A 72,089-nucleotide genomic window follows, 5' to 3' on the forward strand; every position below is an offset into this window, starting at 1 on the left:
TTGTGCAGTTTAAAAATCTGAATGTATAACTTTATGCTTCTCCTTAGTAAATTGCATTTTGTTAGATTTGCATCACCATTCTAGCTTTTTGAGATACTTTCAGGATTCTGACTTTTTCATCTCTAACAAACAGTCTCAGTATTTGCAAATTGGATAAGCAAGCTACCTGTGGTTTCATCCAAAGCATTGACAAAAATGTTGAGCACAGAGCCAGATACTAATTCACAGAACCATAAGATCGTAGATTTGGGGGCATTCCACAAGAGAACTCCTGTCAAGTTGCCATCAAGCCCTTAATAACTTAGTTTTTGGATGTGGTCATTCAACTAGTTCCAAATCTACTTAGGGACACTATTATGTAGCTCACATCACTCCATCTTGTCTATCAGGATAGATGAGGGACTTTGTCAAATGTTTTCCTGGAATATAGTAATATTATGTCTATAGAATTCCCTTGATCTTCCAGTGTTATAACCCTGTCAAGATATAAAATGAGGTTAGTCTGATATAAGCTATCGTTGATAAAGCCATGCTTGTTTTCAGTTGTTACTACTTCCATTTCTAAATCCTCCCAATCACTTGAATTATATATTCTAGAATTTTTGACAGGAATCTCAGAATTATAGAACCTAAAAGGTGGAAGGGACCTCAGAGATTAGGTACTCCAAACCATATCATCAAATCAAACTCACCTACTTATAGTTTACTGACTGTTTGCTTCCCTTTAAAAATGTGACACCATTTGTATATCTTCAAATCTGCACCATCTCTTCTGTTCTCCAGAATATTTCAAAAATCACCAAAATTGTAGCTCAATAATCACACTTACAGAATGACCATAGTAAATAGAGGGCTAGACTTGGCATCAGGGGTCCTGGGTTCAAATCTCACCTTTCCATTTCCAACTTTCTAAAATGGGAGGAATATAATATAGGTAGAAAAGCTCTTTTTGTTTCAGGTTGATCTCTTTCCAAGAAGAGAAGATGAAAAGCCTAGATGAATGCTTCTCTATACTCCAGGATATCAGAGAGAATGTGGTGATCTTTGAAAGAGTGCAGGGAGTGCTTCAAAGAGAAAAACAAAAGTAAACAAAAATAATCCAAGGAGTCAGAGGAGAATCCCAATTCATGTGAGGAGATGGACTGTGAAAGAATGACACAAAGAAGGAATGACATCCCTGGCTTCATTCAAAGCATAGCTCCAGTTCCACCTTCAACAGGAACCATTTCCTGATCATTCCAGTTAATAGCAGTCTTTCCCTCTTGAAATTATTTAGTATTGTATTTATATTTACTTCCAATATACTACTGTCCAAGATTTGAAGTATTAGAACAGTTTCCTGTCTGTGCTGGCAGATTAGCTTTCCTCACCAGGAGTTCCTTGTGAAATTACAGATCCAGATCAGAAAATAATGCCTTCACATCCAAAACTGCAGATTAACCCCTTGTGTAAATGTTATACTCCCTCCTCCTCCCTGCCCCCCCCGTACCATGTAAAATATTTGAGAGCTGGGACTGTTTTTTCTCTCTTTTTAATTATACCCACAGCATCCAACACAGTGTCTTGCACTTAACGCTCACTTAACCAATGTTTGTTGAATTGAAGTCAAGAACAACTGACATTTACATATAACCTCAAAATTTGCAAAACACTTTGCAGAACAGATATACTGTCTATCTGATCTGCACGATCATCCTATGAGTTAAGCATTAAATATATTAGTATGCCTATTTCACAGATGAGGAAATTGAGGCTCAAGGAGATTTAGTGATTTGTCTATGTTTGCATAGATAGTAAGCACCAGGGTTAAGATTCACAGCCAGGTCTGTTCTGATCCTAAATGCATCATACCTTCTGTTGTATGTCATGCCATTCACAGAGTGCCAATGGACTTTTTGAACTATGTAATATTTATGAGACCCTTCCCATAAAGGGTGGAGATGGACTCTCTGAGAAAAAGAAGGCAGATTCTCTAGTGCCTAGGAATCATGCTGAGGTCCACAGGCGCCACCAGGAAAGAGCCAATCTATTATTGGTCAGGGGAGGAAGAGATGAGAGATATTTGACCCTGTTGAGGAGGACTCTTGTAATCACAGATTGACCTGACATCAAATCTCATGACCCCTTTGTAGCAGGAGGCTGCTGGCAGCTGTTCTAACCTCAGGTATCAGGTGATGTAACAACTTGCACAACAATATGACAACAACAACAACAACAACATGTATATAAATCTATGTGTCAGGCACTATGATAAGCACTTTACAATTATTATCTCATCTGATTGTCACAACAATCCTGGAAGGTAGATGCTATTATTATTCCCATTCTGCAAATGAGGAAACTGAGACAAACAGAAATGAAGTGACTTGTCCAGGATCACACAATAAGTATTTGAGATAGGATGTGAACTCTGGTCTTCCTGATTCCAGGCTCAGCAATCTATCCACTGTGCCACCTAGTGGCCACCTGCTAGCAAATGACTGACCCTACACAAGCAATTTATTTAGCTTGGAAGAGTCGAGTTAACAACCAAAAAAAAGGTAAGAATACATGCTGGTATTTCTGGCTCTGGTCCACTTGAGTTCAGTTGAACATCAAGATCTTCCTTCGCTTTCTTTGTTCTTCAGAGAAAATGTTTGAGTGATGACAAATGTTATTAGCACAGAATAGAGAATCCTCCAGATTAAAGAAAGTGTGAAGCTACCTGAGAGGATGCTTTTTTTTTTTCATATAGGGTCAGAGGATGTCAGGGACCATGTCACCAGTTCAGAATCTACAATTATGCAAGAATCAAAGGTGTTATTGGTCAGCAACGTCCCCTAGTGTCTGTGTGGTTTGTTGTATCTGTTCCATAGATCCCTTGAAATTTTTTTCACAGACGCTGCTCAAAGTTAGGTAATGTACATATGCCTGGCTATATAGCCTACTGTAATTATCTACTTTTGGCGATCCATATGAAGATGAGTGATATCACCAGAAAGAACCTAGAAAGTATTGCTAGGACTTGTGAAATATTGCTCAAGAAACTGAAGATTAACATCTGCAGGATAAGGTGGTATTTTTATCACTGTTAATTACTGAAGGTTGAAAATTCAGAAGATAAAGAAAGATCTGGAAAATGAACAGTGGGCTTGGGATATAACATCTGAGAAAAACGTTTGGATTTCTGAATCATTGGTCAATCACTCAATGAGCATTGATTAAGTACTTTACCTTGTGCACAGGATGAAGATATAGGAATAGTGGTCTGTTGGCCAGGTGTGGAGTGTACTTAATGATCAGGCCATTCAGTAGGGTGGACAGAGTGCTGGACTGGGAATCAGAGGACTTGGGTTTGAATCCCTTTATTATATGTGGGAACCCAATAAGTTATTTAAGCTCTCTAAGCCACCATTTCTTGATCTGTAAAATGGGGTGGTTGGATAAGATGGCCTCTTACCTTCTTGTTCTAAAATTATGATCCTATTTCTGGTGAAAATAGATTTTACTGAAATCTTATGAGTGAAATTACACATATACACACACAGAGCTAATCTTAAAGTGCAATTGTTATCTGATAAAGATATCTTTAAACTGCAAAAGGAGATAGAGGGGGAAAAGTTTCATACATATTTACCAAGTGAGATACTAGAGAGTAGCAATTGTAGCAAAGGAAGAAACATCAGTGGATAAGAGGAGGCAAAATTCATGAGGAAAAATAATGATCTTAGTTGTCTGTGTACAAAAGCATGAAGTATGGGCAGTAAATGTGGTAAATTAGAAATCTTAAAGCAAGGAGGTAAATTCAACCATAATTACTGTGAGTTGGTGGGATGAGAGTAATGTCTAGAATATGTCTATCAAAACCTATACCTTGTTCTAAAGGAAAAGATTATATGAAAGAAATAGTGGATTAGTGATACATTAAGTGGTAGGTTAAGGGCATGTAAGCATGTGAGGAAAGTCACAAACAAGATGAAGAATGGAAACATAGTAGATAGAGCATATGGGTCACCTCAGGACTCCTGCCTTGCTATTCTCCAAGTCACTGAACTCTTAGAATTTCTGATCCTTTCTATTTGTCTTGCAGCTGCACTTTCTTTTATGTGTTGCCTCCTTTAATTAGAGTGTGAGGTCCTTGAAAAGAGGTACTTACTCTTTATTTGCACTCCTAGCACTTGGTAAGTACTTAATAAATGATTTTTCATTCATTCATTCAATGCATGTTGAAATAGAAGTGATAGCATGGTGGAAGTATGGTACAAGTTAAATAAAAGGAAGAAGTGAATGGTTAGTTTGAGAAAATAATCACAAATGTGGTCTGGAAGCATGATATAGTTATTGATTGGGGAACTTTAATTACCCGCATATCTGTTACAGGTTTTGTTGTTCAAATTAGAACAACTGACAAATTTTGGGTTTGTCTTAATCATAATTTCATCCTTTAAAAGATGGAGGCAAGCATTCTATATTCTGGAACAGTAGATTTGAGGATTCAGGGAAAGGATAAGCTTGACTTAAAATTCTATAGAGTTGTCAGTCCTAGAAGCATGGAAAGCAGTAAAGAATGACTTTTTTTTTTGGGCTAAGCAATGGGGTTAAGTCACTTGCCCAGGGTCACACAGCTAGTAAGTGTTATGTGTCTGAGGTCGGATTTGAACTCAGGTCCTTCTGAATCTAGGGCTGGTGCTGTATCAACCGTGCCCCTTAGCTGCCCCAAAACTGACTTTCTGATATCACAAACACTAATATTTTAGTAGTAAAGAGAGAGGGAGTTATCTTAAGAGGCCATTACAGATACACATAGAATGCACTGTCCAATTTAGATTAAAAAAAAAAAAAACAACAGTTGTAGAAGATGGAAGAAAGGCCAAATAACTGAGAATGAATTAAAAAAGAAGAGACATGATCCTGTAAGAATAGGATCAGGAACATTAAAGCTCAAAATGGATTGAAACTGGTGCTGAATGTAAAGGGAAACAAAAAATACTTTTTAAAAAGAGGTTTTGGGAAAAGTAGGATGAATGAAGATGCAGTCCATCTTCAATTTCATGAGGGTGACATTCCTATCAAATGGTACAAAAGTAAAAAAAATCATGAATGCTGATGGATTGAATGTATGGGAAATGGGGGAGGGTCAGGTTCTTATGACCACCACAATTTGCAATATTTTACTAAAGTGCTGAAAATATGCTTTTCTGTATACAATTTTTTATAACACAACATTAATTCTGATAATATGCAATTTTCCTAACATAACCATGAAGCAACTCACAAAAAAATAAAATTGGTAACATGCAAAACATATTTTCTTTGCTAGTTATTCCCTAGAGTTCTGTGACCTTTTGTGCTAATATCTCAATTTAAAAAAAAAAGCAAAACATTGATTTCAGACAATACTCACTTTTTTTGCTTTTTTATTTTGGTGAGGTGATCGGAGTTAAGTGACTTGCCCTAGTAAGTGTTAAGTGTCTGAAGCTGGATTTGAACTCAGGTCCTCCTGACTCCAAGGCCAGAGCTCTATTCACTGCGCCACCTAGCTGCCCCAATATTCACTTTTTATAATAAATAAAATCTACAATAATGTAAATACTTTCCATCTTTTTTTTCTGATATAATCAATCATCAATTCATTAACACCAAGCTCCAGGCAGACAGCAGCTGGAGAAATTCCAGCAGGCAGTTTTTCTAACATTGTTATGATCTCACTAAGTCACATCACCAATTTCGCACACTTGGGCTTAGAGCCCAGAACACTTGCCCTATGCTTTGTGGACATAACTGCAACACAGAACTTGAGTTTTAAAGGCAAACAATGAAAATATGCAATTCATGCATGGGGAGCTCTTTACAATGGTAGGGTGAGCAAGACCAGTGAAACACTTAGGATACCAACTGCCCCACAAACTTGAATCCATCATGCTTCTCATTTTTTTTCTGCACTGTTCATAGCCAATTGCCAACATGAAAGTGAAAATTAAGTTTGTAATAAAATCACAGGAATGCTTGACGTTCCAAAAGTTAAATACAAGAATGTGGAATATTGACTGTATAGGTCTGTTTCTCAGGGCAGATAGGTAGATATTGGTGGACAACAGAGAAGTTGGCTTCCATTCTGCCCCCAACCTTACAAAGAGTGGGAAGGGCAGATGAAAATGGTGGACAAGGAACTTGGAGGAGATGTGGAGTTCACTGAGATGGCCTTAATGAATTTAAGTTGTAGGCATGCACAAACTAAATCCAGGATGCTGAAGTCACTAAAGTGACTGCTGAATCTTTGTAAGTGATCCTTGCAAAATTATAGAGCCCAAGGAAGATGCTAGAGGAATGAAGATAGGTAAAACATTGTCTGAATTAAAAAAATATTAAGGGAAAAGGAGGACTTTTCACACACTAGAAGGGTGTTTGACTTTGATTTCTGGAAAATGTCTAGAACATATTAATAAAAGTATGGTCCTAAGGTAAGACAAGTGTTACATAGGGTATCACTAATATAAACCTGAAGAGGAAGCTGTGTATCCAAAATCTCTAGAATTGTACAATTATGCAACAATTGCTCTCTATTTCCTGACACAATCAGTTCTTTACTATGAGGGCTAGTTTAGTACTGCTTGCTTAGAAGCTCCAATTTTATTAACAGTCTTCATTCAGGCTCCGAAGGAAAGAGGTCCATTTCCTTATCTGGGCTAACAACAATAGTTCCTGCTTTGCTGTTACATAGATCAATTGCTTTATTTTTCTTAGTGTGATTGGCCAGAGACTCAAGGAAGTTGTGGAGCTGCTTGTGTGTGCGTATGCAGACACATGCAATGTATACATATACACATACATGTGTATGCACATGTGTGTGTGTATGAGTTTTGAAGGCAGAAATAAATCACAAAAGGGCAGGCTGAGAAGTGTGTAGAGATGTGAGGAGGAGGAGGAACAGTTCCATTGCTTATTGTTAGTGTATGTTAGTGCATATTAGTGCATACAGGTTAGTTGGACTAATGGTATAGATAGATGACAGACAGATAGTTACTTATATACATATACATACCATTATTCCAACTATCATTAAGGATAAGCAATGGAACTCCTCCTCCTCACATCTCCACACACTTCTCAGTCTGCCTTTTTGTGACTTCTTACCACCTTCAAACTATTTTTGATCTTCATTTGAATCTGTTTGCCTTAACTGAAAATGTGACTGGAAGAGACATGCTATATGATTTTCTGTGGACCAGCACCCTGTCCCTCCCCAGTGACATCCCTCTTGGTGGCACTGTCTTCTCTCTCAAGCATAACTATGCAAAGAAGATTTGGGTTTGGGTTTGTTTACTTGTCTTTTTTTTTTTTAACCACAACTTCAATGATATAGAACAACATGTAGACAGCTGCTCTTAGAAAGTGGCCCAGGACACTGACAGGCTAAATGGCTTGATCAGAATCACATAGTCAGTTTATCAGAGATGGATTTGAGCTCAATTCCTCTTTGCTCTGAGGTCAGCTCTCTAATCACTGTACCACACTGCCTCTATAGAAGTTATGTTTCTTTTTTATTCCACGGTTTGATCTGCCTTCTAACTACTGGGAATGAGAATATTCAGAATATCATAAGCCAAACAACAGTGACAATAGCAGCTAACAGTGTTAAATCAGGCCTGATGTTTATTGTTTCCTAATTGTTTCATGTGTTATCTCTCCAACTAGATTGAAAGCCAGTAGATTACAAGGACAATGCCTTTTCCTTCTCTTGTATTATCACCAGACTTACAAGAGGTATAGACACATAGTGGGTGCTAGATAAATACCTGTTGATTGATGAACAGACCTGAAAGTTTAATCCAGTCACATTGCATTAATCCAGAAAATCCTTACTTCTCCAGATATCATAAGTGATATTTATAATGCTGACCCAGAGGCTCTGCAAGATTCTATAATTATGGAAGACAGAAGCAATTTTATTCAGTATAATTTTACTGCTAAACATATTGTATCCTAATTTCCTGAAAAATGGTAACCCAACTATGAAATATATGACAACGTTCTACTAGCTAGGATAAATTCAATTCAATTTAAGATAATTTAACATTTATTAAGCCTACTACATTCAACACACTGTACAAGTTGCTGGGGCAAGACACAAAACTTAGATAACACTGAAATGAACATTTATATCCAAGGGAGGATGATCAGAAAAGGGAACCTCCAGATTAATTTGATGATCTCCCAAATCAATTCAATTCAATAAACATTTATTAACCACCTACTATGTGCCAGGTACTGCGCTAAATGTTGGGGATACAAATAAAAATTAAGTCAGTCTCTGCCCTCAAGGAGGTCAGTCTAATGAGAAGCAAACACACAAAAAGGAAGCTGAAAAAGGGAGCTACTAAGGGGTACTCAGAGTTGGGGGACACATCATGTTCTGTGGAGTTCAAACCAAGCAGAACTACAGGTAGACTATGGAAAGTTACAGCTTGAGCTTACTGAGTGTAATGTCACCCCTTTGAGAATACTGTTTAACTTTACTTGGTAGACATGTTCAATCCTTTTATTCTACAGGATTTCCTGTAGAAGGTAGAATTTTAGTTGGGCCCTAAAGGAAGCCAGAGAGATCAGTAGTAGGAGCAGAGGAAGAGCGTGGGAGATATCCAGAGAGAATGCCCGGAGCTGAGAGATGGAGTGTCTTGTTTGCGGAACAGCCAGGAGCCCAATGTCAGTGGATTAAAGAGTATATATTGGAGAGTCAGGTGTAAGAAGACTGAAGATGTTGAAGAGGGCTAGGTTATGAAGAGGTTTGAATGCCAAACAGAGCATTTTGTATATGATTCTGGAGGCAATGGGAAGTCATTGGAGTTAATTGAGTAGGATAATATGATTGGACCTGTACTTTAGGAAATAACTTTAGAAGCTGAATGTAGGATGGATTGGAATGGGGAGAGACTGGAGGCAGGCAGACTCACCAGCAGGTTATTGCAGTAATCCAGGCATAAAGTGATGAGGTCCTGCTTCAGAGTGTTAGAAGAGAGAAGTGGGGGCAGTTAGGTGGCACAGTAGATAGAGCACTGGCCCTGGAGTCAGGAGGACTTGAGTTCAAATCTGGCCTCATATACATAACACTTACTAGCTTTGTGACCCTGGGCATGTCACTTAATCTCATTTCCTAGCGCCCCACCAAAAAGAAAAGAAGAAAGAAGGGGACATATTTGTGAAATTTTGCAAAGGTGAAGTTGAAAGGCTTGGCAACAGATTTGATATTTGTCATACATTGGATAGTGAGGAATCCAGATGACATCTAGGTTGCAGAACTGAGGGACTGGGAAGATGGTGACAATCTTTGCAGTAATACGAAAGATAGGAGTGGGGGAGGGTTAAGGAGAAAAGATAATAAGTTCTGATTTGGGTGTATTGAGTTTAAGATGTCTACTGGACATCCATTTTGAAATGTCTCAAAGGCAATTGGCGATGTGAGATTGGAGGTCAGCAGAGATATTGGGGCAGGAAAAGTAGACTCCAGAATCATCAACATAGAAATGGTAATTAAATCCATGGTTGCTGATGAGATCAACAGTCTGCAACTTACTCAACCCAAACAAGGATTCCTGAGAATGGACTTTCGCAGATCAAGATATGGCAGCAGCTAGAACAATGATAGAGTTTATGCAGAAGTACATGTCAGAAGCAGATGTTCATACTAACTGTCCTGAGAGGAGAGTTGATAAAGACCTATGAACTCCTGTATAATAGAGGGGTGGGGATGATTTATTAGGTAGCAGGATCAAACAAACTGCTGAAATATAGATCCAAGAAACTGATCCAAGGATCTGAGAAACTGGAAACAGTGAATTAAGATTTCTTGAGCAGCGCAGTTCTGGAATATGGCCTTCTAGGACAAAAAAAGGGAAAAAAGGAAAATAAGAGGATTCCCTCTATGGAACCTGCAGCCAAAGGTATACTGAAGGAGACTTGTGATTGAGACTCCAGATCCCATCTGAATCTTGCTATACCTTGACACTACAGTGAATTATCCAGAGGATGCAGGAAAAGAGGTTACCTATCTCACAGCACGTGTTCTTTGGAGAGAATGTGTAGAATCCTGTGGGAGAAGCAGGGACACACTAAAATGTCAAAGGTTTGCCCTGATGGCAGCTGAAGTTCAGTTCCTTCTGAGGGGCATTTTAGTAAAGATTTATGGGCTCTTCTGAGTTCTTTTATGTGCTTTTTGTGTTTGTTTTTTCAGTTTATGGGATCCTATGAACATTTGCGTTTTCAACATTTTCAGTGGGATGAAATAAAGGTTGTTCTATACCTAATTTGGATTTATTACCTTGATGTATGGGCCTGGCCTGGGGAACTCTTAGTAATATCTGAGGAAAGATGGACATGAGTTATATTTGTAAGTTTTCTTGGAGTAAACTTTGGATGATGACAACTGGCCAGAAAGATGTATTGAATCTTTTGGGTCAGCCATAGGATCAGAACCAATTTGTAGTCAGAGTCTTAGTGGGACCATGGACTCTAGTTCTCTGGTTCACTTATACTTTCCTTAGTGCTATGTCCTTTGTCTAGAATCACAGAATCTCAGAGCTAAAAGGTACCTCAGAAGGCACCTAATAAATCTCTCTATAGCACATTCCATAGGTTCTCTAGGCTTTTTTTCAAGACCCCAAATGAGGGGGACTTACAAGGCAACTAATTCCACTTTTGGATAGTTCTAAGTTTTAGAAAGTTTTCCCCTATATCAAATAGCCTGAATTAACTCTTTATAACACTCATCTATCAGTCCTAGTTCTGCCCTCTGGTGGAAAACAGAATAAATCTATTCCTTGTTCCACATGACATTCCTTCAAATACTTGAGTACACCTATTTTATCTCCTTTAAATCTTCTCTTCTGTAATCAAAACATCTATAGTGCATTTAGACAATTCTTAGATAGTATGATAATAAATCCGTGGCTATCTTCCTTTGGACATTCTTCTATTTAACAATGTCTTACATAAAGTATCCACTCAACATTAAATATAATACCTTAGATATGGTCTGAATAGGACAAAGACCTCTATAGTCCTAGACACCATATCTCTCAATGTAACCTAAGACTATATTGATTTTTTTTGTCTGAAATTTCATACCATTGATTTATATGGAGACTAAAGTCTACTTAAACTCCAGATCTTTCTCAGATGAACTAATATCTAGCTATACCTTCAGTCTTAGGAAATTTGCTTTTTATAACCAAGTATAACCCTATTAAATTTTATGCCTTATAATCCAAGTGTAATCCCATTAATTTTTATGTTGTTTGAGTCAGTACAATGTCCTAGACTTTCGAAATCTTATGGATACCTGACTTTGTCATTCGGAATGTTAATTATCTTTCCCAGCTGCATGTCATCTGCAAATTTGATGAACTTGCCACTAATGCCTTTATCTAAGCCATTGATAAAAATGTTAAACAACACAGGATCAAGCATAGATACCTGGGGTAGTCCTCTGGAACATCACTGCAAATTGATAGTGAGCAATTGATGATGTATCTTTTTGTCCGACAATACAAGAAATTCCACCTTTACCAAATTGTACTGTTGTGTAGCCCATATCTTTCCATTTTCTCCTCCGAAGAATAGCCTTATAGACTTTGTAAATAATTTTTCAAAATCTAGGTAAAGTATTATGTATAGCAACATTCTGATCTGTTAGTTTAGTAAGCCTATCCCCCCCAAAAGAAATAAGGTTATTTTGGTCTACGCTGTTCCTGATGCATCCATACTGCCTTTTTGTCGTCGCTGCTTCCTGTTCCGGAAATCACTAATCATTCCTTAAAAGATACGTTCTAGAATTGCCAGGAATAAAAGTCTAGCTTCCTGTCCTATACTTTATAGATGACATTTGCTTCCCTTTTTGAGAAACTTGGGACAATACTTGTCTTTATCCAATCCTAGGCTAGCGCTTTTTCTTCAAAGTTTTTCAAAGATCGCTGACAATGATCACATCTGCAAGTCTGGTAGATCACAGTTGGTCTTGCAAACTGTGTAGGAATTTAAGCTGGAGTTTAAGCAGCAGAAAATAAGGAGCTATGGGAGATTTTTGAGAAGGGGTGACAAGGTATTTCATCAACTCATTCATCAATTGCTTTTTTCTTTTTCCGCTTGCTCCTATAGAAAGAGAAGTTATTTTCCTTCATGTTTCCATTATACATCTTCAGCTCTTGTTTCTTCCTGTTTATACTATCTCCCTAAATGTTTCAAGTATTGCATTATTCCGTCTCTTTTTGAATGAGTGCTTTCACTTTTTTTCCCTCGGGGGTAAAACTACCTAAAGTTTTTTTTTTTTAAGTTTTCTGCGAGTATATTCTGTTTAGGTTCTAATTTTTTTTCTTGAGATTAATCTGAATGCATTTTGGGGGGTGTTATTTTTAACCTTGGGGCATAACAACACTACAAAGCACTGCATAGCAACTCCTGAAACTTACCGTTTCTCATGACTACTTGATCAAAACCCAGAAATGCCAATTAAAGTTGAGTGGCTCCTGCCCAGGTAAACAATCAGGAAAAACCGTGTCTTGAGAAACAAATTGACATCCACTCCTAAGATCTATAAAACAAAACAAGAACTTAATAAAACAGAAGGGAAATAGATCAAATTCCAAGATAAATGGAGTGTTCTTTACAGCGACCTCGTTCTTTCTTCGTTAACACTCCCTCAGCTCTGAAAAGCTCTGTAATTTAAAAAGTCAATATATGTGGGACTTTAAATAATTGATTGATGTTTAAAACAATGTCAAAAAGCTCTGTGGTGAGATGTCAGGGAATATTTAGTTTCTCCATCAAAAGCATCCCTGTAGACCATTAATATAGTTAATCCCTCGATAAATATTTGTGGTTCTTTTTAATTAGTAAATAATTAGAAGTACTATAAACACAACAAAATATTACTTAAGTCAAGATTGGTTAACCCCATGTATACCATGGAAGTCTGAATTCCCTAGTTGTTTTGGATGGAAGGCATTTACTTCAAAATCGTAAAACCAATTTGTCGTTGGAGAACACAGGGTACTGAAAACAACCAGAATTATTTTCTAAAGGAACAAGTCCTGTCATTTCAAATATGTCTCCTGACAGAAGTGGTAGATCAAAAGGGAAGGAATGATGTGATCTATTTTGACATTAGCAAAACTTTTAATTTTATCCCTTACCTGGTGCTAATCAGATTTCATTACGTTTGTTTGTTCTATTCAGTCTAATTCAACTCAATCTGAACCAATCTGATCAATCGAATCCAATCTGACACAATCTAATACATGACGGTCAGAATGGTAGTATAGTGGATAGAGAGTTGACCTTGGAATCAGGCATGATTTTGTTTATATTATATATGTATATGTATATATGTTTTGTATATTAATAAATATATATTTATTTCCATATCTGAAACATGCTTACTGTGTGACTCTGGGAAAGCCATATTTCTTAGTGCCTAGGCAAGGCTCTAAGATTAAATACATTTAAACAATTATATTTTTTAAGTAATAAAAATTTACCTTCCCATTCTCTTTCCCCAATGTCTTCCTCCAATTGAGAATTAAAGAAAATAAACCCAATTGCAAACATGTGTAGTCAATCAGAAACACATTTCTTCATTGGCCCTGTCCAATTAATTTTTTTTTGAAGATTAAATAAATTGTGAAGCACTTGCCTAGATGAATTGATAAACGGAATTTTCTCTCTGAGAGTTCTTTGTATCAATGAAATAAATAATAGACTCAGTGTGGGGGCACCCTCTGTTTTTGTTTTAATGCTTCTATTGAGTACTTACTCTATGCTGTTACAGTGGTAATCCCTCCAGGAGACAGAGAGGACACAGTTGCTGCCCTTTCAAATGCACAACCATCAGTTAGTTTGGAAATTCATTAGAAAATAAGAAATATTAATATGAAAATGAAATATAATAGTTTTATTAATAACAAAACATGTTAATATGAAAGTTAAATCACTAAAATATTAATTAATAGACATTTATTAAACACATATTATATACTCAGACTTGTACCAGGTGGGTGACAGGAAGAATTTTATGACATATTCTTTGCCCTTAAGATGCTTACCATTTATCAGGGATTCTTAACCAGGGATCTACAAACTTCCCCCCTCCCCCACCACCTCTCAATGTGTTGATAATGGCATTTCAATATAATAGGTTTTCTTTGTAATCATAGATTTGATGTATTGGAAAAAATGTTGTTCTGAGAAGGCATCCATGGACTTTAGTTGATTGCCTTTCTTTTCTGGAAGAGAAGTGGCTAAGATGAAGAAAACATTTCCACCCATTCAATTTCCTTATTCTCCCATCAAGTGCCTTGCTTAGAGACATAGTAAAAAGTCAGTAAGATTTTATTGAATGCTTTGGTGTTGTAATAAAAAACAATTTAAATTTGTATTATAACATTTAATCTTAAAATTTTGAATGTTACTATTATGGGTTTAGAACCTGTGCCCACCCTCAAATGTAGGTTCCTAGAAAAGATACCCAAGTTTAAAGCACTCTGTGGGTCTGTAGCAAATTCCTCACTAAAGTATTTATTTTTTATCAGTCTACACTAAAAAAAATAGTTTAAATAAAAATAAGTGAAATAAAATATAATTTTGAAATAAAGTGATAAGAAAAATTACCTTATACTCACAAGAGATATATTTTTACAGTTTGCCATGTTCCCAGTCAGGGAAAACAACAATTCAGATAAGGTATATGACAAAAGAATACAAATGAAGGGAATACACAAGGAAAAAACCTTTTGTCTAGCCTAGACTCTAAAGTAAATGGATGGAGGGGTACATACCAAGATATTGTGTGCCCTAGGGCATAAGTATTGGGGTACACACATATAGGGGCACATAGCTGGAGCGCACACTAAGCTGGAGCTACTTTATCTCCACTTCTATGCTGTGGAAATACTTTATTCATATTTTTGTATGCCTTTTTGGTATTTATCTCTGCTGATTTCTTGGTCACTGAACTATCTTCTCACCTAACCTCTGTTGGACTTCATCTATTTTGCTTCCCTAAACCAATCTATATGCATTGCTTATAGTACTGATATCACTGAAGACTGCAAGGATCTAAATGAGTGTAGACTATCAGATTTTGAACAAGAGAACTAATGTAGGCCTGTACAAAATTCCATGAATTCCAGATGCCCTGCATTTTGTGCTGGGCAGCAAATAGTCTTCAGTTCTGGATATTCAGAGTGCATACTAGCAGATTCCCATGGAGGAGGAAGACAAGGAGAAAAGACCACCTTCATTTACCTAGCAGGATTCCGATAATTTCAGTTTATTCCTTCTGGAATCTCAGAGATACCTCCCATGTTTCAAAGACTTATTGAGAAAGTGGTTAAAGACATGAACTAAGTAGAAAGACTGGTATACCTAGATGACTCTGTTGTCTATGAGAAAACTATGGAGAAGCATGAGAAAAGACTAATAAAAGAAATTGGCTCAAAGAATCTAGTTTGAAGCTGTCAGTGAATAAATAACAGTTTTGTAGAACTGTCAATTGTGTGGGTCAAATAACAGGGATTAAGCATTGATTTAGAAAAGATACAAGTATTCACTACCTGGGTATATTTAAAGGATATTTGTGAACTAAAGACTTTCTTGGGATATGGTGGCTCACAAAACATCTGTGAAGAATTATAATAGCCAATCTATTCAATGAACTCATTTGTAGTTATATAGTTGAGAGGAACCAAAAGCAGAAAGGAAAGAAAGGGTAACCAGCCTTGCTCTGACTCTTTCAATAACACTTGAGGATGTTGGGATGATAAGTGTGAAGTACTTCTTTAAAAATAGTTCTTACTGCTCCACACATACCCCAATGTTCACCTATGATTCCTAGGCAAGCCCTTTGGAGTACATATTGATACTACCCTTAAAGACATGGGAGCAGTCTTACTTCAAGAGAGTAATGGTCATGAGAAACTTATTTGCCAACTGAAGACTTACTGACAGTGATACTTCAGTTATCCTATGAATGAAGTGGACTTTTAAATATTGAAATAAGCTGTCATTTATAAATTCAAAGGCTAAGTATATTAAAGCTATTTCAAAAAATAGACTAATAACAATCCTCTGACAATTTTTTTTCATCACTAAGATACTGATTGTCAGAAGTAGGCAGTAGAATTACCCAACTATGACTTCAAAATTCATTATAATCCAGGGAAAACTAATAGGGTCCTACAGACCACATGAGTCTGCAGGGCTGGTGGTATGCATAACAGCAGCACAGGCAACTTATGTCATTCAGAGAAATGGACCTTTGCTACATGAAAGTATATCTGAAAGCTTGGGACTTCCACCAGAGAGTATGACACCTGTGTTTGTGAACTTTGCTTCATTGAATTCATCTTTGTTTTGGTTGACTGGCAGAAGGAGCAACTTCTTGATGAAGGGCTCTGAGATATTTTTTAAACTATGTACAAAGGAGGTATTCTCAGAAACTCAAATTTCATTCCCTAGAGAATATTTTATTTACTATTGAGAAAGTGGCCCAAGTTAGATCTGTGCAATGGAGTGTTGTACTGGACTGTAAGTGATTCTATACATGGGATATACATATAAACCATCATATCATCTACAGAAATGATGGTTTGTTTCCATTTTGCCTATGTTTATTTCTTTAATTTCTTTTTTTCTTGTCTTATTGATATAGCTAGTATTTATAGTAAAATATTGAATAGTAATTATGATAATGGACATTTTCCCTCCCTGACCTTATTAGAAAAGGCTTCTAGCTTATTCACATTACAGATAATGTCGACTCTTGGTTTTAGAAAGATGTTGCATATCAATTTAAGGGGAGCTCTGTTGATTCCTATGATTTCTAATGTTGTTTTTTAACATGAGTGGATGTTGTATTTTTGTCAAAAATCTTTCTTTGTGTCTATTACAATAATTATATAATTTTTGTTTTTTTGTTTTTAATATGGTCAATTATGTTTATAATTTTTCTCATAGTGAGTCAGCCCGGCATACCTATGCCACTTTTGGTATAATTATAGCTTGGTAATAGTGTATGATTTTTTGTGATATATTGCTGTATTCTCTTTACTAATATTTTAATTAATTTTGCATTAATATTAATTAGGGAAATTGGTCTATAGTTTTCTTTTTCTGTTTAACACTCCCTGGTTAAAGTATTAAAACCATATTTGTATTACAGGAAGAATTCAGTAGGACCCCTTCTTTACCAATTTTTCCAAGTACTTTATATTGTATTAGAACTAGTTGGCCTTAAGGGTTTCATAGAATTCACTTATAACTTCATCTGGTCCTGAGGTTTTTTTTTTCTATTTAGAGTTCACTTATTCTTGTTCAATTTTTTTCCTAAGATACAATTTGAATATTCATTTCCTATGCTATTAATCTGAGCAATTTTTATTTTTGCAAATATTCATCCATTTCATTTAGATTCTCAGCTTAATTGGCATCTGGTTAGACAAAATACTTCCTAAAATTTATTTTTACTTCTTCATTGGTTGGAAATTTACCTTTTTCATTTTTGATACTGGTTATTTGGTTTTCTTCTTTTTTTTAAAAAAAATCAAATTAGCTATTGGTTCATGTATTTTTTTTTAAACCAAGCTCCTAATTTTATTTTTTTTTAAATTTCAGCTTTGTTAATCTCTCCTGTGATTTTCAGGATTTATATTTTGGTGTTTAATTGGAATGTTTAATTTGTTGGTTTTCTTTTTTTTCTTTTATTTTTACATATATGATAACTAGTGCCTGTTCCCAGCTTGTCTCCCTAAAGACTTCTAGAAATTTCCCCTTGGTGAGATCAGGAACTCTATCTCTCTCATTTTAGCTGAGATATCTCTCCCTGAAGAGACATTGGGACCATATATGTTCTCATTGAAGTCTAATGCCAGAAAGAAACCCAAGAATTTCTCCTCTTTCAAGTTCCTGCCAACTCCACCCCTCACACAGGAATGAAATGTAGAATGGTCATTCTCTCCTTCCATGAGGAGAGTTGTGCAAATACCAAACTTGAGTCTTGGTTTATATAGAAATACATTATTTAATTTCAGCTTCATAACAATCTCAGAAGATAGGAAATAGTACTAATAAGTCTTATTTTGTCTATTTTTACAGGTAAGAAAAAGGGAATAAAGTATATGCCAGACTGTGGGACCAATGTTGGCAATGTAGGCAAAGCAGTGGAGATTGGAAGACTCAAAATCTTTACTTTTTCCCCTTTGATTCTTCTTCTCCTCCCAAAACAATTACTTCTCTACTATTGGTAGCTAATTTTTTTAGGTATCTATCCATACACAATCTTGGGCCCTCACCTACTAGTCTATGAGTGCTGATTATGTTGCTAAATATGATTCCTCAAATAAATGGGGGAAAATATTACTCTGGAAGGCTGTGCATACAGTGAACTGAACAAAAAAATTAATCAAGCTGGGAGAAACAAGAAGTCAGATCCAATGTTTTATATTGTGTTGATTATATAGCTTCTTTGCCTTTCAGTTATGTACTTTGGCACCGCAAGAATATGACCTTAGGATATCCATGTTCTCAAATGCAATAAGAGTTAGCAGTAGCTGTTTGGGACAATGGCTGCTCTCTGTACTCCTGTTCTCAAACAGCAGATAGCAACCTCCCTGAGTCCCCCAACTTCCATCCTGCCAATGCCTGTGCCCTGAAGAGAAAAGAGCCTTTTCCAATGCTTCTTTGTGGAAAATCAGATTGTCTGAGCTCCAGAGCTGAGGAGATGATGTATGGGTAGACCCACTTAGTCAGCCTCTTCACTGTTCCAACTCGATCTGGGATGTTTTTTCCAATGCTGCCTCTGGGTGAAGGTCTTCTTTTTCTTGGTTTATAGTAGTGACCAAGCAGTGGATATAGTACTGGTCCTGGAGTCAGGAAGACTCATCTTCTTGAATTCAAATCTGGCCTCAGACCCTTACTAGCTGTGTGACTCTGCGAAATTCATTTAATCCAGTTTGTAAAATTGTTGTAAAATTGTAATTGTGAAATAAGTTGGAGAAAAAAAGGGCAAACCATGTCAGTATTTTTGGCAAGGAAACCCCAAATGGAGTCATGAAGAGTCAGACACAACTGAAATGACTGAACAACAACAAAATTCAGTCAATATGCATTTATTAAGCACTGTGTCAAACACAGTTCTCAACTGTCCTTCCTACATTAGAGATTGTAACCCATCCAAATCTTCCCATTTTATCCTGCCTCCCCCCCCCCACAAGTCTGTTACAGGAGATCTACCCAAGTGCTGAGGGCCTTTATTACTTTCTCTTGACATTGGGAGGAAACCAATAGACCATGTTGGTCAATTTGTTATCCCTTGATCTAGTAACAAGATCTTTTCTGATTATATCTTTGATGATATCCTTGACTCTGCTTCTCCTTTATAGTATCTTTTTAGTAAATTTGGTGCAGTCAATGTATACCAACCATACACTTTTCCATTGCCTTCTGAGTGATACTTATTTCTATTTGTTGTCTACATTATTCCATTATTCATAGCAATGCAACAACTAATACTGCGTGTGTCAAAATATAAAGAATAAGTCCTTCTGTGTGCATTTTTGTTTTTAACATTTTTGTAAAGCTGCAGAACATAGTGTAAGAAGTGATATACATGCTGTAGTATGTAGCTTTGGGGACTGTGAATTATATAAGATGGCAAATGTACCTTGCTCTGATTCTGTGGGTATAGTTTGAGAGGCACAAAATTATTTCTCTTCAATCTAATGGAAGATGGAAGAAGATTTCCTTTCTACCCTCTTTTCTTTTTCTCCTTCCCCTTCCCTGAATTTTGAAGCTCAAGTTTGTATAAGAAATTATTTGTGTGAAAATGCTCTGAATATCCATCAAATCCTCTAGAAGCTCCAAGCAGTTTTATATACTAGTCATAAGAAAGCAGTAAACAATAATATTTCTCCTGGTAGCATGTGTCACTCACTGTCAGCCTTGCTTCACATGATTTATGGCAATTAAAGGTTTATTTTAAGTGGCTAACTTCATTACAAATGAGCTTTGTTCTCAGAAATTAATTATCTGAGATGTAACTGAGCTTTATAAGATCCTTTCCAACCATATCACTTAACTAAGACTGAGACCCTATAGCAATGGGTCGTAGGATAGAAGTTTAGGCTTCAGAAGTAAGAATATAAGGAGGACATTAGGGACATGAAAAGAGAGGATGGAGGCATCAAAGTCAAATTTAGGCTACTTCAAAAATTTGCTAAGGTTGGGGCAGCTAGGTGACGTGGTGGATAGAGCACCGGCCCTGAAGTCAGGAAGACCTTCAGTTCAAATCTGGCCTCAGACCAAACACTTGACACTTACTAGATGTGTGACCCTGAGTGAATCACTTAACCCCAACTGCCTAAAAAAAAAATTTGCCAAAGTCCAATACGGGAAATATACCATAGTGATCTTTTATCTGATGATGAGAAAAGTGTCTTACACTTCTTTGTTATTGTTGTTGTTGAATTTTCTGTTTACTTTTTTAAATATCATTTTAGATAGGTACTAAAACTTAAATATATAATAGAAAAAGAAAAAGAAACATATTATAAACTTAAATATAAAATAAGAAAAGAAAAAAAAAACCCATGTCATGTGCACAGCAGAATGTAGGAGAGGATTCAGAGTATATAGCAATAACTTTCCATTTCAAGAAAGCCTATATATTAAATATTGTGCATTATGTTGAAAGCTGTCTATCTCTTCTTTGCTTCCTTGTAGGTTTTCTTTTGTTCTCTGCTGTACACCTTTTATTTTGTTATTTTTTCTCCCTTCACCCTAGGCTATACTTAAGCATGGATATATTCATATATAGATATTGATATATACATATAACTATACATAATACACATATGTACATATATACACACATCTGTAAACATATATTTTCCCTATGATATTCTACTCCTAATCTTTTATGTTTCTGAATATCTCCTTTTTCCTATCTCTCCTAACTCCTCTACTTTAGTTCTATCTGCTACCTCACCCTCTTGTTACTTAATCTATGCTCCTGCCACAGCAATCCCTTCCTTATCCTCCTATTCCAGTTGATCTAAACACCCTTCTATATTCCCATTTTAACCTATTCCCTCACCCTCCCATCTAAAGATCTCTCCTTTATCTTCTCCCACCTCCCTATGCCCTTAGAGTTTTATTTCTTTCTAAATTTAAAAGACTTTTATACTCTTCTAGTTGTATATGTATTTTCCCTCTTAAATCCATTCCTGGTGAAAGTGGGTTTCCAGAACTAATAGCCTCCCACCTTCATCTAATTCCTTTGCGTCAGTTCTTCCTCTTGTACCTCGTTTGTATAAGATAATTACTCTTTTAGCTGTTCTTGAACAGTTTTATTTTTTTGAAGTCATAACATACTTAGGTCTACCCCAATCTTTTGTATAAGCTACCACAATCTTAGACATGTTTTGCCTTTTACGTACACAAAAGGTAAACATTCTATCGTTATCAAGTCTCTTGTGATTGGTCATTGGTATGTACTTGACATTTGTCTTGGCTCTTGTATGTCAAACCTTCAATTGAGGTCTTTTTTTTTTTTAACAAAGTCTTGAAAGTCTAACCATTTATTAAATGTCCATTTTTTTTTCATTTAGAATTATGTTTAGCTTTTCTGGGTATGATATTTTCTATCCAAACTCCAGTTCTTTTGCTCTTTGATATATAGTGTTCCAAGACCTGTGATCTTTTAGCGTTGCCACTGCTAGGTCTTGTGTGATTCTAATTGTGGTACCACCATACGTAAATTGTTTTTTTCTTGTTGCTCATAATATTTTGTCCTTCAGCTGGGGGTTTCAGAATTTGACTATAATATTCCTGTGAGTTTTCCTCATAAAGTCTCTTTCAGGTGGTGATCTTTGGATTTTTTCTATTTCTACTTTCCTCTCTTATTCTAATGCTTCAGGACAATATTCTTTATTTCTTGTATTATTGTATTAAGATTCTTTTTTTTAATCATAGTTTTCAGGTAGTCCAATTATTCTTATGTTTTCTCTTTTTGATCTGTTTTCCAGATCAGTTGATTTTCTTATGACGTGTTTCACATTCTCTTCTATTTTTTCATTATATGTATGTGTATATATATATATATGCATATATGTGTATATATATATATATATATATATATACATGTATATATATATACATGTATATATATAGGTATATATATACCTATATATATACATGTATATATATATACATGTATATATATAGGTATATATATATCCTTTTCTAATTGGTTGACTTTCTTTTCATAATCTTCTTGTTTTTCTTGGATTATTTTATTTTTATTTTTTCCTCAATCTCTCTCATTTGATTTTTAAAGTCTTTTTAAAGTTCTTCAATGAATTCTTTTTGGACAGGTGACCATTTGACATTACTCTTTGGGGTAGAAGAGGGTTTCTTTGCTTCTGAAGATGAACCCTGGTCTTTTCTATTCCAAATAATAGCTCTCTATGGTTGGATTCTTTCTCCTTTGCCTATGCATTTTTTTTTGGGTAACAATTTAGTTTTTATAATCACCTCTAGTCTTGGAGTATGGGAGATGATGCCTCTGGCCTCAGATCCTCTTTAGTTCTCCTCTCTGACCTTGAACTCAAAACAAGAACTTCAGCCTCCTGTAAGTGTTCACAGCCAGCATCATCCTGCCACACTACTTCTGCACTCATCAGGTGTGTGCTGGTTCCTTCTTGTCTCAAATCATGTCTCTGCAGCACAGCTGGGTCTGGCATTCCTTGTCAGCAGAAGTTCCCTAGATTTTCCCCAGCTCAGAAGCCCAACTCCCCTCACTGTCCCAGGTGTGAAAGTTCCTGCAGTCTCCCAACCCCACTGACCCAGGGCTTGCCATTTGTGGTTTAAGTGGTCCCTAATTGGAGGTGTTTACTCTTTGGAGGGAGGAAACATAATCTTGGGACTTTTCTTAAGACTTTCTCTAATTGTCCAAGGAGGGCCCTTGTTCTGCCCCTACCCTTGTTTATTTTCACAGCTCTATGTTCTCCCTGAGGCACTATTTCATCTCTTTTTTGAAGGAAAATCTTGAGAGCTTCAAATTTTTTGACCAACTCCTCCATTTTCCCAGAATCCTCCTCTATTTACTTTTAAAAAGTTAAAAAGCATTTTTTCCCTCCCTCCCTGTCCCTATTGGAAAAAAGGAAATAATCCAAAAGCTTTGTAAAAATATGCATACTCAAGCAAGACACATTTCCACATTAACCCTGTCCACAAATGTATATCTCATTCTACATCTTGAGTCAGGAGGTCTTGATCAGGTGTGCAACAAGTTCAGTGAGCTGCTAGAATCATGATTGGTCTCCAAAGTTGCTTGTTTTTACAATGTTGTTGTTATTGTATGTATTGTTCTCCCAGTTCTGCTCACTTTGTTCTCTGTTAGCTTATAAACTTTTCATTCTGGGTTTCCCTCAGTGGGTACAAGTATGTAGTATTTCAATCCCATAATCCATATCTTCTTCATTTAACTATTTATTTTCCCTTAGTCACATATCATTTTAACAAACTAATTTGGCTACAGAACTTTTTAGAACTTGGTAGTGAACCTCATGAATTCTGAAGACCTAAGCAGCATTTATCAAGAAAAGGGAGAGTTGGGAAAATTTTGGAACAAATTAGAGGGATCTGTGGTAGAGGGTGAGAAAAAGATGGTGCCTGTATGTCAGGCTTATGGTGATAATGTGTGAAAAGAAACTATAGGCAGTGCGTGTCAAACCCCCTGTATTGGAGGAGGGTAATGGTATGTGAAAGTGTGCATAAAACATACAGCATGAAGAAAATCTGTGATTAATCTCTGTGTATACATCTTACAGATGTATGAAAAGAGTAATTTGAGTATTTTGAGTCTGATGGAGATAGGGTGGCAGGGATGATGGAATTGTGAGATTTTGTATGGGAGGGAGAATGTGGAAAAAATGCCACGTTGTGTGTGTATTTGGTTGGGATAGGGTGTGAATGCATGGCTCAAAGCAAAGGTGGAAGTTTCCATTGTCTTCATGGGCATTAATAAGTAACTAGAGTGGGTGTGGAGTTGTAGAGGGAGGAATTGGCATTGTGTTGTTAGTGTCTCTTACTATAGCTTTCTGTTGTCTATTAAGCCAAGTTAAGACAGCTGTTTCCTTCCATCAATTTCATTCAATTACTTTTCTTTCCTTCTTGGTAGCTGCCTTATTGAAAAACAATATTTGTCCATTGTTGTTGGCTTTGCCTGTCTCCTTCTGACTCCTATTTCTGATGGTTTAATAATGGTTTGACTTGAGAAAATTACTTTATCTTTTATTTGTCTTTCCAGCATCCCTCTGATTTAAAGAAGCTCCTGATCTTGTTGAGTGAGGAGAATGTACAAGGAAACAATCTCATAATAACTGGTAGAGAAAGTCAGTTCCTCTTCAGGGTATTTGCAAAGTCATTCAGATTCTATTTCCTACTAGCTCATTACTATTATTATTGTTATTATCATTATTATTATTGGTGGAGGGAAGGGTGTCATTTTGCATCTTGCTCTATGTTCTCTTTTTCTGCTTCTTTTTGGTTACCCGCTTGTTATTTATTCCTACCATTCCCAGATTTTTCTTCTGTTGTCTTCATCATCACAGCTAAGTCTATTTCATAATTTCATTAAATCCACATTTATTCATTCAACAAACATCTAATAAGACCCTACTGTGTGGAGAGCACTGTGCTAGATGCTAGGAGATCTAAAAATATAAAAAATCACTATCTTTAACTTCCAGTAGTTTATCTTGGCAGCCAAGGTAACTCCTCTTGCCTTACGTGTCAGGACAAACCTGGGTAATTTCTGGGTAGGACAATCACCTTTAAGAACCAGAGGTCACAGGGGGGCAAACTTTAGAATATAGACCAGCCATTAGACTTGATTGCCTCCTAGGACTCTTTACTTGTCCTTGATCTCAAAGCAATTTTCCTGCTATGTTTTATAGTAATCAACCAATATGTACTTGTGTGCTTAATAAATTGTTAATAAAATTATTAAGCACATATATGCTAGTCAATGACTGTTCCAGGTTCAAGGAATACACAGAAAACAACACATGAAGCAATTCCCTTTGTCAAGAAGTCTCTATTCTATTGTGGGAAACAACATCTCTATATATGATATATACTGGATAAGTTAAAAATAAATGCAAAGTAGTGAGGGTGGGAGGATGGATACTAGCAGTTGGAGGGATCAGGAAAGGCATCCTGTGTGGTCTCAAGAAAGTAAGGGAGTTTTTTTGTGGTGGCAAAGAATTGGAAATTGAGAGGGTGCCCATCAATTGGGGAATGGCTGAACAAGTTGTGGTATATGAATGTAATGGAATACTATTGTGGTATAAGAAATGATGAACAGGTTGACTTCAGAAAAACCTGGAAAGACTTGTATGGTCTGATGCTGAGTGAAGTGAGCAGAACCAAGAGGCCTTTGTACACAATAACAGCCACATTATGCAATGACTAAGATTGTTAAACTGAACCCTTCTCAGCAATATAAGGATCTAAGACATCTCCAAAGGCCTCATGATGGAAAATGTTATTCACAAAGAAGAAAGAACTATGGAGTTTGAATGCAGATTGAAACATACTATTTTTTTTTCTTCTATTGTGTTTTGTTTCCTCTTTCTGGTGGTTCCTCCTATTGGTTCTAATTCTTACTTACAATATCACTAATGTGAAAATGTTTAATAGGAATGTATATGTATAGTCTATATCAGATCGCGTGCCATCTAGGGGAGGGAGGTGGAAAGGGAGGGGGAGAAAAATGTAAAACTCAAAGGCTTATGGAAGTGATTGCTGATAATTCAAAATAAATTAATAAAAAAAATTTAAAAAAGAAAGTAAGGGAGTCTTTAAGATGTAGGTGTGGGGAGGAATGAATTCTAGGCATCAGAAATGGCCAGTGCAAAGGCATGGAGATAGGAGATATAATGCTGTGTGTAAGGAAGGTAGAGAAGGTCAGTATGGTTGAAATGTAGAGTGTGGGAAAGTAAGTAATAATATATAACAAAGCTGAAAAGATAGATTGGCATCAAGTTGTGAAGGGCATTACAAGTGAATAATTTCTAATGCTTATTCCTGGCTCTCCTCCTTAGACTTCTGCTCTCAGCATTGGGGGTCCTTAACTTGGCATTCTTGGCACCTTTCTTCTTTCCATCAGTCTGGGATCCTAACTTCCTATGAATAGCCTGACAGCCAGACCCTAGCCTTTTCCCTTTTGGGACCTGATTTCTCCCTCAGCTTTCTCTTGTCTTTAGGAAGACTCCTGATGTCATTTGCCCATAATCTGTTAACAGCTTGGTTCTTGAGATGTCCCAGGATACAACAGATAACTCTGATTGTTAGCGATAGAAGAACTCAGTTGCCTCCCTTCAAACTTTTGTGAGCTAAAAAAATCACCGTGAGGCAAGTTGACCAGTTATTTGAAGAGAATGCAATCCTAAGTGCTCTCTCTCTCTCTCTCTCTCTCTCTCTCTCTCTCTCTCTCTTTAGGTTTTATTTATGTTTTATTTTCACATTACATTTATAGATTATTCCTACTTAGCAAAAGATGTCTTATAATAAAATAAAACAATTAATAGTTAGCATTTACATAATGCCTATTATGTGCTAGGCTCTGTACTAAGAACTTTTTAATAAATATTTCATTTTATTCTCACAAAATCTTTGTTGGTGGGTGCTATTAATATCCCCATTTTCTAGTTAAAGAAACTGAGGGAGACATTAAATGATTTACTCGGGGTCATACAACTAATACATATCTGAGGCTAGATTTGAACTCATCTTCTTGAGTCCAGACCCAGCTCTCTATCTACTGTACCACCTAGCTACCTTAGGTTAAATAAATAATAAATAAATTAATAAAACTAATAAATAAACAAATGAATAAAGCTAATAAATAAATGAATAAAACTAATAAAAGTTAAATAAAACTAATAAAAGAGTAATCTCATTTGAAAGTTCTTGCCACATTCTAAACTTATAATACCCCCTGACACTCCATTAAATAAAATCACAGAAATTCATTTTCTCTCTCTTCTTGCACCTACCATATTGGGGAAAAATAAGAAAAACAAATTTATTGTAATGAATACAATTATGGGGATGTCCATCAATTGGTGAATGGCTGAACAAATATCATGATGGAATACTACTGTGCTGTGAGAAATGATGAGTTCAATGATTTTAGGAAAATACGGAAAGACTTGTCCAAAATAATGAAGAGTGAAAGGAGCAGAACCAAGAGAACATTGTATTCAGTAATAGCAAAAGAAATTAATAAAAATCCTGCAATGACTATATGTATGTATGTGTATGTGTATACACACACACATATGTATAGGTATATATATATGTGTGTGTGCATGTATTTCAACACTCTAAATCTAACACCTCTTTTTCTCATAGACAACGAGTTTCATCATTGGTCCTCTGGAATCATGGATAGTCATTGTATTGATCACAGTTCTTACAGCTTTCAAAATTATTTCTTTTTATAGCCTTGTTGTTATCATATTAATTGTTTGCCTACTTCTGCTTATTTTATTCTTCATCAGTTTATCTTCTCAAGACCTATCATTCTTGGGCTTCTTGGATATATTTAAAAGGAATTGGAGGGGAAAGTAGAGGCCTGGCTTCTTTGAGGCACTGAGTTTCTACACGTCTTAGAAGAATATTCCTCATTTTGCAATGTCTATAGAGTAGACATACAATTTACAGCAGCAAATAAATATAATAACCTTGTATTTGAAAAGTGAAAAGACAAGATTTTGGGATAAGAATTCATTATTTGGTAAAATTTGTTGAGAAAACCGGAAAGGAGTATGGCAGAAACTAGGCATGGACCAATATCTCACATCATTTACCAAGATAAGGTCAAACTAGATACACGACCTAGATATAAAGAGAGATTTTGCAAGAAAATTAGAATACGGAACATATTACTTATCAGACTTATGGAGAGTCATGAATAAGCAAGAGATAGATAGCAAAGTTAGTTGTAAAATGGATAACTTCAATTACATTAAATTAAAAAGGGTTTGTACAAATAAAAGAAATATAGCCAAGATCAGAAGGAAGGCAAAAAATTGAGGAGAAAATTTCATAATCATCAGATAAATGTCTCATATCTGAAATATACAAAGAACTTTGTCAAATCTATAAGAAAATGAGTCATTCCCCAAATGAGAAATGGTCAGAGGACACGAACAGATAGCTTTCTAATGAAGAAATCAAAACAATTTATGGTCATATGAAAAAATGCTATAACTTATTATTGATTAAAAATATCCAGATTAAAAGTATCTTGAGACATTATTTTATACCTTTCAGATTGGCTAAAATGATAGAAGGGGAAAGTGACAAATGCTGGAGAGGATGTGGAAAAATTGGGACACTAATTCATTGTTGGTGGAATTGTGAACTGATACAACCATTTTGGAGAACAATCTGGAATTATGCCCAAAGAGTTATTAAACTTCCTATGACCTTTGATGCAACAATATCACTACTAGGCCTATTTCCAAAGTTGATCAGGAAAAAAGGAAAAGAGCCTTATATGTTCTAAAATATTTTCAGAAGCTCTCTTTGTGATGGCAGAGAACTGGAAATTATGGGGATGTCCATCAACTGGTGAATGGCTGAACAAGTATTGTGATGGAATAGTCCTGTGCTATAAGAAATGATGAGTTCAATGATTTTAGAAAAACATGGAAAAACTTGCACAAAATAATGAAGAGCAAAATGAACAGAACCAAGAGAACATTGTATTCAGTAATAGCAATATTGTTTTAAGAACAACTTTAAGTAAGTTGTTTTGTCTATTATAAATACCCAAATTAACTGTAAAGGACATATGGAAGAAAGACGCTATCTGCATCCAGAGAAAGAGAGAAAGAACTGATAAATAGAAGTATGTGTAGAATAATTTCACTTATATTGACCTATTTGCATTTAATGATAGCCATCTCTAGGGCAGGGGGAGGGAGGAGGGGATAGAAAAAAAAGGGAAAAAAGTACATGATAACTTTGTTGTATATTTGAAAGGAATAGCAAGTTGTGCATAGTAGATTTGCAGTTTCATCTGCAATCCTCCTTTTTACTGTATTATGTTATGGAAATGCTTGTTTTATTCCATAAATTAAAAATAAGATAAACTTAAAAAAATAATGTGAATGTAGGGTTACTTACTGACCAACTCAGTGATAGAAATGACCCCTTTCACTGTGTGAGGCTGGCAGAGAAACTCTAAGAAATGGCTGAGGACCTTCCAGTGAAAGGAAACTGCTAATAGATAAATCCAGTGGATTCTAATATCAGTCCTAGAGAATCAAATTTCTTTTAGCTATTGACTTAAAACTTGAATTACAATAAAGACAATCAGCTAGCCACTTTTATCAGGGGCTGTCCAATCCCATCCATAATGATTTTTCTCAGTTGAGAAGGCCACATTCCTGTTGAAGGTCATCCATTCTTACCACTCAGAGAAATAACTTTTAGAATCAGGATGACCGGGTTTCATACACCATCTCAAACACTTATTGTGTGGCTCTGGGAAAATCATTTCTTGGAGCTTCATTTGTATTCACCTGTAAAATGGAGGATCACGAATATATGAGGACCCTAGAATCTATTTATCCCAACTCCTGCATTTTATAGATAAGAAAACTGAGGCACACAGAGAGCAGCCACTTGCCCAGAGTCACATTAGATAATAAGACTCCAAGGCAGAATTTGAACTCAGGTCTTCTTGACTCCAAGTCCAGGACTCTATCCATTATGCCACCTAGCTTCCTAGGGGGTTAGTCTCACCTTATAATGTTGCTTTCACCTTTAAATCTGTGATTCTTTCTAGAATGCAGAAATTTTGAATCAGGAAGACCTGGGTTTAAATTCTGCCTCTAATACTTATGACCCTGGGCAAGTATAAATGCCAACTATAGTAATGAAAAGGGACAACGTATCAACTCCTATACCTATACCTATACCATTTTATCAGGTGTGGATATGCACAAAAATGACTAAAATTGCAGAAATAATTCTCCTATATAACTTAATCTAACGTAACCTAACCTAACCTGACCTGACCTAACCTAACCTAACCTGACCTAATCTGTCACCACCCCAATCTTCTTCAGGGAAAAGAATCTTTTTGCCCTTTTGTTTAGCTTCCCCTCTATCAATCTTAAACCACTCATTCATAGCCTTGGAAATAGACCATTGTCATGTAATTTAATGCTAGTATCAAATAGCTCAGAGACACAGATAGACAGTAGGTACAGCTGGTGTGATGTGACTTGCACTTCTTCCCGCACCTCTTCCCTGCCTCTTTCTCATTAATTGAGGCCAGCAAAATGAGAAGAACATGACTGGACAGGTAAAAGGAAAATGGGAACTTCCTTGGGAAGAAGGAGAAGCAAAGGGACTATGGATGGGACATCTGTTGTCTCACCAATGACATATTTGCTATTTTGCAGAGACATGCTCTCTGCTCCTTTCAACTCTTCTTCTGGTCTGATCAGTACTTTGATTCAGCCCCTAGTCTCATCACATCTTCCATTCTCTGACTTCAGTGGTAAGAAGACCATATAGTCATCCCAAACTCCCTGACAGGCTTATGGAATGAGGAGAATATTTATACAGAAACCATGATATAATAGGCACTGTGCAAAGAGCTTAACAATGATTTCACTTAAGACTCATAATGATCCTGAAAAGTAGATGCTGTTATTATCCCCATTTTCCCCTTGAGGAAAATGAAGCAGTGATTAGGTGGCTTGTACCTGGCTAGTTAGTCTGAGACAAATTTTGAACTCAAATTTTCTTGACCCCAGGCCCTGTGCTCTATTCACTGCACCACCTAGCTTGTCAGCAGAGGCCCGGAAAAAGGCAAAGATAGCCATTTTCTTCTCCTGTTTGGCTTCTTCCTAGAAGTTCCTCCCAAAACCAAAAGCCCCATGAAGTTAAGGAACTCTAAGTAATGCTTTGTGTCAGTGAGTTCACATTCCAAACCACCAAGTGTCCCTGGGAATGTCTCTTATGATTTCACCCAGAGACCTGGGCAACATTTTCTATTTCTCCCCTTTACACATTGCATATTCCAGTGAAATTGGCTGATTTGTTGTTCTCTGAACATAATGTTCAATACTCTCCTTTAGTACCTTTGCACAGGCTGGGCCCCAGGCTTTGGATTAATTTCCCTCTCACCCCAAACTTTCTGCTCCAAAGCTTAGCTCAGGTGCACTACCTTCTTCTAAATGCTGCCAGATCTCCCAAGCTGCTGCTTCTCAAACTCCCTTCAAATTATGTTATACAACACTTATCAACATACGTTGGAGAGATCCAGCTTAATATAAGTTTCTTGAAGACTTATTTTTGTGTTTGTATCCCCAGTGCCTAGCATAGTGCCTTACACAGAGTAGACACTTAATATTTTTGATCCCCAAATCAATAATCTTGACTCCTGCATTTCTCCAAATTCATTATTTAACTGGGTCACTAATAAAAAAAATGATGAACAGGCCAAGAAAAATTTCATGTAATACCACTAGAGATCTTTCATAATTTGACATCAATTAATTAGTGTTCTTTTTGTATGGTTCATTAACAAACTTTGAATTTAGCTGTCTATGCTGTCATCCAGCTTATATTTCCCTATCTTATTTGCAATGATATTATGAGATATTGTGTCTGTGACATCAAAATTCATCATAGTAATGTCAGTCTATGAGTTTGGCACCTCAAGACTATGATCCTCTAATACAACAATAGATCTGTGAGCTCATTATTTGAGGTATGCCTCAAAGTATTCAGATCACAATACATACATGCCTGCCCATTACCTTCAGCAATGTTCTCTTCATAAGTTCACCATGAGAGGTCTACCCAATGTTTTAAGGGCCTCCTTCATATTTTTTTAATGTCACAAAGATATCCATTAAGCACTCCAGATTTATGTTCTTGCTTAATATTTGCTTTTGTCACATGACCAGGCTATCTTATTTTTGCAGTCATATATTTCTTTGATGATATACTTTATGTTCCTACTCCCACAAAATTCTTTGTTCATGACCTGTTCATGACAACCAGGCACCATTATCATTTGCAGGCATATGTATATTATATCATATGTATGCATATATATATATGCAAAGCAAAAAATAAACCAATAAATAAAATTATAAATATAGTATTATAACTATGAAATTATATTATAATATTTATTACATATGTATATATAGTAACATAATATATGGATTATAGTATATAGTTATAATTAATGATGGAGGTATTCCATAGGTTGTCCAACCAACAAACACTGAACAAAAGGCATTCTTCACCCACTAAATTTTTCTCATGTGAACAATTAGGCTAAACTTCTTTGAGTGATTATGGATTTCATTTTAGAGTTTTTCTACCCATTCTAATGATTTGCAATAACAAAATAGTCTAAAAATGATTTTATTCCATAGATACTTGACTGAGTTGTTCAGCAGATAGATATGGCAGCCAAGTCAACACAGCTTTAGAATATAAATCCAACTGTAAAATTGTAAGAAGGATGAGAGAAGAATATATGAAATTTTATTTAAAAAACCCTTAAGAAATAGTGGCATCAACTCATTCTACTTTCTTTGAATTCTTCCTATTCATTTTTTCATATTGTGTGATGATATTCCATTTCATTCAGAATCCTCAGTTTGTTTATGAATTCCCTCTGTGGGAAATCAGTGAGTATTCACCTGTTTCTGATTCTTTCCTAGCACAATGTGTTGCTATATATGGGACTTTGCCTTCTGTCTGTAATGTAATTCCATATTGTTTTCTAGAAAGGGTGGGCCCATTCTCAGCTCTATCATTTGTTCATCAATGTTGTTTATAATGTGACCTGTGTTCACAGAGACTCTATTACACTTATGGTATTCATTTTTTTTAATTGTTTTTGTCAATTAGATGGGTGAATAGAGGTTTTTTTGGTTGTTACTAAAGATTTGATAAATTCTCACACATTTTTAAAGTAAGAGTGCATTTACTCTTTGGAAAACTGCCAATTCATATCCCCTAAATCTATTTGGAGAATGGCACACACACATATACATATACACACATATACCAATACATACATACATACATACATACATACATACATACATGCATGCATACATACATACATACATACATACATGCATGCATACATACATACATACATACATACATACATACATACATATACATGCATATATCTATATCTATGTATCTTATCCTGGCTAGCGGACTTTTATCATTTGTTGAAAATATTCTCTCTGGTTTATTATTTCTTTTCTTCTCTTGTTTCATTGATTTTGTTAACAAAAAAGATATTTTCATTGCACATATTATTAAAGGGAAAGTTCAATTTTATTTATAGTATTTGCAAAAGGAACATAATTTGATATATGGTTTGAAGGGTATGGAACTTGGATTGTCATAGAGGAAAGAGAAAAAAAATTGGAGGGGTTGAGGGAGGAAATTGGAAAGAATCATAAGAGAAAACAAAAATAACTGATTCTTATATGTCACTTTTACAATTAATGAAGCACTTTATATTTGTGACATCATGTGGTCTTCAGAACTGTATGAGGTAGGTACTAGAAGCATTATTATCCCAATTTTACAGACAAGGAAACTGAAGCCAATAGAGGTTAAGGAACTTATACATTGTTACTCTGTAGTAAAAATCAGAGTTTGGATTTGAAGCTGGGTCCTTCTGACTTCAGATCCAACCCTCTATCCACTTTGCAGTATTGCCTCTTTTATTAGTACAGAGACATAGTGAGCAACGTTTATGCATGTATGGTGAGTAGAGCTGTGAGAATAAGGAGACCTATCTGAGAATAGCAGAACATTTATGTTATAGAATATTATATGACAAAGTTATATAGATAAGAAATGGTCAGATAATGTTGTAACTGCCTGGGGAATCTGAGTTTGGTCTATGAGGCAGGAAGAAACCAGTGTAGTCTCTCCCTCAAAGCACTGTAGGCCTAAGGAGGAAGTCAGATATTTGCAAAAACTTGTTACTTTTTTTTAATGGAAGAAAGTTGATGATATGGAGAAGGAGTATACAAGGGGCCCTGATTGATATGGCACTGTTAATACAAAATTAAACACAGGTTAATTTTATTTTGTTTTTGTTTTAATTTGCTCACTCCTACTTTCTATACATCTTTTTAAAAAATTGATTTATTTTTAGTTTTCAACATTCACTTCCGCAAGATTTTGAGTTCCAAATTTTCTCCCCATCTCACCCCTCCCCGACCCCAAGATGGCATGCATTCTGAATACCCTTTCCTCTAATCTGCCTTCCCTTCTATCTCTACCCCCTTCTCTTATCCCCTTCCTTTTCTATTTTCCTATAGGGCAGGATAGATTTCTATACCCCATTTCCTGTATTTCTTATTTCCCAGTTGCATGTGAAAACATTTTTTTAACATGTGTTTTTAAAACTTTGGATTACAAATTTTCTCCCTTCCTCCCTTCCCTCCCACCCTCATTGAAAAGGCAAGCAACTCGATACAGGTTATATATGTGTAGTCACTCAAAACACTTCCATAGTAGTCATGTTGTGAAAAACAAGTATATTTCCCTTAATCCTACCCTGCTTCCCATGTATTCTATTCTCTCTTTAGACCCTGTCCCTCCTCAGAAGTGTTTGCTTCTGATTATCCCCTCCCACAATCTGCCCTCCTCTCTATCATTGCCCTGCTCTCTTGTCTCCTTCCCCCCTATTTTCCTGTAGGGTAAGATAGGTTTCCATACCCAATTGAGTGTGTACTTATTCCCTCCATAAGCCAAATCCTATGAGATAAGATTCATTCATTCCCTCTCACCTTCTTCTGTTTCCCCTCCACTGTCAAAACCTTTTCTTGTTTGTTTCATGTGAGATAATTTACCCCATTTTACCTTTCCCTTTCTCCTTCTCCCAGTATAATCCTCTCTCACCTCTTAATTTTATTTTCCAAATATTACCCCTTCATCTTCAACTCATCCTGTGCCCTCTATCTATTTATCTGTATATCTATCTATCTATCTATCTACATACATATAATTTCTCCCTCCAATTACCCTAATATTGACAAAGGTCTCATAAGCTACAAATATTATCTTTCCATGCAGGAATGTAAACAATTCAACTTTAATAAGTCTCATATGATTTCTCTTCCCTGTTTACCTTTTCATGTTTCACTTGAGTCTTGTATTTGAAAGTCAAATTTTCTATTCAGCTCTGTTCTTTCCATCAAGAATGTTTGAAAGTCCTCTATTTCACTGAATATCCATTTTTCCTGTGAAGGATTATACTCACTTTTGCTGGGTAGGTGATTCTTGGTTGTAATCTTATCTCCTTTGCCCTCCGGAATAGTATATTCCATGCCCTGTGGTCCCTTAATGCAGAAATTGCTAAATCTTGTGTTATCCTGATTGTGTTCCCACAGTACTTGAACTGTTTCCTTCTGGCAGCTTGTAATATTTTCTCCTTGACCTGGGAACTCTGGAATTTGGCTACAATATTCCTAGAAAGTTTCCCTTTGGGGATCTCTTTCAGGAGGTGATTGGTGGATTCTTTCAATTTCTATTTTGCCCTCTGGTTCTAAAATATCAGGGCAGTTTTCCTCGATAATTTCTTGAAAGATGATGTCTAGGCTCTTTTTTTGATCATGGCTTTCAGATAGTCCAATAATTTAAAAATTCTGTCTCCTGAATCTATTTTCCAGGTCAGTTGTTTTTCCAATGACGTATTACACATTGTTTTCTATTTTTTTATTCTTTTGGATTTGTTTTACAGTGTCTTGATTTCTCATAAAGTCGCTAGCTTTCAATTGCTCTATTCTAATTTTTAAGGAAGTGTTTTCTTCAGTAATCTTTTGACTTCCTTTTCCATTTGGCCAATTTTGCTTTTTAAGGCATTCTTCTCATTGTCTTTTTGGACCTCTTTTGCCATTTGGGTTAGGCTATTTTTTAAGGTGTTATTTTCTTCAGTATTTTTTTTTGGTCTCCTTTAGCAAGCTGTTGACTTGTTTTTCATGATTTTCTTGCATCACTCTCATTTCTCTTCCCCATTTTTCCTCTACTTCTCTTGTTTCTCAACATTCTTTTTGAGCTCTTCCATAGCCAGGGACCAATTCATGAATCTTTTAAAGTTATTTGACTTTGCAATATTATTATCATTGTATAAATTGTTCTTCTGCTCTGCTCACTTCACTTTGCATGAGTTCATACAAGTCTTTCCAGTGTTAACATCCTCTTCACTATTTCTTACAGCATAATAGTATTTTAACACATACATAAACTGAAACTTAGTCATCCATTCCCCAACTGATGGGCACCCATACTCAATTTCCAATTCTTTGTCCTCACAAAAAATAACTGCTATAAATATCTATGTAAATACAGATTCTTTTCTTCTTTCTTTGATCACTGCAGGGTATAGGCTTAGCAGTGCTTTTGTTTGGTCAAAAGCTTTTGGGGAATAGTTCCAAATTGCAGGATGACTAGATCCATTCACAATTTCATCAACAGTACACCAAAGTAAGTGTTTTCCCATAGCCCCTTCAGAAACGCAGGTATTTTAAAGACAGAAAACTCTCTCCTTTTTTTGTCTACATACAGATATTTTTTACAAGTCAAGCATCTGCCTCACAATGAGGCATCAGGGTATTTGGTGAAGTAAAAAACACGTGGAAGTTTAATTCTTAAATCTTGTGCACACTCTAGAGCACATGCATATTGCTCATCCTGACTTGGAATGTTGTCAAGAGGAGGGTCCAGGATGTAGGATTAATGTGAAGTAAGTGCTTCTCCCTTCTGCTCCTCCCAGAAATGTAGTTTCTCGTTAAGCCCCAGAAAAGTACAGTCTTGATGGCAATAGTTCTTTTTTAACCTCATGGATCACCTTTATTAAGAACAGACCTTGAGATGGTGGAGTAAGTCAGAAAACTTCAGGATCTCCAAATTTCCTCAACAACGAAGACAGAACTTGCCTCAAAGTGAATGTAGAGCAGCAAAAATAAAGAAAATTTGGGGTAAAGCTGTTGTCCTCCTAAGACAACTTGAGAAGACCTCAGGAAAGACTGGACCTCCATAAGTGCAAATGCCTCCAGACTGACTCTGCAGAATCAGCAAACAACAAGCCCTGGGGCAGCTGGGTAGGGAGGCATCCTCAGCCTAGCCTCAGACATTCTTGCTGCACCAACAGTTGGACAGTGGCTGAGTAGAAGACTGAAAGACTTCCTGCTTCCAAGTACAGCTATGCTAACCTGATGAGGTCCTGGGTTGTGGCTGCAGTGGGGAAGGAGCTAGCACAAGCCAGGAGAGAGCAGTAGCAGAGGGGTGGTGACTCCTGATGGCTGCGGGCACTTACAGGAGAGCAACCTTGTTTCAGTTCCAGAGCAGAGAGGACAGTTGAAGTTTGCAGCCACTAGATGGACCACATAGAACAAGAGCATTTGTAAGACAGTGTGGCTGGGACATAGCTGTGGTTTAGGGGTGGAGAGAAGCACCCAATGTTGGGCCCCAGAACAGAGCTGAGAAAATAACAGTAAGAAAAATCTGGAGTCTAAGGCATCATTCCCCACACTTTGGGACTAGAAATTGGTTATAATAAAAAGCTGCTAAAATAAAATAAAACAAAATAAAAATAAAAATAAGCAATCAAAGGAGAAAGAACCCAATTATAGATAACCACTAAGGGGATAGAGAAGGTGTTGGTTCATATGCACAGGAAGATAGTGGAACTAAAAAGAACAGGTCTCTTTTTTTTGCCTTTTAGTGAAGTAATTAGGGTTAAGTGACTTGCCCAGGGTGACACAGATAGTAAGCATCATGTGTCTGAGGCTGGATTTGAACTCAGGTCCTCCTGACTCCAAGGCCAGAGCGCTATCTACTGCACCACTTAGCTGCCCCTAGTCCTTTTTCAATGAGAAGTGTCAAATGATCACAGGCCCCAACAGAGTTCTTGGAATAACTTAAAAAGGACTTTAAAAATCAAATAAGAGAGAGTGAGGAAAAATTAGGAAAAAAAATAAGAGCAATCCAAGAAAATCAGAAAAATTGTGAAAAGAAAGCCAACCAGTTGGAAATATACAATCACAAACAAAAAAGAAAATCATTCCTTGAAAACTAGAATTGAGCAAGGGGAAGCTAATGATGTTATAAGACACCAAGAAATAATAAAAAACCAAAGGAATGGAAAAATAAAAGAGAAATGAAACATTTCATCAGAAAAGCAACTGATCTGGAGACCAAATCAAGGAGAAAAAATATAAGAATAATTAGACTACCTGAAAATTATGATAAAAAAAGAATCTTGATACAGTATTACAAGAAATTATCAAGGAAAATTGCCCTGAAGTTCTACAACAAGAAGATAGAGCAAAAATAGAAAAAAAAATATCTACTAATAATCACCTGAAAGAGATCCCAGGAGGAAAACTTACAGGAATATCATAGCCAAGTTTCAAAGCTCCCAGGTTAAGGAGAAAATATTGCAAAAAACAGGAAAAAAAACCCAAACCAATTCAAATGTCATAGAACTACAAACAGGATTACACAGAACCTGGTAGCTTCTACACTGAAGATCTGTAGGTCTTGGAACACTATATTTTGTAGCATAAAAGGGCTGGTGTTATAACCAACAGCAATTTACCCAGAAAAGTTAAGCATAATCTTGAATGAATAAAAAAGGACATTGAATTATTTGAAAGACTTTTGCGTGTTTGTGAGAAAAATTGCAGAACTTAATGGAAAATTGACACTGAAAACCTAGGAGAAATAAAAGGTAAACATTAAAGACCAATTATAAGTGACTCAATGGTTAAATTGTTTATTTCTTATATGTGAAAATGTTATCAGTGCTCTTTTTCTTCAGTATTTTTTTGGGTCTCTGTTGTCTCATTTTTCATGATTTTCATGAATCACTCTCATTTCTCTTCCCAATTTTTCCTCTGCTTCTCTTACTTGCTTTTCAAAATCCTTTTTGAGCTCTTCCATGGCCTGAGACCAATTTATATCTTTCTTAGAGCCTTTGGATGTAGGAGCTTTGAGTTTGTTGCCTTCTGGTTGTATGTTTCGATTTTCTTTGTCATCAAAGTAAGATTCTGTAGTCTGAGTTTTTTTCTGCTGTTTGTTCTTGTTCCCGGCCAGTTACTTGACTTTTTAACTCTTTGTTAAGGTAGGGCTCTGCTTCCAATGTCGAGGGTGTACTGTCCCAAGTTTCATGGATTTTGTGCAGCTGTTTTCAGAGGTACTTCTAGGGACCTGTAAATTTTCAATTTTTCCAAGGTGGTATAATCAAAGAAGAGGTGTTTATTCCTTTTCTGGCCTGTGCTCTGATATATGAGTGACCACAAGTACTCTTTTCTGCCTTGGAACTGTGAGGAGGATTCTCTCTACAAAGCCACCACAACCTCTGCCAAGCCAGTACTTTTCCTCACCCCAGGACTACCACCCAGGACAGCAACCCAGATCTAGGCATGGGCAAAGCAAGAGAATCCTGCCTCAGTGCCAGCAAAGAGATTCCTGCAGTCCCCCTGTGATCAGCTACTTGAGCCTCCCACCATCTGTGGTCTGAGATCGGGAAGCAGCCATTGTGCTGTGGTCGCCAGTCCGGGCCTGTGCTAGGGCCAAAGCTGGACCAATCTCCTCTCTCACCCAGGTCTGACAGACCTTTGCCACTGACCTTCTAAGTTGTCTTTGGCATTTGTGGGTTGAGAAATCTGGAAACTGCCACAGCTACCCCTGATTCAGTCTTTTGAGGCCTGCTCTGGGTTTGATCTTGCCCTGTCTTTGCCTGTGTGGTCCACACTGAACTGTACTCCTCTCCCAGCCTGGAGCAACAGACCTTTCCTATCAACCTTCTAGGTTGTCTTGGGCTGGAAATGTGTTTCACTCTGTCTTTTTATAGGTTCTGCTCCTCTAGAATTTGTTTAGAGTCATTTTTTACAGGTATTTGGAGGGGTTTGGGGGAGAGCTTAAGCAAGTCACTGCTTTTATTCTGCCATCTTGTCTTTGCCCCTCTGTTATCAGTACTCTTGTGATTGTCATTATTATTTGAGTAGTTTGAAAGAAAGGCTTGAGTTGAGCTGTGTGTGATGGGCTGATTCTAAAAATTAAAACTGGGTAGGGAGAGATAAAAAGGAATAATACAAATAATAATACATTATTATATTATCACAAATAATAATACAAATAATACATGTCTCATAAAAATGAGACATAAAAAAGAATTGATAGAAGAATTGACAGAAGAAGTGAGTGGTGGGGGAGGGTTAGTAGTGATAGAACCTTGTTCTTATCGGAAATGGATTAAAGAGGGAACAACATAAAGATCTGGAAGGTTATAAAAGTCTTCTAAATTTAGAAAGAAATTAGGTGAGCAGATAGAATAAAGGGAGGACTTTTAGAAGGGTACATAGATTAAGATCAGGAGGGGGAGGGTATAAGGGAGAAACTCTTAGAAAGATAGGTAGATTAAAGTGGACAGTTAGGGGAGAGGATAAGGGAAGGACTCTTCCAGGGGTGGGCAGATGAACAAATAGGAGGGCAAGGTAGTAAGTAGGTAGAAGCAAATTAGAGGAATGAAGAGGGATAGGGTAAATAGGATAAGAAGGATCGGGAGGAAAAATAGGATGGAGTGAAATACACAATAAATAATTGTAACTTAGAGTAAATGTGATGAATTTACCCATAAAATGGAAACAAATAGCAGAATAGATAAAAAAAATTGAATTCAAGGGGCAGCTAAGTGGTGCAGTAGGTAGTGTTCTGGCCTTAGAGTCAGGAGGATCTGAGTTCAAATGCAGCCTCAAGACACTTGACACTTACTAGCTGTGTGACTCAGGGCAAGTCACTTAACCCTGATTGCCTCACCTAGAAGCAAAATAAATGAATAAATAAACAATTTGAATTTGTCACTTTCAGGAAACACAGTAAAAATGTGAGATATACATTGAGATAAAATAAAAGGCTGGAGTGGAATTTATTGTGTAAAAAACAGTAGAGGTAGTAGTCATGATCTCAGATAAAGTTAAAGCTAAAATACATTTAATTAAAACAGAAAAATAGAGAAAGTATACTATGTGTCACCAATATTATTCAATATTGTTTTAGACCAATTAAAATAACTAGACAGTATAAAATACTTGAGAGTATACCTGCCAAAACAGACACAGGAACTACATGAACATAAACATAAAACACTATACAAATAAAGGCAGATTTTAATAATTTGAGAAATTCATTGTTCATGGGTAGGAAAAGCCAATATGATAAAAATTACAATTTTACCTAACTATTTATTCAATACCATCCCAACTAAATTACTAAAAACATATTTCACTGAGTTAGAAAAAAAATCACAATAAAATTTATTTGGAAGAACAAAAGATCAAAAATTTCAACCAAACTAAGGGAAAAAAAGGTAAAGGAAGATGATTTAGCCATATTGGACCTTAAACTACATCATAAGGCAATAGATAACAAATATATCTGGTACTTGCTAAGAAATGGAGAGGTGGATTAGAGGAACAGAGTAGTAAAAGACTGTAGTAACTTTGTGTTTGACAAATGTAAAGAGGTAAGTTTTTGGTATAGGAATTCATTATTTGGAAAAAAATTATTGAGTAAGTTGGAAAGCAGTCTAGCAGAAATTAGGCATGGACCAATATATTTTGACCAAGATAAGGTCAAAATGGATACATGACCTAGATATAAAAGGACATATCACAAATTTTTTGTTTTAGAACATAGAACATATTACTTATCAGACTGCTAGATAGGAGAATAATATGTGAATAAACAAGAGATAGTATTGTTGAGGCACAAAATTGATAGTTTCAATTATTTAAAATTTTAAAAGTTATTATATCAATAAAACCAATGTAGCCAAGATTAAAAAGAAAGCAGAAAATTGAGGGGGAAATCTTTCATAGATAATTTCTCAGATAGAGGTCTTATTTCTCAAATATATGGAGAACTTTGTCAAATTTATAAGAATATGAGTCAAACCTCAATTTATGAATGGCCAAAGGATATGAATAGGTAGTTTTTCGATGATGGAATCAAGACTGTATAATCATATGAGAAAATGCTCTAAAACATTATTGATGAGATAAATGCAAATTAAAATAACTTTGAGATATCATCTTACACCTATCATATTGGCTAAAATGATAGATGCTCTTTAATTGAGGAATGGCTAAACAAGCTGTGGTATATGAGTGTGATGGGGTGCTGCTGTGATATAAGAAATGATGAGCTGGTTGATTTAGAAAAATATGTTGGGGTGGCTAGGTGGAGCAGTGGATAGAGCACCGGCCCTGAAGTCAGGAGTACCTGAGTTCAAATCCTGCCTCAGACCGGACACTTGACACTTACTAGCTGTGTGACCTGGGGCAAGTCATTTAACCCCATTGCCTAAAAAAAAAAAAAAAAAAAGAAAGAAAAATATGCAAAGACTTGAACCTATGAAGAAAGATGCTATTCACCTCTAGAGAAAGACTACCAAATAGAAATATGCATAGTATGTTCATATTACATACACTATATATGTATATATATAATACATATGTGTGTCTGCATATGTGTACCTATATGCTTATGTATATATATGTGCATATATTTATATATTCACATTTAATTGTAACCTTCTCTAGGGTAGAGGGTGGAGAGGGAGAAAAAAAATTAAAAGTGCGCAGCAAAGACTAATAGAAAGCCTAGAAGGAAGCACAGAAAAGCTGGGTTGCTTTGAAAACAATGTGCAGGATTTATTACATAGATTTTCATGCAGTGAAAATTTATTGTTTTATATTGAATCCTCACCTGTGCTCTGCTAGGTACATGGAAATGTTCTTTTTTTTTTTTTTCTTTTCTCATTTTGTATTTAAGTTTAAAGAAAAATAGGCCTTCCCCAGAAGGTTTTGTTTTATTAACTGCTTCATGAATCACTCAACACTACTAGGTAAATGGTAGCCTGAGCATTACTAAAATATCAACTTCAGTGTTAGCAAACTTTTCTAGAGAGGTAAGGCTCAATGAGGTCCATGGGGTGATGATTTCCCATTCATCTCTAAACTAAGATGACTTATATTATTGACTCATCCTTCAGAGACATGAGGATTGAACTGGGTATTAGAATAGAGAGTGACTAAGAATGTTGAGCTTTGGGATATTTGCTGAGATTTCAGTTTTAAAAACTGAAAATAAAAGCTGCGAGCTTAGCAAACTATATTAGTCCCTCCTGTGGCTATTGGCTTGTATATGAAAATATCAGGATTTGGTTCAGATAAGAATAGACAAAAACCCTGGGGTGTGCTAAAGCCAGCGGTAAAGAGGCTTGTGAAAGCTTTTAGTCAAAATTTTAGTGTGATCGTGTACACCTCAGAAATCTGCAATCTCTATAATTCAGGGCTCAATTTATTGTTTTGTTATTTGTTTAGCTTTAAGAAAATGTTAATAATACAAATTATACTTAAAAGTATATGTTAATATTGTCTTCTGAAAAAGGCCTGATTGTTAAACATTTACCAGCAAACTCTTGTATTGTTCTATAAAGATAGATAGAGCTTAGTGGGAATATGGTAGAAGCCTCAGGGAATGAAGTCATCACCAAACTAGAGGCATGGTGACTAGAGATCAATAATAATAATAATAATAAAAATAATAATTTATATAGTACTCTAAGCTTTATAAAGTGCTTTCCATCCAATATCTCGTTTGAACCTTATGACACCCTCGTTTATACCTCTCCCAAATTCAAACTCTTGGCCCTTTGTGGCTCTAGTTCCCATAACTTCATTCACTCACCCCAAGCACGAAAACATTGTGGGGATGGCATCTACTTTCACCAATGCATGGTAGAGATTAGAGGACAGGAGCTAGGGAGGGAAGCCAAAACTAGTGAAGTACATTTCATTCATGAAGTAGAATATATTTGTTTTATCTTTAGAAAGTTTGGTTCTTGAAACATATTAAAGATGATATCTAAGAATTAGAAATGAGAGCTGATAAAATTCTCAACAAAGCACTGCTTACATTTCATCTAGCTTCAGGTATTTATTGCTAATACCACTTGATAATCCCCATGAACACATAAACCTGAAGGGAAAAACCTCCCCCAACTCCTTTCTTCTCTTTCCATATTTGTAGTTTGGTCAGTGATGGCATGTTAATAATCATCCAGAAGCAATTGAAAGTTGAAAATGTATTTTAAAATATTATGCTTGAATTTTCCATCCAGTTGTCATGGAAATTCTTCATAATTTAGGCAGGTGGAAACCGAACATTTAGAGAGAAAAGCTTTCTACATTGAGGTGGAAATGTCAAGAGTTGATTGAGAAGACACTTATTTCTCTGAATTTTGCATCACACATACAGACGCATAGAAACGCACACATAAAATATATCCATAAGACCACAAAATGACAGATACAGAGCTGAAAAGTATCTCAATGGCCATGTAATCCACTCCTTTAATTTTATATCTACTTATGCATACAGACATGCATAAATAGGGGATTAGAACTTAACCTGAGATTTCATTGGTATAGAGCAATGGTGTTCAACTCAAGTAGAAACAGGGCCGCTAAATGATACCATAAGCATCCCTGTGGGTCACATATTAACTTAGTTTTGAAATGTAATATTATTTATGTTTTATCATTTTTTTATATATTTTGATAAATATTTCCAGTTACATCTTATTTTATTTATTTATTTTTGTATTTTTGCTTTTAGGCAATTGGGGTTAAGTGACTTGCCCAGGGTCACACAGCTAGTAAGTGTCAAGTGTTTGGTCTGAGGCCGGATTTGAATTCAGGTCCTCCTGACTTCAGGGCCGGTGCTCTATCCACTGCACCACCTAGCTGTGCCCCCCCCCCCAGTTACATTTTAATCTGATTAGGATCCCACCTGAAGTGTGGAGGGCCATTTGAAACCTCTGGTATGAAGAACTCCAGGTTGTGGAAATCTTCTCTACCAATGAAGGCCTACAGAAGTGCCCAGAAAGCTCAGATTACTTGCCTATGGTTACACAGGCAATATATGTCAGAGGCAGGACTTCAACCAAGGTCTTCCTGGCTTTGAAGTCAGCTTTCAACCTACTATATACCACACTGTTTCTTTCACATCCAATGCAATCCAATAAACATTTATTAAGTGTCTACTATGTGGTAGGCACTGTGCTAAGGGTTGAAGATATAATTAACAAAAAGAAAGTCAATCCTTGCCCTCAAGGAGCTTACAATCTAATAGGATTGACAACACACCTCAGGAGACAGGTAACCAGGAGAAGACTAGGGGGTACCTAGTATGGGGGCATCTTGTTTCATGGAAATGAAACCAAGCAGAATAGCAGAGGCAGAATGGAGTGGGCCTAAAAAGTCTATTTTCAGCACTCAGTAAAGGAAGGCATTGGGAGGAGTTTGGTACTACAATCAGAGGGGGGAGAAGGATGAGGGAGGTATTGCCAATCAAGGATCAAATTAAGAGGATGGTGATGAGATTAGAGATGATGAGTTTAATTTGGGAGGTGTCTTGTTCCTAGGAGTTGAAACCAGGCAGAACAGCAGATGCAAAATGGATTTATTATACACATACATATATATAAATTTGTAAACATATTTATACATATATAATATATGTATGTATGCAGGTATATACACAAATGCACACATACACAAACTGAAAAATAAATACATCCCTTGTATCTTACTAGCCTTTGTTTTCTCAGATCACTAATATTGAGTCAACCTTATTCAACTCTGGATTCTAACTCCACCTGCTATTAACTAGCAATCTGATTTTGAGAAAGTCATTTCACCTTTTCTGGGCCCCAGTTTATTTATTTATAAAATTAGGGAATTGGACTAGACAGAGTCGTGGACAAGAATTCTATATTTACAAAGCCCTAGACTCACAACATGTACTGAACAAGTAATGAAATAGGGAGGATTCTATTGGGAAGGTGCAGGTATTTTCAAATTGAGTAATGTGTTTAAATTTTCCAGCACAGGTTTGGTTCTGGTACCATCTCTATGATAATTTTCAGGGTAGAAATGATTTGATTATAAAGAAATATGGCCTGAGTGATTATCACTCTTCCAGAACCTGTGTGAGATAAAAATGATCTAGAAAACACAGACCTTGTGCTCAGCCCTATACTAGGTAAGGTGGGCAGGATGGAATATAGAAGGAAAAGACATGGTTCCTCTCAGAGACTTGAAATTTACTTTGAGAGATCAGATTGAAGCATTTGAAACAATGGTAACCAACACTAACTTGTTTCCACAGCACAATAAGGTTTATAAGGAGCTTTCCTAATATTATAGAGGCTATATGAGGAAAGCATTATTATCTTAATTTTACAGATCAGGAAACCAAGGCCCGGAAAGATGAAGTGACTTTACTAAGGTGACAGAGCAAAATGTCAGAGCCAACACTAGAACCTGAAGCTTTTGATTCTGAGAACATTCCTTATCTTTTTCTCACGGTATCATATTGCCTCTCCAACATGACAATAGGTAATTAAAGGAATAATATGGCATTTTGAAAAGGACACTGGGATTAGAGTCAAAGGACTTGGGTTCAAATTCTGGCTCTGCTACTAAATGACTATGTGATATTGGAAAAGTTACTTCTTCTAGCCCTCACTTTACTTATCTTCAAAATGAGTAGGGGGGACTAGATGGTCTTTAAAATCCTTTTAAGTCTAGGGGCAGCTAGGTGGCACAGTGGATAGAGCACCAGCCCTGAAGTGAGGAGGACCTGTGTTCAAATCTGGCTTCAGACAAAACACTTGACACCTACTAGCTGTGTGACCCTGGGCAAATTACTTAACCCCAATTACCTAATAAAAAAAAGACTAAAATCCTTTACAACTCTAAACCTGTGATTTTATAGAAGTAGCTTGTAAGATTATTATTAACCATGGATATTATTACTACTATGAAAAGGCAATTGAGCAACTATCAATAACTGCTGGCATATAGGTTGACTTTCCTGTTGCTACAATATTTTTATGAGAATGATCTATGAATGTATTGAGGACATCCTTGATGAAGGTACAAGAACATTGAGAATTAGGTTTTTAAAATTTTTTTTTTACAGCAGACAACATCTTTATAGCCACAAATTGAATACAAGATCTCACTGTGTTTATCATTTGCTGACTGTGAAAATACATTTGTTTTGGTAGAACCAAATGTCACCTTAAGTACTCTTCTCCAACAAATTGTGTCTCTACATATGTCAAAATCTTACAAAATTTCTTGAAAGACATGGCAATAGAGATACATTTATTCAATAATCCTATTATTATTAATATCAATCAATGCTCAAAGGAGGGAGCTATATGTTTGACAAAGAGTACATCTGGTCCCAGGCACAAGACTGTCAGACCATATTTCACAGCCCATCTAGACATTCTGAGTTCTATAGCATGAGAACATGTAGTTGGTTGGTGATCTGGGCTTTTGGAGGGAGTGCCGCCATTTATGAGAACACAGATATGTTGAAATGCTTATTGAAATGAATTAACTAGAATTATGCAGGCTGTTGTAGAAAAGGGAGATTAAAGATTACTAAGTGGATAAAATCATTTCAGAATTGGACAGGATCTCAGTAGACATCAAATCCAGCCCATATCTGAAAAAGAATCCTTATTAAATGGTCATTCAGTTTTTGATGAAAGATTCCAGTAAGAGGGAACCTCCAGAGGTAATCCATTGCATTTTGAAAAAAAATGTTTTCTAGGAAGTTTTTCTGAAAATCCATCTTAAATTTGGCTCTTTGTAGTCTCTACCCAAAGCTCCTAGGTCTGCCTTCTGGGACAAATAAAACAAGTTTAACCTCTCTTCCAGCTGACAAGCCTTTAAGAACAGCCATGGCATCTCCCCTAAGTCATTTTTCTTTGGGGAAAATGTCAAGAAAAGCCACAAGGAGGTGGGATTTGAATTTGGCTTTAAGTAAAACTATACTGCAGAGGGAAGATGTGGTGGTATAGTGGAAATAGTACCTAGAGTCAGGACTTGGAGTCAGGAAGACTGAGTTCACACCTTCCCTTAGACACTTACTAGCTATGTGACCCTAGGCAAATCACCTAATCTCTCAGTTTCAGTTTCTTCATTTTTAAAGTAATAATAGCCAACATTTGTATAGTTTTTTACATAAGTTAACTGATTTGATTCTCACAGAAATGATGTGAGACAGGTGCTACTATTATCCACATTATACAGATAAAAGAATTGAGACTGAGAGGTTTAGTGACTTGCCCAAGGTCACACAGCCAGTAGGTGTTAGGGGTTGGATTTAAAAAAAAAAATAAACTGAATAAATAAATGACAAATTGGGAAAAAAGCAAGGTTCAAACAAAACAAGGCATTAAAAAGCAAGTCTTATACTAACTATTATCTCCCCCTAGATCCTACATAGTACTCTGCACACAAGTGAATTAGCAAAATCTTTGTGGATGTTGCTTTGTTTACCTGCAATACATTGATCTAGCAATTTGAGTGTGGGAGGAAGGAGAAGGCCCCTTTGCATGATGCACAGAGCTGGTAAGTAAGCCACCATCTGTGGTACCAGACAAATAAGCTTTACACAGTTTCAAACACATGACAAACTTAATAGTAATTAACAGAAACTGGTAGAGATCATTTTTAAAAAGGTAAATAAATTGTATCATTAAACAAAATAATTATTTAGCAGATTAACAGTATTAATTGAGTGATGAAATAGCTCTGAAAAAGAACTGTGCTGTTTGTCTATTATCCTCTACAACTTCAAATAAACTAAGTTTCATATTCCTGGTCTCCACTGTAGTTTTCTTTCTTGTTTTTTTTTGGTGAGGCAATCAGGGTTTAGTGATTTGCCCAAGGTCACACAGCTAGTAAGTGTCAAGTGTCTGAGACTGGATTTGAACTCAGGTCCTCCTGACTCCAAGGCCAGAGATCTATCCACCACGCCATCTAGCTGCTCCCTCCACTGTAGTTTTCAATTGCTATATGCTGACTTGTTGACACATCACGTTTATATAGCATTTCCTAGTTTGTAAGTACTGTCTTCATAATCAATCTTAGAGGTAGGTAATGAGGACATAATAGCATCTTTTTATCCCCCCGAGGACACAAGCAAAGGGAGGTAAATGACTCACAGAACTGACAAAATAGCAATGAACATAGGTCTTCTGATTTCAAGTCTAGCATTCTTTCCTCACGCAGCAGTGCCTAAGGTATGTCTGATAGAGTTAAATTTGCTGAAAGGTCTGATACAGTCAGTGCACCTCTATTAAACCCTACCAGACAGTGACATCCTGGCTGAGTAAATTGTGGACTGCTATGTTATTACTGCTCTGCATGGATAGATTGAAGAGATCTTAGTCCCTTACCACTGAGTTCACGTTAGAGTTGCCAACTGGCCAGTATCTGACTGGCTTGATGGGTAGTTTATCACACAGAAGTCAGTTACTTCTAATTGCTATGTTCTACTATGGCTGATTTTAATTTTTTTTTTTTTAGTTTTGATTATCCATCATCCAAAAAAATTCCTCCTTGTTTTTTGGGGGGTTGGTTCTGGGCTTGCTTGCTGCTTCTTTGGTCCTACTTGCTTTTTCCTTCTACCAAATGCCCCTTTTTCTTACCCCTTGAAGTCCCATGAAAATTTCCATGACCATGCTTATATAACTGGAGCCTCACTGGCCATTCTCCATTGCCTCCTTGACTATGACTCCAGAGACGGAGAACCAATTCGATGCTTCTGAGTAAGAATCCATCTCTGTCCCCCAATTCCCTACGTTTCTTGCCTATTTCAGGCTGAGCATCTGAGAGGTGATAGGACCCCCCCCCCCACCTTTGACCGGGAGGAGTGATAGAAACTATTGAAGCTATGTATGCCAAGTCTGATGTGACCCTCTCCATTGGACCATCCTTGACTCCTCTCCTCTTTCTGGTAGGGCCTGAAGACCCTCATGTTTGAGGTTTCAGGGACTTTTCTGATTGAATTTTTGCTTTGATTGACAGTTGAAATGGGCCATGGTAAAGATCTATTGTTTCAGGCACTACTAACCTGTCTAATTCTTTTGTGAAAACTTCCTTTAGTTCCAAACCATTTGAACAGACTTGGACATAACTGAAGGTCATCATCTATCTATATCTATATCTGTATCTCTATCCATATCTTTACCTACAACTACATCTATCACCTTTATATCTTTACCTAGATCTATATCTTATATTTAAGTCATCTTTGGTTCTCTACTCTCGTATGCTACGTATAGTTGCCAAATTATGCCAGTTCTACCTCCTCAACATCTCTCCCATCTTTCCCTTTCTCTCTAATAACACCATAGCCACTATAGTTCAGATTTTCATCATATGTCACCTGGATTATTGCAATATACTCCCATTTGTCTCTGCATACTGTCTTTTCCAGCCTCACACCTACCTATGAGGTTTATTGTGACAATCAAAACCTTTCAACGCTCACGGGCCACTTGGTACCTGAAGCCTTTTGTGATTTTCCAGTTGTTTGTGCCTACTCAATCACTTTGAATTGACTTTGGAAATATCCTGTATTTACTTATCTGTGAGAACATTGTATATACTCTGTCCCCCTCCTCACCCCACTCCAGTAGAATACAATCTTTTTTGGGGTAGGGATACTCTAATTTTTGTATTTGTCTCCTTAGTACCTAGCATAGTGCTTGGCATATAGTAGGCACTTTCATTGTTGTTGAGTCAGTTGTGTCTAACTCTACATGATCCCCATGGATTTTTGCCCATGGGGTTTTCTTGGCAAAGATACTGGAGTGGTTTGCATTTCCTTCTCCAGTGTGTTCCCATTTTACAGATGAGGAATTGAGGCAAATAGAGATTAAGTGACTTGCCCAGGGTCACATAACTAGTAAGTGTCTGAGGCCAGATTTGAACTCAGATATTCCTGACTCCAGGCCTAGAGCTCTATTCATTGCACCACCTAGCTACTCCAAGTAGGGACATAATAAATGGAACTTATTAAGTGCTTATTGATTGATTGTTGGGCCTCAAGGAGACTGAATTTTGTACCAACCTCAAACACGTGGCCAATTCTCTTATTTGGGGGATGTTTGTGTGTGATCTCTGAATCCAGTGACAAAGTCCCAGTCAACTCACTAGTTGCAGTTTGGTAACACACAGAGATAAACAACTCCCTTTTCTCCTTTGATTTTGGTGACATTTAGATCGCATCTAAAGTGTGTATAATCTGTAGGGATAAAAAAAACTGGGTGCCAGCTCTTAATCTTCATGTGGGGAATTTTCTACTCCTGGTCACTTTCCCATCAATTTGTAGCAAGAGAATTAAGCTGAAAACATAAAACTCAGCTTTAACAGTCCTTGATTTTCAAAGCCTAGAGCTCAGTCATTTACTAGCATGTTACCAGGGACAAGTTGCTTATCTCCTTTGGGCTTCAGTGTTCTTGAATGCAAAATGAGGAGGTTCCAAATGATTTCTAAGGCTCCTTAGAACTCCAACGTTTTTTGATATGGTGAAGGCCTTGGAAAGCACCCCCTGGAGGAGCACCTTTCATTAAATTCATTAACAACCAAAAGTAGAGTGGAGACTAGAACTACAAAGCTATGTTAATGAAAAGTTGTTAGCAGAATAAAATTCAGAAAGCAGTTTTCCCCCCCTTCCCATACAGATTCTACCACTCAATTAATCTCATTAAGCTGTTACCATTTTGCTTAATAATTGCCATGTGCCTTTAAAAATGATCTGCTTGGTCTGTCTGTTAATCACTGTTAAATATGGCATGTGTTTGAAATCCGGGCATGAAATTCTGTTGTCTAGTACTACAGATGGCTGCTTCCCAGCAGGAAGCATGCTTTGCGTTAAGCAAGCAATCTTTGTGATATGTAACAAGATGAAGTGGTGGTAGACACTCCATTTAAAGTCACATTTAGCATTTTAATTAGCCTCACCTTGGGTGGCAAATGCAGTTTGCATAATTCACAAGCAGGGGTTCTGGCTAAAGTGGGGATGCAGAAAAAAAACAGCACAGGGAAATTGGTTTTCTTTTGGAAAATGCAAAAACATCTGGTGCAAGGAATTAAAAAACAGAATCATAGAATGTTAGAGTTGTAAGAAAACTCAGCGATCATTTTGTCCAGCATCCTGTTTTGCTGGCGAGAGAACTGAAATGCAGAACAGGGAAATGACTCGTCTAAGATTCCACAGCTAGTTAATGGAAGAGCTGGAACTAGAAATCTAATCTTTAATGTTCTTTCCACTATGCAAAATAACAACAACAATCTGCTTATACCTACTGTATACCTCTTTTTTTTTACACATTCCTTGATCCTCAACTTCATTTTTTCAGAGACAGTATATTGTATTCTATGACTTACAATATCTCCATGAGAATTCTGTTTTCTCAGGGAGAAGAATAGAGTTATTAAAACAGTGCTTAGCTTCTTAAAAGGAGGCCCAGTTGTCTCTCTCCTTATTTAATTCTGTGTTCACTTATTATATTTCTTTATGGTCTGACCAGGATATTTATAGCAATTTATAAGCTCATTGGGTTTTCATGCTAAATGAATAACATGATCTAGACTATAGGTATTGTTCATCCACTTAGTTTTTCTTGTGTGGCTAGCTAGGACACTTTTTAAAAACAATTAATTATGGATCTCACTTAAGAGAATCTTCAATATTCTGAGGACTGATACAAATGTAAAAAAATATTATCTACAAAAAGAAACGTCTTCATCATCTATAGAAACTTTCTCTTTCATTTGTATGGAATATTGATTGTCTTCCATGACAGTGGCAAACAACTTTTGTGAACATATATGTTCTTGTTTTATTTCTAGTTTGAAATTAATACTTAGATGATTATCAAAGTCCTTTCACTTGTTATATCTTCCAAGGTATTGCTCATGATTTTGGCATATGCATGGCTGATACCCTGTAGAAGGAAAATAGTTAAGGTGGCATTTTGTTCTCCTGTATCAAATACTTTATTTTCATTTTTAAAGTAGTAACCAAACAATAGGTATGGTTGACTCTTGCATTTCACTGCATTTCTAATTCAGTTGTGATATATTAAAGATGTCATTTTCTGTAGACACAGATGTGGGTACAGTTAGGTTGAGTGGGTTGGCACACTCCAGGGGAATATTCCCACTTTCCCTTCCCCTTCCTCTCAAGTTCCTCTCACCTTGAAAGAATAAATAGAACAATTGTAGCAGAGACAGAGAAAACCTTCTGATAGTTGAGGGCACACTAATAGAAAAGAGATTATTATATTAAGTTGACCCAAGGTCCTGGGGCCACCTTGGGAGGATTATTTCCCAAAAGACAAAGAAGCATTCTATGTAAACCTTGCCTTTCAATGATATCAAAGTTAAATGAACCTTAGTAATCGGTAACAGGTATGAATTAGTAAGAAAAGTCTCAACTTATACATAGTGTTTAAAAATTCTTTGTGTGTATTTTTTTTACAGTTTTTAAAAAAAGGTTTTTGTTTAAAGTTCTGTTTTTATAAAAGGAGAATTGCATGAAAAAGTAAGCTATTCTACACACCTACAGATGAACCCAGCTATTGGAGTATAAGGATGTAACCCAAGAATTCACAATTGATAAAATAATTATGGTATTTTTAAAAGGGAATAGTATTAGGATGGCATCAATAAAGGACAACATATCCAGGTTTGGAGATAGCTCAGGGGACAGGTAAGATTTTTTTCAAGGGTGACTACCTGGAGAAGGATCCCACCTTCATTTTAGTGGTATAGCTTTCTGTTACCATCATGAGCAAGTGAGAGAAGTCTTTTCTTTTAGGGGTGACTTTTTTTTTCTAGAAATAAGAATTGTAGAATTCACAGTTAGAAGAGACTTTAGAGATGACCTAGTCATCCCTCCTTCTTTTTTAGATTAGCCACAGAGAGGAAAAGTGACCTGCTAAGGTCATATTTCTTATAGTAAGTACCAGATACAAATTGTAAGTCTTTTGATTCTGAGTCCATGATCATTACTATTATACTTTCCCAATCCATACCATGTAAACAGTTAATTATCTACCTGAGCTGTGATTAGTAAAACAAAAGCTATCCTCTTCTCATTAATTCTCTCCTCTTCTTTCTTATGGATGGCTTTCAGAACACAGAATCAACCACATCTTGTGCTTTGTTTTCCTTGCTCATGCATCATGCTGAATTTGTATTTCCTTCACATGCACATGGTGCCCTAGGGCAATAGGCACTTGAGAAATAAATCAAATAAGCATTAAGCAAATAAAGTAAGAATGACTGAAAAAAAGGGCAATCATGTTTTGGTGGTGGCCCAGTAAGTTTGGTTCCCATTCTCTAGGCACAGAGGGGAGAAGTTATTTCTTAATGGTCTTTGGATTCTTTCTTTGGAATCCCTTTGGATTCTGCTCTGCTACACTCATGCAGGCTACTGTGATGCAGAAGCCTTTTCTAGTTTGGCACCCGAGATAAATGTTTTTCATACTAGATTCATTTCCCTGATTTTGTTTTAATAAAAAATATCTTCCTCAGCATGAAAAATGTTTGAAGATACACATCCCTGGAGGCTGAAACCAAGTAATAAATGGTGAACAGCCTGTGCACATAGAAAACAAGATGTCATTAAGGCCAAAATCGCAATTTTAAAAGGAAAGATTTTTCCCCCTAATGAATATATGGATTTTTTTTTTGCCAAAACATACAACTCCCAGAAAATGTCCTCTCTAACCCCTTGGGGATAGCAAATCTCTCCAACTTCCTCTACTCTTTCCAAATAGATTTAAACCACTGTGATTTTTAAAATGAAGTGAATGCCAACCACCTCAGTACTTAGGAGCAAAGAATGCTATCACTAATCTAAGTACCTCTTTGGTTTTCTGGTTTTTCTTCTATAAAATAAAGGAGTTGTACTACATGAGCTTTAGGGTCCCTTCCAGGCTTGACATTCTGTGGTTCTGTGATTCCATAGGTCTGAAAAAGCCAGTGCCCACCTCATACCTCTGGCTCAGAGTCACGCCAACTTCACTCAGTATATAGCTAACTCAGAGACAACCTGATACTCTTCCAAAGTGACTTGGTTGATTGAATCCTGCAGGGTAACTGGAATAAAAGATCAGCTGCTGAGTCTCTCAGATGCAGGGACAACATATCTGCTGGGCTGAGCAGCTGTGTGTTAGAATGAAAAGCTGCTTGTTGATCTCTGCATTGACTGAATTCTACAAAAGAATGTGTCATGAAACTGAAATCTATGGGAATGCCTGGCAAGTCTGAGCTAAAGGCTGCCCTTCTGTTTTCCTTCTGCCAGCCATGTCCTACAAGGAGTAAGTGTAACAAGTACCTTCTTGAACTAGGACACTTTGCCATCCCTCAGACTCAAGTAGAGAGGGTGTTTGAAAGTAATTGTAATTATCTGATTCATAGCTAGAACCCCCACGATTGCCTTCTCTATGCGCAGACTAGTCATAAACCAATTGTAAGTCAAATATTGAAGCATTTACATAAAAAAAGGGTAAGGTAGAGCATAAAGGGAAACATCTGGACAATAGCAATTTTCTTCAATTGATGATCACTTATCACTGCGAGCTCAGTGTCAGAATGGAGTTCTCTGTAGCTCCTTGGGGATGGATTTTCCTTTGGCTTCATTTCTGGACTATCAGCTGTGTCCAACACAAAAGAAATCTCCTGGATTTCTAATCTTGTAATATATGGAATCCAAGCATAAGGGCAGGTAGCAAAGCTGACATCTTCAGCTCCATTGTCCTTTGTTTTAAGATGTTTCAGCTTCCTCTCTATTGCTTTTAAGTGCATTACAATACAATACAACAATACAATACAATACAATACAATACAATACAATACAATACAATACAATACAATACAATACAATACAATAAACAGTTCATTAAAAACCTGCTGTAGGCCAGTAAGCACTGGGGATAGAAATAAGAAAAAGAAAAACATTCTCAGCCCTCAAAGAGCTTTCAATCTAATAAGGGAAGACAACACAAAAAAGGAAATTGGAAAGAGTGTGGGGAAGGACATCAAGGAGTTATCTTATTCCCAGACAGAACTGCAGAGAGTGGAGGGAAATGGAAGCCTAATGCTTTCTATAAGGGAAAGCTTTTTTTTGGGGGGGGGGAGGAGTTTAGTACTCTATCCTTCAGAAGGAGATGGTATCCAAAGCTTGAGTTAGCAGCATGATTGGCTTATCCAGGGAGGGTCATCTTGTCCAATGAATCCATGTATTCCCTATGGCTACCAGGAAGGCTATGTTTTTGTTTGTAGAGGCAGCTAGGTAGCTCAGGGGAGAGAAAAACTGGAGCTGAAATCAGGAAGATCTGATTTCAAATCCTCCCTTAGATACTTATTAGCTGTGTGACCCTGGGCAAGCCACTTAACCTCTGCCTGCTTGTTTCCTCATTTGTAAAATGGGGATAATAATAGCACCTATCTCCCAGGGTTAATGAGGTTTAATATCCATAAAGTGCTTCACAAACCTTAAAGAGCTATGCAAATATCATCTATTATTATTTTTCAGAGCCCCAGGTGCTATTAATATGCTACTTGTTCACGGCTCTACCATTCTTTCTTGGCCATTTCTTAGTCTACATTTGCTGATAGAATCTTATAGATCTTCAAACAAGTTTTATGAGTATCTGACATCCTACCAGGGGTGGGGAACCTGAGCCTCCAGGCCACATGTGGCCCTCTAGGTCCTCAAGTGCAGTCTTTTGATTGAATTCAAACTTCACAGAACAAATTCCCTTAGTAAAAGTCAGACCTAAGCTATCCTCTAATGAACAATGGTTCCCTTGCCCCCTCTGTTATAGATATTTGAAATTGCGTTATTTAAAAAAATTGATTAAGGATATCCCTGGCTTACTAAAGGAAGGGTGGGTTGAAAGGGATGTGGCAGAATTTACTTGGGTTTGAGGAGTAGGGGTTCTAAAATGTTCTTTCTTGATTTTCTTCCTATATTTCAAACTAGCTCTTCTCAAGTTTTTAAAATGATACTTAAAAAAGAACAAAGAAAGGACTTATTTGGTCTTATTCACTAAATGAGAATACTCAACTTGAAATTTGAAGGAAGTGGCTTTAAGACAAGCAAAATTGTCCTACTTTGGACAAAACATGTTTGTGGAATTCATTACACGAAAAGAGAGAATTATAGAATTAGATCGTCCCAGAGCTAGAAGGAACATTAGAAATCATCTAATATGACCCATACCTAAACAGGAATCTGCTACAAGATTCCTGACAAGTGCTCATCCTGGTTCCATTCTAAGCTTCTAGTGGCAAGGAAATCACTATCTCCTAAGGGAATGTATTCCAATTTCAGACAGTTTTTTATTTCTTAAGAAGTCTTACTTCTTATCAAGCCAAAATCTTCCTTTCTGTAACTTCATTCACTGAGCATAGCAAACCTTCTGAAGTAGAATATTTCTAACCCCACTTGCTAGGGTTCTACTAAAATGGGCAGGAAGGCTTCAAACTACAATTTTGGGGGTAAAGAAATCCCCAAATGAATCTAGAAAACTGGGTGCCATGAAAGACATAAGGTGTGGCATACACATACATACATACATATGTATATATGTAGACTAGAGAAGATGCTCAGTAATTTCCAGAGGAAAATAACAGGGAATATATTCAGAAATACCACTTATGGTTTCATATGTCTATATATGCTAATGCACAAAGAAATTGAAGCTAAAATTTTAAAACAAAGAGGTAGATATATTTCAGGGATATAGGTGACATTTGGGTTGAATGGAAGTCATGACTGAAATACTGCAACAAAAGGCATAGTTTAAAACAAATCTTTCATAAATATGGAGGGTATGATGAAGGTTTGAGAGGTTGGGACCCCTCAAAAAAACTAAAGTACAAAATGGGTCATCTGGAATGAATTCACAAACTCAAGCAATCTTAAGCCAAGTTGCAAAAAGTTTATTGTTACGCTTTCCAGCGGGTAAGGATTCTTAAGGAACCTACAATCTTAAAACAGCATAGCTAAAGTTTATATAGCATAAAATATGATAAGATATGTGTCAAATATGCTAACTAGGTGACTCAGGGCGGAATTAGGCAGTGATTAAGGAGTGGTCAGTTCTTAAAGAAACATGCACTTGTATCTACTGCGTAGGCGTTTTACCCAGAGTTCACTAGGAAAAGCCCACAAGGGGGGCCACATGGAGGTGTGGTTTTAGGCCTGCTACATCACTAAGTCAACTAGAGTTCAGGGGTAACTGAGAGTTGTCCAGTCTTCAATGTCTTGTTTGACAAGATAGATGTAGGAGTATATATATATCTTAAGTCTAGAAAACAGTCAATGAGGAGCCCAGGATGTAGATAATGAGGTAGGGTGGTAGGAGATAGTCCAGTGGGTAAAAATGTCTTTATGACCCAGTGCAAAGCCAGTTCAAACTAATAAATCCTTCAGGTGCTGTTTGGAACTGTACCAGGGAAAGAGATAAGGGTCTTGCTGGGGCCCACTCATGAGTAATTGCTAGGCACAGGGTCCTTGGGCTAGGGAGAAATTGGGGTCCAAGTACAAGCACCCAAACATAAGCACCCAATTATAAGCACCCAAGCACCCCAACAGGTAGAATTCTATCCTACAGAAGGATAGGACATAGATTCTATCTCATAGAAGGTAGTGTAGAATCCCGTAAAAATGAGGATGCAAGCACCATTGTGTGCATTGGAGTGAGAATAAAAGGAGAAAACAATTTTATGAGATTATATGACAGTCTTTATTAGACAAATAAAACATATAAATAATACTTTTCTCAAGAGAATACAGAATTAACATGGAAATACAGATGGGGAACTCCTACTACCCAGGAACATTTTAAAAGTCAAATTCTGAAAAAAGAAGTCATAATATGGTGGTAGAAAGAGGACTAGACATGATGCTAGGAGAGCTGGAGATGAATCCTGACTCTGACACTTACTCAAATTTACGCACTCCTGTTGGAGACTGAAATGGGTTGGAGATAGAGGTCATTGAAATGCAAGAGACTGGGAAACTTAGAAGTCAGTGTGTTTGAAGAGGAAAAGAGGTTGTAATGGAGGAGAAGACTAAGATCCAGAAACATTGGGGAAGAGGGAGGATAACCTTGAATTTCTATAAATACAAGCAACAGGAGCCTGGGATGGATAATCAACTTTAAAGTAAGAAAGGTAGCTACTGAATAAGGATGATAGAAGGGGATTCTGAAAGTGAAAGAGAGGGAGTTTAAAATACGTCATCTCCTTCTTTTGACCTTCGTGTGCTGGGGTTCACGGAAGTAAACAGGTAGCCATGGAGAAGGTGGCAAAAGACATTTTGTCCTCACAAAGCTAGATTAGAAAATGATTGGAATGCAAATGGAGAATATTTAGGATCATGGAGAGTTTAACAATCGAGGGGGAGTTCCAGAGAACACTGTGGAAAGAGGCAGCAGAACAGAATTGAGAATCTACGTTTTTAGGACACTCTATGCTCAATATTGGAGACACCTAGGAAAGGTTGTGGGGGATGTCAGTGACAAGCAGGTGAACAACTTGTGCTGTTGATCCTCATTGATCCCATGATGATCCTAGGCATTCTATATAATTTGGTTTCTAGATCTGGCTCAGGGGTTTGGAGGGTGGATGGAGCCCTCAGTTTTTTAATCTGGTCAAAAAGCGTTTCTGAAAAAGGGGCTTAATGGCCTTGGTTGAGATGATAAAGGGACTAGTCAAGGGAGCAGAGCCAACTAAGTGGCTAGTGCTTGGCAAGGGTGGGGGAGGAGTGAGTAAATGCCACTCCCCCCTCCAGATGTCAGAACTTAGGACAAAAACCCAGGTTGCTCCATATGAAGGGCTGGTCAGTATATATCAGTCTTTAGGAGTCAACATGTTTTAAAATGAGAGGTAAAATAGGTCTGATTCTATGACTTAAAACTCTAATAAAGGAATATGGCTCAAAAGGTATGAAAACTTGAAACATGAAATCAGACTATCCATTTTCAAATAATTCCAATGAGGAGGAAGAGTTAAAGAAACCATTGTTGTTGCAAAGAAAGTTCTAGGATGAACATAGATTTTTAAAAAATATATATATTCTACACACAGCTAAGAAAGACTATAAATGAGTGGCATGAACTTATAAGAACAGTGAAAATAAAACTGAAGCCTAGTATGAAGTGGAGTATGCCCCCCAAAATGCTAATAATGGTCAAATGGATTGCTTTTTCTTAATGTTGTGTTTAGAGTAAGACTGAACAGCAAGAAAGGGACAGACTCATTGTTTTTGGGGCAGATGGTTAATGCATCTAATTGATAGAGAAGACACATGAAAATATTGCTTTGCTTTCAACTTCTGCATCAGGGAGAATGATATTCAAAGTGTAGAGAGTAAAATGAACATAGTTAAACAGAATTGAATCCCAAGATAAATGGCATGTAACAGAGTAACTAACTCAAATACACAGAGAAATTACATTCTGTGGAATTGTCCAAATATTAAAATTTAATTCCCAAATTATTGCTGATAATCTTTGAAAATCATGGAGAATTTGAGAAAGACATTAAAATGTTGTTTTGGATTCAAATGAAAAAGAAAGCAGCAATCACTTGGAACCAGCATGTATTGACTTCCAGGAACAAATTTTATTAAAAAAAATCCTTCGTTACCTTTTTTACAGTTTTATTAGGTAAATCAAAGATTTTGTGGACATTAGTTATCCTGATTTCAACAAGGCCTCTGACAAAGTCTTTTATTATATATTTGTGGAAAAGATGGAAGATAATTTAATTAAATAGATTCCTAACTAGTTGGGAATATAACCCAAAGAAAAATTGATAAATGAATATTTCAGTGTGGAGAGAGGTCTTCAGTGACATACTGCAGAACCCTGTTTGTTGTGCTTTTTAACATTTTTATTGCAGACTCAGATGATGAAGGAATGGAGAGAAATATGTGTATATCAAATTCAGATGAAGATGCAGTCATTAAATTTGCAAGTGGGCAAAAGGATAGCTATGTTAGACAGTAGAATCAAGATTTTTAGATATATTTATAGGCTGAGTAGAATATAACATTTGATAGATAAAGGCAAATGTCTGCACTGCACAAGGTTAAGTTAAGCTCACTTGTCATTGGAGGAGTCTTTGTGAAAAAGTCCTAGGTTACTTTTGAAAAAGGATAAATAGAAGTCAATAAAATGGTGGCATTTGTAGAAATGGTTAAAAAAACCAAACTTCAGGCAACATTAATATAAGTATGATGTCAAGATCAAGAGAAATATTTTTATAACATCTTTACGTGTAGGAATCTATTTTTATGACAAATGTTATTTTGTTTGGAGTTTCTGTTGGTCAAAATGAAATTATTTGCATGCCATTTTGGAGACTGGTATTTGTGTCCACAATTTCATTAAATTTTAATTGAAATTCAATTTAATGAAAGAATGTAATAATACTGAAAAGTTGATCAGTTGCTTGCAGAGCACCACAGAGATGAGAATGAATTTCTCATTTTTGACAGTATTATGCATACAAAAAGGACCAGATTTAAGAGGACAAATGTGGCAATGATTTGGATGCTTACATTCCATTCACTGTGCACAGTTGACCATTAGTCATGTGCCTTAGCTGCTCCTGCATCCACCTTAGGGAGAAATCACTATTACATTTGTTTTTCTCTTAGTTGTTCAATTTTGTTTGAGCATCCTTGGAGACTAAACCTGTAATTTATTCAGCAACAGTTTGCCATCCTGCTGCCCTTTATTAAAGTCTTTCTGTAAACATCTATAGAAGAGTATCTGTTCATTCTTCTACCTATACCCATTCAACAATCCATTCGTTCCCATTCATTTGACATTCACAACATACACACTTTTAATAAGAGCTGACTATATACACATAGCACTGTATGCTGGGCATGCCTTTTTGACCTCTTTCTTAGACTCACCAACTCTTCAAATCTCATCTCAGCAACCATTTCTTTTCCCCTGGCCTCTGACTCTAATAAAACAAATCAAATTCACTTCCCTTAGCTTTCCAGCTTCCCACAATTCAATCACATTTACCATCATGTTATCCCATGGCCTTTCTCTTCCTCTCCTCAATATAAGTTTAGCAGCTTCCTGCAGAGCATATGAACCCACATGTGAAAAAAAGTAAAGGAATGCAGAAATGAAACATAAAGGTTATAACAGTAAAACATGATTAAGGTAGAAGATGGGAAAGCAAAGGTTCTCTTAGGAGTCTTTACTCCTTCCCTTGTAACTCATGTACTTTTAAAATACCAGTTAGTCTGGTAAATGTAATAGGTAATGCCAATGATGGGGGGTGGGCAGTTATAGCACATTACTTCCTTGCTTAGGAGATGATGGACTGCACACTACAGAGGACAGGAACTGGGCCAAAGTGACTCACCTCTTTCTGCTAGGTAAAAAAATATATTCTTCCAGGGACCAGGCTCCTAATCCAAGGAAAGCCCTTGATGCAGGGTGTCACTGACAACTAAATGTTTCTTTCCTATCTAACTGCTTTGTGCAAATGGTGCCTGTCTTGAAACATGTTTAGACAGAGTAGAAGATTGCTTATTGTAGTTTGGTCCAGCAGGTCTTAGGAAGGTACATCAATGAAAAGTGTTTCTCCTACCAGCATGCCAAAGTACCTATTGCCCTCGATTTTAGAGTAAATCAATCAATAAATTAACAAATATTTACTAGGTACATGAGAGGCAATGTAGTATTGAGGTTAGAGAGCTGGGCTCAAAGCTAGGAAAATCTCAGTTCAACTTCCACTTTATATTGGCTGTGTGATCTTGGTTAAGTAATTTAGCTTTTTCATTCCCTGGGATACTCTAAGTTGCACAGAGTTCTAATATGCATTGTTAGAGGAGTTTTCTCATTATCAGGGAACTCCTCTATATTAATGAAATCATGGGTTCAGGCCCTATCCTATCCCCAAAGTGGTGGACACATATTGTGTAATTAAGATAGTGCTACTAGCTGTAAGAGATACAAGGAGGTGAAAGGGTCATTTAGAGATACTCTAGTCCAATCCCTGAATCTTATAGAGGACAGCACTTAAGCCCAAAGAGGGAAAATGACGTGTCTATGATCACAAAGGCAATAAGCCCCAAACCATGATTTGAATAAAGGTTTTCTGCCATTATATCAAGTTCTCCTTTGACTAGACTTTGTTTCCCTTCAAAAGGTCATCGTCAGTAAGAAACTTGTGTTCTTGGTGGGTAAATAAGACCAATACATCTAACCCAGAGAACAACAGAAGGTGATATAAAATTAAAGGCTATATTGTATGATAAAGACCAGAAGTCGTATAGGAAGTAATTGGAGATGAATTCAATACTGATTGGAAGAGTTAAGGAAGACTTTTTAAAAGGAGGTGAAATTTTATCTGGGTTTGAAGGCTGAATAGGCTCGCAAATGGAGAAGAAAGTCAGGCATTTCATTTGTGCATGAGAGGGTAACAACAGGAACAAAAGATCAAAACTCTTGTGACTTTAGGCACCTGGGTTTGAAGAATCTTCTTCAAAAGGTCAAATATACAAGGAGGCATGGAACAGTGGTCCCACTCTACTCTGGAACTCTTTACTATTCCAACTTCAGCATGGGGTGTTTTGGCTAATCATAATTTTGCAAATATCAGTCAAATCCCTCTCTGGTTCATTATTTACCAAAAGAACAAACAGGAACCATAAATCAAATAGCAAAGCATTTAACTGGGAGACAATAGCAAAATAATAGTAAAGAAAACCAGATATTATAACATGTTTAACCTCCCCAACCTATTCAGGAAGGGGAATAACCAATTAGCTCATTAGCTCATTGAGCTCACTAGCTTAGTACCTTAAACAAAGTAAAGGCTTAACAGATATTAAATTCGATGAAATCATTGGATGAAGAAATTAAAGAAATGGCAGTTATAAGTGTGGAGGAGGAGAGATGATTTTCAAGTACTAAGCATTAATTAGGGAGGGAGGCTTAGGGGGGTAGAATCTGGGGAGAAAATTGGATAACTTTGTGGTACAGGGAAAGACAGATACACAAAGAAGAGACAGGAGGAAACTAGATTAAATGAAGACTAAGACCTGAAGGAAAATATGGGTAGCTTATAAAGGAATTCATAGTAACTTCTGGGGACATCTTTAAGTAGTAGAGTACAAGATTGGGGAGACCAGGGCACTGAATGCAGAATTAGGAGATTAGTCCTTTTTCATGAACTCTTCATGACCTCAGAGAGAATATTTCATTTCCAAAGGTCTCCAGGGCTTCCTTTATAGAAAGCTAAATTGTAGGGTGGGCCTTCAGCAAAACCATGAAATTGATAAAAACTTATCTTCTCTATTTGACCTATGTCCCTTCTGGGGCTTCATTCTTTTAGGTCCTCTCCTTGGAGGACTAATCTTCCTGGGCTCTGGGTGAAGTCATCTTTAGAAAGATTTTTATCTAATATAATTATACATGTGTGCTTCATGTTTGGGTACTAAAGGGTAAGCTCATTATCTGGAAGCTTTATTGAAGGGAGTTTTGCAGAATTCCCTGACAATATCAGGTAAATGATAAACTGTATTTCTGTTTTTTACATTGGATTTTCCTTTTTGAGAGGCAGCGTGGTAATAATAGCACAGAGAAATGAGAGCACTGGGTATATAGGTAGGCCAGAGAATAGCCCAATTTTACTGAAACAAAGTGCAGAGAAAGAGAGCAGTATGAGATGTGTGTGGAAAGGTAGGTCAATTTAACTTTGTTGATAAGTTGAAAAGACATATATGTCAGGCTGAAATGTTTTAATTTTGTTCAGGTGCTATACCTAATATTTTTGAGCACAGAACATTTTAGGGTAATAAATGTTTTCATTCAAAAAATTATTAATTGCCTATTATGTGCAGGGCATTACACTAGGTATTGGGGATGCAAAAACAAAATTGAAACAATTTACCATTAAAGATCTTGCATTCCACAAGGGGAATGGGCATTAATAACTAAACAAAGTATGTGGAAAGGTATACAAAGTAATTTCAAGCAGATAGTGCTAACAACCAGTAGGGTTAGGAAAGGCCCTGTGTAGGAATTGATATTTGATTGTATTTTGGTAGGATGGAGGGGTTTTCCGAGGTACAGAAGAGGCAACAATGCATTCCACACACGATGGCCACCTTGAGTGAAGGAAAGTAGGTAGAAGATGGATTGTTGTGTGTGAGGGGCAGGGAAAAATTCAGTTTGACCAAAATAGAGAGAGCATTAAAGGGAGTGAGATAAAATAAGACTAGAAAGGGAAAATTGTGGAGGAGCTTAAATGATAGGCTGTGGTTTTTGTATTTGATCTTACATGTCATAGGGAGTCACTAAAGGCTTTTTAATGGTGATTGTGTGTATGGAGGTGGGGTCAGTAACATGGTTTGATTGGGAATCTGGAATGATTAACTGGATGGCTTTTTTTTTGGTCCTTTAAAACTTTATCTATCTATCTATCTATCTGTCTATCTATCTATCTATCTATCTATCTATCTATCTATCTAACACAACCAAGTTAGTTCTTTGATGCTCCCAAGGAAATAAAGATGATGTAAAATATTAGCAATGTAATTAATACAGCTGCACAGAATATTATAACCTACCCTTTGCTGTTAAGTTTTATATTTGCTATTTATTGGCTTTTTCTAATTAAATTATCTGCATTAAGAATGTCCAAAGAGAGCAATTGGATCAAGGTAGAGTTATGAGTGTAAATTTAATTCAAAAAATCAATCTTGTTAATGAAAACAGCAAAAATAATGATGCAGTATGACTCCCCTCTGTTTTAACTCACCCAGTGCTCCTTGCTGTTTTTTTTTTGCCAGAATTCTCTGCAGTAGAAGAATTTTGGAATATTCCCAGCATCACTGGTTCCTGGCTGCTTGATGGACCCCCTTTGGCAGTCTAGCAAAGTCTATAGTTCCCTTCTCAGAAAAAAAAATAATTGAAAGAAACTAAAGTTCATTTTAGAGGTTAGGGGAAACAAAAATGTAATTTTTTTCCTATCCAAGTTTGTGGATCCTCTGAAATCTATTATTAAGAACCCTTGCTCAAAGGGATCCTTAGAGCACAGACTTCAGCCCCTATGTCCCAAACCCTCCTTTCTCCATAAAGCTGACTCTGTCCTGCTCAGTCCACAAGGATCTCCTTTTTCTTGATATATCATCAACACTTTATCTGTAACACAAGAAAGTCAAGGGAGTTTGAGAGTTCCCATTCCTAAGTAATTGATCATCCCATCTTCCTTCACAAGGATGGTGGCATCTTGTTCCAAGAGAAAGCAACTGCTAAGAATATGGTGGGGTATCATAAGTTCCAGAAGGGGCACATAGCAGAACCAGGCAAAGATATACAGAGGTACAGACATTTGTCACTTGCATCTGCATCTGCTGGAATTCATGGTTGACTCTACCCCAGCTGCTACTAGCTGAGAGGGTCACATTTTTAGGCCTGAAGGGAGAATAATTGTTAGGTCCCTCAGGTCTAAGATCTTTTCTCTGGGTCATGTGAATTCTAGCACATGTAGCTTATCTGGTGCTTTTTGTTTTGCCCCAAGTAAGCCATTAATGCCTCTTGGAGGGAAGATGCTTCTTCATCCCATCTACCAAGTACTGTGCTCCTTGGAGATTCCCAGGAGATGAAATGGGAAGAGATCAAAAGTATCTATAAGCTAATTTTTTTTTTTAATGGATCAGCACAAAGATGTGGGATATTCTGAAACATAAGCTCATTAGGTCACCAGGAGCTCCTTTTATCAACACTTAGCACACATATCAATTATATTCAAGCTAGAAGTTTATCATTTAACAATCAAGTAACACTTACTATGGGTCTAGGGCTATTGAGTTCTAATATTTGCATCTTCAGTACCTACCAAAGTAACCGGCATCTGAAGCACCTAATAAATGCTTGTGGTTGGTTGATATAGCTAACCCTTCTTCTAAATACCGTAATCCTGAAGAAGCAGAAGATACATTTCTTATTTGCAAAAAAACTTAATAATGTAGTTAGGGAGGCTTGACTAACAAACAAAAACAATTAGGAAATAATACAAGACAATATAATTGCCAAATTGCCTGGTGCAGACTGCATGTATATGTTGTAACATTTGCCATTATTGAAATAGTTTTTTTCCCCCAAAGCACATTTCTCTTAGGGTTGTTAGTTTAGATAACATTCTCAAATCTATGCAGAAAGGAAGGCTTAGAAATATATTATTAGCTGTATATTATGAAATACATTATAGTTCCTGTGGCCCTTTGGATTAAGCACCATTACCCTAGGATAGCTTCAGCTCCCTAAGTGTGCTGTGGTTCTCTCTGGTTCTTTTCCCTTAGAGTCAGTATGGCATTATATAGTGGAAGAGGCACTGAATTCAAAATCAAAAGACTTGAGTTCAAATCTCATAGCGGCTCTGTATTAATCTGTAGAGCTGTGGGCAAATTACAGTATCTCCTTGGGCCTCTGTTTCTTTATTGATAAAATGAAAGAGATGGAAGAAATGATTTCTAAGATCCCATTAAGTTCAATCTCATCTTGTCCTGTTAGAACAAATGAAACACTCCCAACCAGCTGGCTAGCTACTAGAAATTTTTTTCTCAGTTTTGCAACATTTTGGAGGCATTAAAGACCCTATAAACCATGTATTTCACATGTTTTTAGTTGTCACCTCTGAGGAAATTGAGAGGATTAGTGCAGCAAGTGGAAAATGAGTGAACCACACTGACTTCATCCTGTGACTCAATTCTGGAGCTACACAGTTCACTTTCTATTCAATTATGGGTCTAGTCCAGCTTTTGTACTGTGAGAGAACTTTATTCAGTTGTGAAAGTTGAGAGAAAACTGTGTTTCAATATTTGAACCTAGCTCTGCATGGCTGGGCAGCTGGATCACTTCTACCTGCTCTTTAGAGACCCTTAATTAAGGACCTAGGTTATGCTGACCAGGAACTGAGTCAAGTCCAAAGACTGATGCAAGGAGTTTTCTCACAATTGTACTCATCTGAAAACTGGCCCCATACAGATCAATCACTTATTATTTACATGTTCCTTTGATTGTTCACAGACACTTGTGGGAGAGCGGGATACTCCTTTTCTGATTTCAGGGAATTGTACCTGTTTATTCTCTCCCTCCCAACTTGGAAAGTCCCTAATCTTTCTTCCAATTAGAAATCAGATTACCTAATGTGCATTGTTTCATTTTAATTAATGGACCTTATTTGATTATTTTTAATGTGTGAAAGTCTGTCTTTCTCTGTATTCAGGGGCCAAGACTAAGCTGAGGAAGTCTGGACCTAGTTTGTTGAGAAATTGTCATGCATTGCTTAATAAATTGATATGCTTGGAAGCTCAAATCTTTGTTTCCTCAGTCATTTAATCTTTCACCCATCACACCTCTATGAAACTCAATCTGAGTAAAGCCTTTTGCCCACTCAACTCTTAAACATCTAGTTTGGTACAGTGTAGGAGGCAGTGTGGTATGGTGGAAAGAATATTTGATTTGGAGTCCAAAGATGTGGATTAATATCCCTCCTTTAATACTCCATGTGTGATCTCAGGCTAGACACAGAGGCTCTCTAGGACTCAATTTACTGATGTATAAAATGAGTTGGTTGAACTATATGATTTTTAAGGTTTAATTCAGCTCTAAATCTGTAGTTCTATTATCTCATACCAGGGGTGGTTGGGAGATTGAAGAGGAAGATAAAGATACAGAGGAATGAGGGAAGAACAGGGGACTATCTCAAATCCAGAGACAGTTGTTAGATTTTTAGTGTGAGTATCTATACGTCAAATATCAATGAACAAATGCTTCAATTCTGGCTTGATTTATTGTTTTGCTGATTTTTTAGATACTAGAAAGTGATGGAGAACATGTTAATAATGCCAATTTTGGGGGGAGGAGTGAGAGTCTATTTTTTAAATATATGTTATTTATTATTTATTTATTCTAACATTCTTTTCTTTTTAAATTTTGAATTCCAAATTCTCTCCTTCTCTCCTCCTTCCCTCCACCCACTGAGAAGGCAAACAATACAACATCAATTAGGCATGTGAAATCATGCAACACATATTTCCATATTGGCCAAATTTTAAAAAAGCAAGAAAAATAAAAATGAGAAAACTATAATTCACTTTACACTGAGTTCAATTCTCTCTCTGAAGGTGGACAGCATTTTTGATCATGAGTTCTTTGAAATTATCTTGGATTACTGTATTGATCAGAGTATCTAAGTCTTTCACAGTTGACTGTCATTACAACATTGCTGTTACTGTGCACAATGGTATCCTGGCTCTTCCTTCTCTCTCTCTCTCTCTCTCTCTCTCTCTCTCTCTCTCTCTCTCTGTCTCTCTCTCTCTCTCTCTTTCTTTCTCCACACTGATATAGATATATATGTATGTATTTATATGTACCGATGCTGGTACATAAATATATACTGATATGTATATGCATATATGCATATATATATATATATATATACACACATATACATATAAATACACACACATATATAAACACATATGTCACACACATATACAGGTATATATAGATGCTTTTCTGAAACTACCGCCTCATCATTTCCTACAGCACAATACTACTTCATCACAATCATATGGCATAACTTGTTCAGCCATTTCCCAACTGACAAACATGCTCTTGATTTCAAATTCTTTGCTACCATAAAAGCTGATACAAATATTTTTGTATAAATAAGTCCTTTTTCTTTGTTCTCTTTGGGGTACAGATCTAGTAGATTATTGCTGCATCAAAGGTAAGCACAGTTTCATAGTCCTTTTGGTCATAGCTACAAATTGTTCGCAGTGAACTGGTCCAATAGTTTATTAGTATACTTATTTTTTTCCCTCATCCCCTCCAACATCTGTCATTTCTGATTAGTGTGAGGTACATCACAGTTTTTTTAATTTGTCTTTTTCTAATCAATGGCAATTTAGATCATTTGTTCAAATGATTGTAGATAGCTTTGATTTCTCCTTCTGAAAACTGCCAGTTTATGTCCTTTGACCATTTAAAACTCAGGAATGGCTATTATTTTTAGAAATTTTACTCATTACACATTTGAGAAATAAGGACTTTATCAAGGGAACTTGCTGTAAATTTTTTAGATATTACTTCATTATCTATGGTACCTTTTATCAAAATGTAGTTTCCCTGATTATCCCTTTTAATTAGGTCTACTTTTGCTTACGATTTGACTGAGATCATATTTGCTACACCTACTTTTTTTTGTTTAGCTGAAACAGATTAGATTCTACTCTGCCCCTTTAATTTAACCTTTTGTGTGTCTTTCTGTTCCAAGTGTATCTCTTGTAAATAACATATTGTTGGATTCTGGTTTCTAATCTATTGGGCTATCCACTTACATTTTATGGGTGAGTTCATCCCATTCACATTCACAGTTACGATTACTAAATGTGCATTTCCCTCTATCCCATTTTCTTTTGTTTCTTCTTCTTCTCTCTCTTTTTAACTTGTCCCTCCTTAAAATGTCTATTTTGCTTCTAACCACTGCCTCCTTTAATCTGTTCTACTTTTTGTTACTCTCCTCCTTTTCTCTTATCCTCTTCCCCTCCTATCTCTCTATTGGTTAAGTTACATTTTTATACACAACTATTCGAATATATATATGTATATATGTATGCATATATGTGCATATATACTTCTATATAATGTGTGCATGTATACACACACACATAAACACACATACACACTTCTCTCTTTGAAATAATTTAATTCCAATGAGAGTGAGGATCTAGCATTGCCTGCTATCCCACTTTACCCATTTTCCTTTCCATTGTAAAAGCTCCTACTTATGCACTTCTTTTATGTGAGAAAAATTTCCCTAATCTACCTCTCCTATATCCCTTCTCCCAGTGCATCCTTCTTTCTCACCCGTTCATTTTTCCTCAGGTTATTTCAACATAATGATTCCCATTCATGCCCTCTGTCTATGTAAGCTTCTTTTAACTGACCTTATAATGATAAGGTTCTTAAGAGTAACATGTGTCTGTCATCTTCTCATGTAATAATGTAAACAGTTGAACTTTGAGAATCTTATGATTATTCTTTCATGTTTACCTTTTTATGCTTCTCTTGAGTCTTCTTTCGAATGTCAAATTTTCTATTCATCTCTGGGCTTTCCATCAGGAATAGTCCTCTATTGAAAGTCCTTTATTTCATTATTTATTCACTTCCCCCCAAAAGATTATACTAAGTTTTGCAGGGCATGTTATTCTTGATTGTAATCTTAGTTCTGTTACCCTCCAGAATATCAGACTCCAAGCCCTCTGCTCTTTTAATGTGGAAGCCACTAAATCTTGTGTGATTCTGATTGTGGCTCCATGATATTTGAATTGTTTCTTTCTGGCTACTTACAGTATTTTCTCTTTCAACCAGGAGTTCTAGAATTTGGCTATTATATCCCTGGAAGCTTTCATTTTGGGATCTCTTTCAGGAGGTGACAGCAGATTCTTTCAATTTCTATTTTATCCTCTGATTCTAAAATATTAGGGTAGTTTCCCTTGATAATTTCTTGAAATATGATATCCAGGCTCTTTCCTTGGTCTTGGTTTTCAGGTAATCCAATAATTCATTAGCTTTTTATGATGTTTTTCTGATAATATATCTCACATTTTCTTCTATTTTTCATTCCTTTATCTTTATTTTATTGTTTCTTGATCCCTCATGGAGTCATTAACTTCCAGTTGTCCCTTTCTAATTTTTAAGGCATTGTTTTCTTCAGTAAGATTTTGTACCTCTTTTTCCATTTGGTCAGTTTTGTTTTTTTAGGAGTTCCTTTCTTCAGTGAATTTTTCTGCCCCTGCCTTTTTTTTTTTTACCATTAGTTTAATTCTGTTTTTAAGGTGTTTTCTTCAGTATTTTTTTTTTGTGCCTCTTTACCAAGATGTTAACTCTCTTTTGATAATTTTCTTTCATCACTCTCATTTTTTCCCTATTTTTTTTTTACCACTCTCATCTCTTT

This window comes from Phascolarctos cinereus, unplaced genomic scaffold (genome assembly GCF_003287225.1).
Source record: "Phascolarctos cinereus isolate Bilbo 61053 unplaced genomic scaffold, phaCin_HiC Scaffold_726;HRSCAF=1367, whole genome shotgun sequence".
NCBI classification, from domain to species: Eukaryota; Metazoa; Chordata; class Mammalia; order Diprotodontia; family Phascolarctidae; genus Phascolarctos; species Phascolarctos cinereus.